Genomic DNA, 71,259 nt, shown 5'->3' with positions numbered 1-71,259 from the left:
AGGGAGGTAGGAGCCTTTCAGACCAGAACCAGCTCGTATTTACGAGCGGAAAATCTGTGGTGTGTGATGGTATCCATAAAAATGCAGAAATTAGACCCTGGTTCATAAATTAGTTCTAATTGGATTGGAAAAGTTATACTTTAGCTAAATTAAGTGAATAGCTGGTAAACGCCAACCATCTGTGTTGTTTAAAAGAAATAAAAAAGGTTGAGAGTTTTTGCTTTGTTCCAGAGCGCGCTGTTTGATTCGAGTTTGAAATGCGCGATTGTTTATTTGAGTTGATACACTAACAAAGAGTAATTGAGATAGCTGGTAAATATAGGAATATTCAAAGGTGTATACATTACATGCTTTGATAAAACTTTTGAGGTGTTAAAGAATAAGGTTTTGTTTTACGGGTTTATGTTAAATTGTGAATTTAAAGGTTTAAAAGAAAAAGGGAGAGTTTATATTTTATTTTGTCTTAAGGGCATGGTACAATGTTTTGGGATAAACAGTTAGGCTGTGATGAGGTTGTATCATTATGGTATTGGTTCATAAAGAGGGTTATGATAATTTGGTTTTGAAATAATTTGGGAAGACTCATTAAGTCTGATAAATTGTGGTGTGATGGTTGTGCTAAGTAGCTTGTTCTGGACTGCAGCCAAAGCAAGTTATGAAGTTCTACCTATCTAACCTATATAGAAATATAGATGGGGTATAAGTTTGGTTAATGGTTACATTAAGAACATTTTATGGTCTATGTTTTATTTTGGAATCATACAGATTAAATTCTGGTTTAGGGTAGTGATGCTAGTTTTCTACATGTCTTGGAAAAAGAGAGAGTTTATTTGGTGAATTTAAATACAGGGAAAAATTAAAAGGGAATCTGAAATTTAAAGGTATTCATTTGAACTGTTCCTAAAGGTTTTTTTTGAAGAAAAGATAATAAGAGACTAAAAGTTGAGGTTATTCGTAATTTGGCTGTTTTTTAAAATAGTTTTATTTTATACAAATTGGTTCAAAAGTAGTTTGCTTCAGTGTAAGCTTGTTAATTCATAAAAGGGAAAAGAGTTAAAATATGTACTGATAGTTAAATACATCATTGGTGTTACATATGATTTTGGGAAAGGTATGGAAACAGGAAGTTTCTTAGTTTGATCTGGGACACAACTTGCTGTATGCAAATGTGGAATTCACTCTAACAATTATGATTATTCCACAGGGAAAATGCTAGTGCTGATACTAGCTGGAGCAGTTTCTAGATTGCCTGAATGCATTGATGAACTAACTAGAATATGTTTTTGATGTTGATATGTTTACAGGAAGTGATGAGATGATGTTGCTATGTCCGGATGAGCCTAACTTGACAAATTTGGGCTTACAGGACTCTTTTGAGGAAAATTGTTGTGTGACCTTGATACAACATTTGTTATGGATTCTTTAAGGGAAGCGCAGGCTTCTTAGAGAGGAAGAGATGACGTTTAGGAATTTATGACTGACTGATGACTGACTGATCTAAACAGAGAGTGACTATGGGGGTTTTATGGTTTTATGAATTTAGCTTCAGTAGTTTGGATTTGTGATAGGATTGTGAGGGTTTGATATGATATTGCTGAGTTGAAAATATTGGACTGTATTTAACCCAGAGTGAGAATTTTGTTTTGTTTGAGTATATTTGATAATAATTACAGAATACAGCGGACAGATGGAGAAAGGAATGGTGGAATGGAGATTCGAACTTGGACTAATCCACAAGAAAATGCGTTTTGGAAAAAGGAAGGATATGAGAATAAAAAATGGAGGTTGTATGGTCTGCATAAAACATTTATCTTGAGATTTTGCTAAGTTAACACATGGAAAGATCATGCCTCTACAGTTTGTGTGATATCAAGAAGAATGCATTATTTTAGCATACAAGAGGATTTGTAATGGATGCATAGTCATTTTGTTAATACTTCATATGTGGGACAAGTATTATGAGAAAAGGAATTTAAACACGATAAGCTTCACAGTTAAGGTTAGAGAAACCATTTGGGTATTGATAGATGGATTTTGTAGAGTTCAATTTTTGGAGAAGTGATACTGTTTAATGATTGTTGATGGGAAGAAGTTTTAGACTTCTCAGGGGCTCAGTGATCAAGCTTTTGTTAATTTAGATTATTTTCGATGGGATTTTTCTTTGAGGATATGTAATGATAATGGGTCACACTTGTTTAAGGAAGTTATTTTGGTGTTGATAGGATTCAACATTGTGTTAATCACTTCAGTTGAATGAGAGAACAGAACTTTGAAGACGAAGTCAGACGACAAGAAGTCAGTTACCTTTAACTCTGTGAGAATGTGCTTGTTTATCACTGTGCAACCTTTTTGGAGTCTATTTTGTGTGAGATTCACAGGCAGGTGAAGGAGACTATTCCTATGACTGGACCGCTGCATGATTTGATACCAGATGACTGGATCGTGGTGAAGGACCTGAAACGCCTGGTAGAAACCCAAGGTGGACGGGGACATACCAGATTCTCCTGACGACCAATTCGGCGGTTAAGATCGAGGGGAGAGCAACGTGGATACACGCTAACCATTGCAAGCGTGCACCTTGTCTGGAGACGGAAGCAGAGGATACGCGTTCTGCGTAGTACCAAGGAAATTTCCGAGCTGTACGTGAAGTGCAGTGTCGTTGAAAGTTGCCCTGAGCAATTTGATCGTCGTTTGCAATCGATTCGACTAGACTACACCGCCAGACAGAAGTTTGTCTACAAGCCAACTGAAGATGGCCACTACGGATGCACGACCATGGCATCAGTTCCGACAACCTGGACTTTGTGGTATACGGGGTGCAGTGGGTTTTGTCTTGGGAATGGCATTTCTTATTGCTCTTAATGTATTTTTGCTTTTGTATTTGAATAAAAGTATGCATAATTCTGATGATACTATGACAATAGATCCAATGACTTCAACTGTTTCACCTGCAACGTTCCAGATGTTGAAAAGTGATGAGAGAGAGGTTGTAGATGAAATGGAATCGGAGATGGAGTTTAATTCTTGGTATCAGACAGAGACGAGCTGCTCCTGTTGGTTCTTTTGATAGTGGAATTTACATAGATGATATTGGAGTACCAAGAGGGGTGCCTACTGAGTTTAAAGCTAGAAATCAGGTAGCTGCAGGACTAGAATCATTCTTTTGCGTACATTGTACGGTTAACAAAAATGTGGAATAGGTGTCATTTTGTTGATACTATTGTTTTTGGCTTGTTGTCTGTTTCCCTGTGTAAGGAAGATTGTGGAAAAGACAATGCCTAAATCATTTGCTGTTCAAATGATGAACTATAGTCCCTTAGAGGATTCTGACTGGGTTCCACCATTTAAGGATGAAGAGGCTACTGTGAGTGATATGTAATTCTCTTGTTATTTTTGGGGTTATGTTTTGATTAAAGGGGGTTACTTTATTTTCTTGCATCCATATCTGTATGGATGTTTTTATATTTTTGTATGCTTATGTTTTTGTATGCCTTTGTTGTTTTAAAAAAAAAAAAGTAAGGAATGTAATGGCATTTTTTTATATAGTTACTAAGAATGTATTTTTAATAGACTGAGGTTGTGTTTAAACAAATGGATGTTGCAGTTGGTCTTAAGGTATTTATGGTATTGGTTTATGATGCCTGATTGAGAAGCTAGGGGCACAGAGGTTGGGGGATGTTTGAGTTCTGTGGCCTAAAGGGAGATGGATAGATGGTTTCAGTTGATCTAGCAGCCCTGACCTTTTGGCCAAGGAGACTGTGTCCTGTGTTTGTGTTTCATTAAGGGTATCTTTACTGTCCTCATTTAGAGAAAGAGCCGTGACATCAAAAGACTTTGGTCACTTGACCTGGGGGGTTATATTGTCTTAACTGTCACTGAGCAGTGCTGACCAATCACAGAGTTCAGAAAAACCATTTGATCTAAAGTTTATATAAGGCAGGGTTTTGGGGTTGTTCTGTATCACTCTGGCGAACGACCTGTGGCTAGCACCCCCTTCGTCATGACTGATCACAAAGTACTTTGTTAAATCATGATCTGTATAAGCAAAATAAATTTATTGTAACCGCCATCTCTTGACTATTCAAATCTACACAGTGCCGCTAGAATTTTTCCATAGCAGGCAGAAATAAGAAAGAGAAAGAAACTGCGAAATGATGCCCGTGCATCACTTTCAGGTAATATGGAAGCAAATCGTGACCAAAATTAAAATTAAAATGCATTTCCAGAAATGCTTTTTCATTTTAAGAATGTGGCTGCATTATTTGACTCATAAATGAAATTAGTAATCAATCATCCTATTTGCATTTTAATTTTCTTCTTCAAGAGTGCTCAATCTTTCACTTAATTAAAATGAAAAATAAATAGATATTTGAGATTTAATTTTCAAAACATGCCCCAGCAAATAGATACCAAAATTCAATTTGAAATGTAAAATTTGAAAATTAAAATTAAAATGCATTTCCAGAAATGCTTTTTCATTTTAAGAATGTGGCTGCATTATTGGACTCAAATTTGAAAATGAAAATGCATTTGCAGAAATGCAAAATGAACGAAAAAGCATTCTGAGCGGCGCAGCAGAGTGACGTCAGTAGCCGCTCTTCTTCAGCTCCCTGCTGACCGAGCTACCCATCTTGTTCGGTAGGGGGCGGTGTGCACATCTGCATTGCATTACATTGCAAATGTGCCGGGAAATTGATTGAATTGCCGGGTCTTTAGAGCAGCGTTCCCCAACCGGTGCCCACCGTGGGTCATTTCGTACCGGGCCGCACAAAAAAGAATTAATAACATTATTTCCTTTTAATTGATTATCAGTCTGAAAGACGTTTTATTCTGAAAAATTCTCAGATTCTCTCCTTCTCCGCGGGCCTTTTCCCCTGAGCAAAAAAGCTCTGCAAAGACGTTTGTCTCTTCCTCTTGACACATGACAAGTGATAGTTACCACTCAATGAAGCCTGTTTGAGACAACAACTCTATCAGTGTTTTGGATGAAGGCAATAAATTGTTAAATTAACAATTGTATCCATAGAGTTTGCTGATTTCTGTATGTTATTGTTCTGTCCCTGATGTTAACGTATATTTGATGAAACCTGCGATGACCTTCATTTAAAACTGCATCAGCGTTTTATGTTGACATTTGTTAGCGAATATTAACTAATGTTAGAGCAATTTATGGTTGCAGACTTTGATGGTTTCTTTTTGTGATTTTCCTTATGGTACACATCAGTCTTTAAAAAAAAGAACACACCGCAGGTGACAAAATGCACGGTGTGCTGTACCGACCATCATTGTCCCCCAACCGTCATGGTTGTGCCTAACCTTAACCTCGACCTGTGCTCTTACTTGACTGCTTGCTGACCTTAACCTCTCTCCTCTGCAACGACTCCTGGCCTTAAACTAATCCTAACCTCAACCGTCGTTGTGATACCTAAACTCAACCGGGCCGCCCAGGCTGCAGCCGTAGAATGGATTTTTAGTTTGTAGTCTAGCTATAATAAAAAAAACACGTACACCAAAGTAGGAAGGAGAAATAGCGGACCAGACGCGAGGAAGGAGAAATAGCGGACCAGACGCTAGCTTTTATTTTGGAAAGTAGAAGCATGAGACGGGAGGGCATGAGACGAGAGGGCATGAGACGGGAGGGCATGAGGCAGGAGGCTGTAGACTGCAGCCATATACTCTTTGTTATGGGAGCGGCGGCACTGGGTCAAGGTACAGCGTAGCGTGCAAGTTGATCCTTTGTCTGTAAACTGTGTTACTCACGCGTGTCAGAATCAGAATTCGGTTTATTCGCCATGTATGTTATACAAACACGGAATTTACTGTGGCAGGGAGGTGCAAAACACTAAACATATACAGATCTTAAATTAAGTAAGGTCACGTGTCACGTGACCAAAGTAAAATCGCAGCCTTTGCGATTACAAAATCGCGTTCTGTCCCATCGCGATCGTTCAGCCCTACAGTGGATTACATCTGTTGGTTGTTGTACCCGGCATCAGAGCCTGTTTAACCCTCGTGCTGCCTTCGGGTCACATGACCCAAAGGTTCACAACGAACCATCGTTGTGTTTACCCAATTTCACCCAATACAAAAACAAATAAAAATAATTTTCTTTTAACCATTGCAATGTGGGGGGTCTGAGACAGCCCGACAGTTAAAAGAAAATGCTTCACTTTGTTTTTGTATGAGGTAAATTTGTCGCAATACGACAGTGGGTCACAATGACTGATGGGTCAGAATGACCCGAAGATAACACAAGGGTTAAGGAGAGCCTGGCCACTCCCTATTAAGCCCCATTGTACCGAATTTTGTTGCAGTTCCACTAGAGTTCCACTGGGAGTGATCGCGGTCGAGTGCAGAATGAATGGGAGTCTATGGAGCTAAACGGCTAAATTTGTCTCTTTCACCTGATTGTCGTTGAGAAATCTCAGATTTGATTGTAGTTTTTGCATGTTCAACATGGATTACAGGTCGAAAGTTGAATGAACAAGTATTTATGTCCTTTCGATTTCTTACAGGGTAAGTCGTTGCCCATAACACGCTAGCATTCTGCTAACGAATGCTGATTGGTTAGTGAAGGACTGACTACGACCAGAGATCCCGCTTGATGGCATCCGAAGCAGAACCAGAATGTCAGATCATTAGCAACATTAGCAACAACATTAGCAAACCAAAACTCTTTCTAGCATGTGTATTGACAGGGAAAACCTGTCAGCTGTGATGTCGATGTCTCGAGAGAAAAGTGGAAGTAACCAGAGCTTGCCGTCAAGCAGTATCTCAGGCCGTACAATGTGTATGACGTCAATTACATTTTAAAAACAGAAAGGCGACTTTAAAAAAATCTATCACCCAGCGGTGTGTATTTTTTTTGCCTCCGCCTTTCGAATTCAGAATTCAAATTACTAGACAAAAAATTATATCCTGAGAAAAGTGGATTTTGAGGGGTATAGCTCCATAGACCACCATTCATTCTGCACTCGACCGTTAGCGCCCTCATATGGAACTAGAGTGGAACTGCAACCAGTTCAGAACCCGGAAGTTTCCCGAGAGTGGCAGTTCTCTCTATATTAGACATTCTCTGCCGGCATCATCCCTTCAAACTTTCCAACGTTCCACCCCATTACAGTATCGGTCATGACCGTTTCTTACGTTCATTTGTTAAAGATTTGCCACAGCAACTAAGAAAAGTAGCCTCCTACAATGATACTGTAGGCCTATGTCTAAACACAATCTCAAACTATAACTACTTGTAGCTTAATTGTATCATAATTGTCTTGTGCAGCGTCAAACTTGACATTTCTCTATTGAAAGTGGCTGAGCTGTCGATAACGCCGGTAGCTAACTCTACGTTAGCACTAGTCTAGCTCTACCAAATTGAGAACATGACGATTCCCGACATATAACCATTAGGTGTTTAAGACGGAATGTTTTGAGCTTGGTATCTACCTATTAAAGTACAATGTTCTGTCAAAGCGGGTTTTTCTTGTATTATATCCACATTTTGTTCAATTTCTGACGAGCAACTAGAGCTACAGTACAGACATGTAACAGGTAAATTGCCGGCTACACATTCAAGAATTAAATATCGATGGAAACACTTGTAGGCTAGCTTTAAGACTGAATTTAATATAGACAATGTAAATAAACGTCTACGAATATTACATTTGGTACAATTTAACATTAGATCAATATTTTGCTTACCTGATGTGGATTCACAAATGAGAAGAAGTTCATCTGACGTTGATTTACCAAACGATAGTCTCCCGGTCAACTATAACTCAATGACTTTTCGATCATATTTCCCGGTCAACTATAACTCAATGACTTTTCCATCATATTTCCCGGTCAACTATAATTAAATTACTGTTCAATCATTGTTCAATCATTGTTCCCGGTCAACTATAATTCAATCCCTTTTCATTTCCCGGTCAACTATAATTCAATGACTTTTTGACATTGTTGTTGTTTACCCGGTCAACTACAAATCGATGTTTGATCAATTAATCAGGACAACTATAAATCAATGTTATTCGAATGTACCCTATGTTTCATCGGTATTGCAATAGTGATTCAACGTTTATAGACCTTTTTTGATGAACATTCTAGAATTTTAATTCGTCAAGTTTGGCCTTTGAAAGCTTCCGGTTTCAGACGCGCGAATGATTGTTTTGATGGAAATCAGTTTAGAAGCATAAGTGAGCAAGTTACAGTGGCAATTCTTTTTGCTGTGTTTGGCTGTTCGTCGAGATTGGGGAAGAACAAATACCTTTTTCGTTTTTTCCAGAAAATAGACAATATTTATCCAGGGAGTACAGTTAAACAGTGGCAGCGCCATATATATAGCACTTAAGAGAATAGTTACGAAAATGGAGAGAAAATGTAAATCGGGCGCATTAAATAGAAAAGAACGAGATAGTAGAAGTGTGGTAGCATCGTTTGCTCCTCTCACATTGTACTTCTCATCATCTGATTGAGCGCACTTGGCCTGTTCAGCATCGCTGTCAATCAGCTGTCGTTGTCTGTGGTGTTAAAACATTTTTACTTGACTGGCAAACTGTTTTCTGTGTTCGTAAATACAAATTTGTCCAAAAATGTGGCTTTTCTTTGTGTTTTATTTGACATGCTTACTTGGCTCAACAAGTGACACGTTATAACATGTGCATTCATCAGATATTTAACCGTTTTTCTTTTACGGTTTTAATTTTTTAAATGACTTGGTAGCAGAGGGCCCCGTGATGAAGCTCCGCCCCCACTGTACTGAGAGTCTAGCTCCGCCCCAACTTGTCATGGAAGGGAATTTCCAATCATGCCTGTCTTGTAGAAGGATCACGTGTCGAACCGTGCCACCAACATCCTATTACGCTCTGAAGAAACTAGTTCTGCATAAAACATAGACGCATCGACAATCGACTATGTTGACAATGAGCTAAAGATTGTGTAGATGCCAGACTGTGGAGCGGGTTGAAACGATAACAGGGTTCACCTTACGGCCTACTGATTTCACACAAATGCTTTCAGCATCAAGCCTACGGCGACTCCCGAGGGACAAAACAGCCTTGTTGTTGTCACATAGAAAGGTCTGCTACAGTAGGCTATCCTCAGGATTTGCAAGTTAGCTAAACTTATACTATATATAAAATAATTTTGTAGACATAACAATGGATTCTGCCACTAAATGAGTGACTTGGCTTTATTTCTGGACATACTATCCACAACCGAAGTGTGTTACACAATGCTGTAGATCGCCTATACTCGTGCATTGCTCTTGGTACCCAGAATAGCTGAAAAAGCTGAAAAGCTACTAAGTTAAGGGCATTAACAATAAGCATTGTTTGAAGTTCTATAGTTGTGTTCGTTCTGTTTTGAAATGTGTAATGATATGGTCTTTAGATAATTTGAGTGTTCACCCTGATTGGGAATGTTGTCTAGTTAGATGGCAAGTAATCAATCGTGAGCAGTGGTCTGCTCAACGTTAACCGGCGCAACGGTAACGTTGTTTGCTTTCAAAGTGCGTTTTATATTCCAGTGCGGTTTATACTCCGATTTACAAACACAAAGTGCTCATTCTGGGGGGGTGCGCCTTATACACGATGCGGCTTATTTTCCGCAAAATACGGTAATCAAATAGACGAAAGATCGGTTCCCAATTTAGCTTAACATTGTGTTTACATCTGTGTTAGTAGGTATAATAAATAATACCTGCACTGTGTACTAGCTTGTACACTGACATTCTAAAGTTATAGATCCAAAGGGTTTCTTATCACACAGATTTAATTTGGTCTTGTTTAGGCCAATTCCAAAACTTGTCTTTGCTATTAGTTAACATAATATATATGAACATAAATATTATACTGTAAATTTGTAATGTGGTTGGGCACCAAGTTATTTATATTTTTCAAGTCCATTTCTGCTTGATTTCTGCTACCTGTCAAGTCAAATTGCAGTGGGGGTTTTTGGGTGTGTAATTTCACTTTGTTTTGTAAATAAACTATGCACTGTGTTATTTCTGTAACACAGAAATGCTATTATAAGTCCCTGGTGCTTGAGCTTTTTTTCCCAAAAATATTTTGGATGTTCCAGCACTTATAGACGCAGATTATACTGTATATATTAATGAAAACAGTGACCCAAGACTCTGGACTATGGACCCCCTGAAGTAGCCTTGGCCACCCCTTGGCCACCCCATGTATAAAACTCTAGTTCCGCCACTGATTTTAGCATCCTGCAGCCGATTTCACAAGCGTCTCGCGGTACGCCAGTACTCGGTGACCTCGAGAAACGGAATTTCTTCCTTTCGGTTTTCATTAGTCAACGTTTTTTTTTTTTTACTCTTTCAACGGATGGGATTTGTAATGTAGCGAAATACAATACTTCACTTAAAACATAATCAAGTAGGGTACATTTTAAATTACCGATTTTAAAAACTACTTTAAAAATACACAACAAAACTACTCAATACAGTAACGTGAGTAAATGTATTTTGTTACTTTCCATCTCTGCTAGCTGAACAATTATAATGGTAACGCTGTTTCATTCTGAGGGGATTACTACACAAGAAGGGCCAGAACTAGGTCTGGCTCTTCTTTAACTTGTGCTCTGTAGATGAGATCCCGCTTCATCTAGACAGCACATCGGATTTCTGGCATCATATGTGTAGAAAACCTGCATTTGTTGTAGATGTGTAAGATACATGTCTTTCAAAGCAATATTTAGCAAAAATGAATACAAGACTAAGGCTGAATTCAATGTCCACATTGTCGATGTGTCAGTAACGCAAATGTCCTTTTGACTGATGACTTTTAGAACCTTATAGGCTTCCAGATGACATCATTCAGAAGTACCATGCACAATTTCACCTTGATATGTCAAAAGATGACTGAATTACAGTTGTTTAAACTTTGACCGAAACTAACAATGCTTGCCACAGGAAAAACAGCATACTTTTTTTATACAGTAATTGACCATGGCATCTCCCAACATTGAGAACAGCCCAATGGGCTGAGACAGTGTACCGCAAAATGCAAGGTCATAGGTTCAAATCCAGCCACAACTTAGGGCCTGTCATAATTCTGATTATCTGTTTAGTTAAACAGGATGACATCATTCTGAAGTACCATGCGCAATTTCACCTTGATATGTCAAAGCAATTACAACTGCTCAAACTTTGTCCCAAAGCTGACCAAAGCTATTACTCTGCCATTTCTATTCATATAAACTCAACAGTTAATGTGTAGCATAGAGGATAGAGTGGCTGACTTGCAACCACATGCTCTTCCGTTCGAATCTCCATTCAGCCTGTTGTTGTTTGCCAAGCATGAATTAATTTTGCTCTCTTGTTGTCCAACTCATGACCTTCTACAATTTGTACATGTGCCAACTCAGAGCACTGAATTTCAACAACCATTTGCACATTTTTATTATCTCCTCTTAATGCATGAATATATGTTTAGCTTACTTAGTCTGTACTTCTCTGTCACCAACTGTCTCTGGAGGTGCCATCCCAAACTAAATTACTCTGGTCAGGCCCATGCTTTAATACAAGTTTAAGTGTAGTCTTTAGTTTCATTGTGCCAAAGAAAAATACAAAATTACCATGCTGTGTTTGGTTGATTAAACTTATATAGTTTAACTTAAACTTCTATAGATCTGGAGAAGAAGACCTTCTGTTTCTGTTAGCAGTAGCATTCGCTGTGGTCAACCTAGCCACAGAATGTATTCTTTAACAGTCAGTCCACCCTTGACAGAAAGCATTGTATGTGTCAGGGGCCTAGATGTGTCTGTGAGAATTTGGAGCACGCGTGCACGTAAGAGAAGGAAGGCAGACAGTCATTGGAAGAGGCCCTAGCATTTAGCCAAGCATGCATATTTCAAATATTCACAATAAATCTATTTTTCATCTTACATTCAACAAACATTTGTATTCTTAACATTGTCAAGAGTCTTCCAATGAACTTGTGATTGAATCGGAGTATCGGTTTTAGAGGATGTGTAAAGTAGTATTTTAGCGTTAGCGAAAAACTTGATTTCCCTTTTATGAAATACTTTTTGGAGATATGAAGTTGCCCTTGCACATGGTAATATTTTGTGGTGTCTTCCTCATGTGTGGAACAGATCAAGTCCCTAGATCAATGTGGCATTGAATTATAAACACCTGAAATATGTTTACAGGTGTAAATTTACCATTATGTTAATAATTTGGCAGTTTTGTAATATATTCCTTATTGCTTATCACTGTATAGGAAGACATATGTCCTACAAATCTGTATTGCATTTGTCAATTGGAGCTACGGTTCAGGAGAAGATTTCTGTAGTTTTAGACACATTTTCAGTGTACAGAAAAATCCAAGACGGCGACCGTTATGGGTTCCTGAAGCTATTTTGTTCCTCATGAGAAAAAAAGGCATACCTACAAAGATTCTTAATTTTTGTACATGTGTATTTCAGAATGTGACATGCAATGAGAATATTCATGTTTTCTGGCAGGAAATTAGACATGTTAGAACAGTGAAACAGTTTAACATTGAACATTTGTATTTTCTCTTGTAGTGTATTGCTTAGGTGTGCAAAAATAATTACAGATAACTTAAAACACAACCTCATACTGAAGGGTAAGATCATTTTCCAAGAATGCCATGCTGCCACACTTCATTTTAAAATCAACCAGAATAAAACCTTTTGCATTCTGGTAAAATCAGTGTCTAATTTCCATACAAAACCACTCTATTAATATCCCTGTGCTTATGTGCAGTTTAGCTCGTCACTCACAGCGAAATGAGCTATGAAGAATGCTAATAATTATCAACGGACATCTCTGCAGTAGAGCATCTGCTGATCTTCGTGCAACACAATCAGCGTCAAACACAAATGCTGAAAGAAGCACAATTGTTGAAAAGGAAAACTAAAAATCAAATACCTAATTGAGTTTGTGAAAAAACACGTATAATGTCACCTAGTTAGCAGTTTCATCATATTTGTTTAATTATGGATATTTCTTTACACTCAGAATATAGGGAATCTTCAAATTTAATAAACTCGCACTTCTTTAATGACATGATATCCCATGATACTTTTCTAAACAGACACCAGGACACCAAGACCAGAACAATTTCCTGTGTTCACTTGAATTATAACATAGTATTCAGTTTTTATATTACAAACATACAATTATAGTAACATCACTGGATATTAAAAAGGTTTCTGTTTTAAATTGTATCCCTGCTCATTGAGAATCTCCTCAGCTCCCAGTGCAAAGCATCTCTGGGTCTTGACCAGGATGGCCAGGATGATCATCCCCTCTGATGGCCTGAGAGAAAGTGAACTCACATAACCAGACGAGGTCATGTGCATAGGAGAGGAACTAGTCTCCAATGCTATTTCAGTGATCACGTCTGGGAACGAGGAGAGTCCCAGACCCAATAACCAGGTTAACATGAGCCTGCAGGTACCAGAGAAGCTTTCAGAGAAGGTGATTGCATTATATGGTGTTCGGTAGATTTTCAAAATGTTATTCAGTAAACTGTCTAACACATAGGTACAGAAGATGTAGCATCAGCTAACATGTTTCAGCATAATTCCATTCAGATACAGCAGGTTGTGTCCTAAAGACTAACAAGTAGTTGATCTCCTTATGACGTGAATGACTATGAAGAGGATGATAAAAGTGATGGTCTGTGTGCAGTAGGTATGTGTGTGTGTGTGTATGTATGTGTTTACGTGCAGTGTGTATGTGTGTGTGAGTGTATGTGTGTTTGCTTTCCGAGTACCTAATGTTCTACATGCCAAACACAGTTGTGACTGAGATTAAAGAGCAGCATGCGTGGATGGTATGAAATTATGGATTTAGCAGGATCAACCTTATTACGTATGCAGTTATTCAGGAATCTGTCTGTGGAGTGTGTGTGACACACCTCCAGACTGACAGCTCATGTGTGAAATGTACTAAGCAACACCAAGGAGCTGCTGGTCTCCCATTGATACATCTGCTGCTGCCAGGAGCGGCAAAGCAAAAGGAGGTTGTTGTACGGAATAATGAGGTGTTTAGCGAATTACCTCAGTCGAAATGTTGAAAATAATCTCATCAGTGATGCACATTAACAGATGAAGTTGCCATGTTAGTATTTGTACCTGTATGACAGTGTCTCATAACTGAACAGCGTGACTGATGACAGAACAGTAGCATCAGGAGCATCCCACAGATTTTTTACTTTACATATTCTGATTCTGATTAATTTGAATGCAAATCAACCTAAGGTAAAGGACACCTTAGAAGTCACAGAGATTGAAACATTCTTTTCAATGAGGTGACTAATTTCCACTTTGCATGTACTTATCCGTGGGTACATTAATATATAAGGAGATTTACATACATTTCATGTATATTTTGGCCCATGACATTTACTATCAGTCATCTATGGTCAACATGGAAGACTACTTTGAAATTATGATTCAAGGAGATTTTCAAAGTTAATGATTTGGACTATGCTACATTTAACTTTCCAGAAGGTAGGTTCCAGAACAAAATCTCAGGTTTTAGCAGTATATCTATGCAATAACACCATCTTATGTAGTTGCGATGTCTATAGCAAGCCAATAAAAGACACATGTTCCATGCTTGCAGTTACGGTATATATTTGAGATGTCACTGGAGTCATCTTTCAACCAAATCAGTGGAAGGATATGAAATAAGATGTTTTTTCTTTCTAGTACAATCACACTGTCTAGACAAAATGATTACCACAAGAATTACTCTCTCCAATGTTAAAGTATCCTAATGAATGGCATTGATGTATCTTATTAGCAAAATAATTTCATAAAATAAAACAATGTTAGGGATAATGGAATCTCTTCGCATACCCTTTTGTGTAAATTTATAAAGTAAGACATTTAAAGACACAGCAAGATTGTAAGTCTGAAAAAGATTGGTGACCAATGTTATTTCTCAGACTACTGGTGTCTGGACTGTGCTCTGATAAGGTCACAATGGGGTCATCTGGTCACAATAGCCTTATTCTCTCTAGTCATGAGGCCTATCATTTATCATTTTTCATCACAGACACCATTTGCTGTGACTCAGGAGTAATATCTGTAGCTTTTCAAATCACCTCGCCAAAATAAGATTGCAGTCCAAATGTATGTCCGTCTGTTACAATCCATACATCTCTACAATACTATATGGTTCGAGCCCAGAGTTTATTTCCTGGAAACTTCCAAATGAAAATGAGAAGTATTCTGTATCATGTTTAAGCAGCAGGAAATCATCTGTGGCCTACAGGGCACAGACACAGTGCAGTACCAATAATCAAAGACAGTTAATAATGAGAGGATCTAAAATTAAACCATGATGGACATCACAATGTCTTTAAATTTCATAAAGACCGCACAATAATTGCCTATTGAAATGGAAATGTCTCAGAAGACATATCTGTATTCCCTGCATGTACATCACCCCCACATATGAGTGCTGAGTCTCGTAAGAAAAAGAGCAGGTATCTGCAATTACTGAGGGTTTTTTGTGGAGATACGCAGAGAAGCCACATGATTGGAGACCAAGAAATGACCAGAATGATCTAATGTAAAACATTTTTTTACAAAATGAGGTATTCCTCTGTTCTATTTTAATCTTGATAATAATTTGGATATATAAGCCTATGCCTAATTTAAGTAAATGTATCACAAAATAAATAAATTGCGTTCAAAATTACATATCTGGATTTTTGTTTTAAGAACATTAGGCTTATGTTTTTACTTGATCCTTATATACACCGATCAGCCATAACATTATGACCACTGACAGGTCAAATGAATAACACTGATTATTTTGTTATCATGGGACCTGTAGATGGGTGGGATATATTATGGCTAGACGACTGGGTCAGAGCATCTCCAAAACTGCTGCTCTTGTGAGGTGTTCCTGGTCTGCAGTGGTCAGTACCTATCATAAGTGGTCCAAGGAAGGAAAATCAGTGAACCGGCAACTGGGTCATGGGTGGCAAATGCTCATTGATGCGTGTGGGGACCAAAGGCTGGACCGTGTGGTCCAATCCAACAGACGAGCTTCTGTAGCTCAAATTGTTGAAAAAGTTAATATTAGTTCTGATAGAAAGGTGTCAGAACAGTGCATCACAGTTTCAAGTTCAAGGTGTCCATGCTGACCACTGTCCACTGCCAAAAGCACCTACAATGGGCATGTGAGCATCAGAACAAAGACCACGGAGCAATGAATGAAGGTAGCCTGGTCTGATGAATCACGTTTTCTTTTACACCACGTGGATGGCCAGGTGCGTTTGTGTCGCTTACCTGAGGAACACATGGTGCCAGGGTGCACTATGGGAAGAAGGCAAGCCGGCGAAGGCAGTGTGATGCTTTGGGCTCTGCTGGGAAACCTGCCATTCATGTGGATGTTATTTTGACATGTACTACCTACCTAAGCATTGTTGCAGACCATGTACACCCTTTCATGGTTCATCACTGATGGCAGTGGCATCTTTCAGCAGGATAATGTGCCCTGCCACAAAGCAAAAGTGGTTCAGGAATGGTTTGAGGAACACAATAAGAAGTTTAAGGTGTTTAACTGGCCTCCAAGATCTCAATCCAATCGAGCATCTGTGGGATGTGCTGGACAAACAAGTCTGATTCATGGAGGCCCCACCTCACAACTTACTCAGGACTTAAAGGATCTGCTGCTAACGTCTTAGTGCCAGATACCACAGAACACTTTCAGAGGTCAAGTGGAGTCCATGCCACGATGGGTCAGGGCTGGTAAAATGGGGACCTACACAATATTTGGCAGGTGGTCATAATGTTATGGCTGATTGGTGTATATTCATCTACAGTAGTAAAATTAGTCTTGCCACAACTCATGATCCAGCATGTATCCATACAACCATGAATTGCAACTGATTGGTCCATTTTTGCTCATTCTAAGGGGTATCCATCCAAACATGAATGGGAATTACTTATCGCAGGACTGCAGGGTGTCATTGGAGTATTGTCTTAGAGTGGCTTAGCCAAAGCTGCTTTCTGTGTGACATCTGAGAGAGGAATAGAGGGGAGACAGAAGCCTTGCTGGCTACTGGAGTCTTCAGCACAGTAGGCGGGATCTAGGACTGAGAAGCAAAACATTGCAGTTAATTTACGTTATTTATTTTGAATTGTATTTATTTAATTGTGTTTAATTGTAAAACGATGATGAGAACAATATAAGTGGTTAGCACCTATACATGCACTGCGTGTGTGCAAACAGTTTGACATCAGAATTCTGTGAATTGAAGAATGGGTTACTGGATGCAGCATCTGTTGATAAATGTTACTTAAGTATTGCTACATTCCTCAGGGGAAAGAACATTAGGTCCCATGTAGCTGACTTGGGACTCAGAAGGTGTGTTAACACCAGCCCATTTGTGCAATCTGCACTTTGCATCATGGCTGTGTAAAGCGCTACCCTCAATTGGGATTTAAATATTACAGATGTGGACGTTTTATCAAATTGGGCATCTGTAACTCCAGTGTGCATAATGTCCCCTTCCTATTCTCATTTTGCCTGCTGTCTTTTCATTTGAATTCAGATTGCATTGTTTATCCTATTGGTAGCCTGTTAACCAAGGAATGTGACTGTTTTAAGGGCATAGCGGTAAATGTGTCTCTTTTGTCTTTTACAGCTGTCAGAAAAGTCAAATAGCGTCCTTATTCTGAAACAGCAGTCAGTAACTTATTAGACCACTACATAAAGTAACGAGGAGGGTGATCAGCTGGTGGATAGTGAGACCAGGAAGTTTGATATGCAGCTTCTGCGCAAGCGTTGTTCAAGTGAGCAGCTAGACTGGTCTGCCTCCACTTCAACAGCCTAACTAGCAAAGTAGCCTAGCTAGCAATCCAGTGTGGAAATATACATTTAACAAAAATCAAGGAACGTGTTAGACTTGATATTCTATTGATGTAATAACAAGTGGCGAGTGGAGCGGCTGATATAGTATTTGTTGCATTTAGCTAGTGGAAGCATGAAGATGAAAGGTTTGTAATCAAAACATCTTATTTTTTCCATTTCCTTTGGCCAACGTTAGCTCGCTAGCAACATCAGCTACGTTTTCCACAAGGAGCAGGCACGTCTTTTGCTTTAGAGCCAACAAAAGTATTTTCCTTAAATTAATTATGGCTACAGTTGGGTAGCTTGCTAAGCTAACTTGAAGCGTTTCATTGTGTCTGCTTGGCTACTACAGGCTGCTCCGCAGCTGTTATATCTGTTAACATTAGCCAGTAACACCAAACAGATTATGGAGAAGGGCCTTCTGGCTTTGTTTAGTAGCTGGCTAGCTTGCGGTGCTTGAATTATGTTGGTCACCGTTAGCAACTTGGTAACTGTTATTTAGCTGGTTAGTAGCCTAGCTATCATGCTAGTAATCTAGAAAGCCTGGCAGGCCCGATTGGCCAAGAAAGTTGTGAACATTGTTAACATTAGCCTCTGTTCCGGCTGGCCAAACAATCAGATAATCTACTAGTTAGCTAGCTATTGCCCATATATACTGTAATCGTTTCTAAACTAACTTGAGCCAAATGCTTGCAAGCTAACGGTAGCTGGCTACAGTAAGATTGGCTAGCTGGTCCGATGAAGTAGCATCACAAAGCAACTTCGGCAAAGCACGCTAGCTGCTATAATGATATAGCTAGGTAGCTAGCTAGATCAACATATTTTTACTGCCTGTCTAGATTAACTATTTTAGTTGTCTTGACTCTTGTTAACTAGCTACCTAGTTATTTTGTAATCGTTTAAATTGATTTTCATCCTGTATCCAACTTAAACCGCAACGTAGCTAGCTCTAGCTAGCCTAATGTTGCCTGCAGACAACTACCCTAGCTAGAGTTGTCTACAGTAGTTAGCTACCTACGCTAGAGAAGCTTCGAAGGTTGCTAGCATGCAAATGAATCGCATTGTGTTTCTGGCTTTATACCTAGGCTAGCTACTGTAGCTAATAAAGCGAGGGAACAGGCTGGCTCGCTACTGTAGAAAACACGTCCACAATTCATCAGCGTGCTGTTGTCGGCAAGGAAACTAGCTACCTGCTAGTACAGTACTTGCAGCCAACGTTACCAAGCTAGCTAACTAATTGGCGAACTGGAGGCTCACCTAACTTAATTGGCTAAATGATGCAGACAGCTAACGAGCTACCAATCTTCAATTTGACGTCTTGTCAAATTGATGAGACCAATTGATTGGTCCTCAGCTATTTGTTAGTGAGATGACTAGCTAGCACTCTAGTTACCTAAAGTAAAGAAGCCTGCCCAAATAAACTGGACGAGGTCCTACATGTATGGATAACTAATTAACTTACAATAGCAGCCATTCACAATAGTAAACTCGTGAGAGAGTGTTTATATATCACGGCAGCCACAATGGATATATTCAGTGGGCCGAAACTTTACGTTCCGTGTTAGACAAGAAAGGGCGTTATTGTTCACAAGAAACGTTTGTCTGACCTTTTAATTTTGTTTTGATTTGTTCTACCTTCAGAGTGGGATCTGGAGAAAGGACCATGAAGCATTCAGTGATAACCTAGGCCAGCGTGATCCTCATACCATTCATTTAATCACTTCCTCTCAAGAGGTGCGTACATGGAAAATGCCAACAATAGAATGAAATGTAAACCTTTAAATAATTTGGTAAGTATATAGTCAGATAAAATCAGAATACAGTCTACAAAATCTGTCACGTATTGTTGCTTTAAGATATCACTGCCCTTCTGTTACTTTTAAAATGGTGTAATACCAAATATAATTTGAATATGTTGCAATAGAGGCCTTGAAGTAAATATTGGATGATTTAAACTAGTTAAGCTGTCTAACTCAAATGTCAACTTTCAGACATAATTCTCCTGGTCTACGGTTTGTTCAGGCAAGCCATGGAGCAGCTATGGAGATGTTTTGGAGACTTCAACATACTAGATTTTTAGTAACGTGTTTTCTTAGCTGCTCACTAATCAATAATAAGGTGCTTATCCTGTAGTTGAGGGGTGATCACATGCATATCTAGCAATTTGTTACTAGATTCTTAGTCAAACACAAATTCTTAGTTTGTACTATAGCTGGCACACAATGCTGTCCCCTTCATCTCCTGTTAACACCTGTAAATCTCTATTGGGGAATGTGCTGACCTTAGCCAGGCCAACTCTGCCATTTCACTTGATCGGCAAATGGTGGTGCCATGGCCAGGTCAAGTGTAAATATTATAGTGGGTGGGGGTGGGGGGGAGTTGTTATTTTGAGCCATGTTGAGCTATGTTGCAGATCCTGTAAACACTGCCTGTGTTCCTCCCTAGGAACGGTTAAGTGGTGAAAGCTAAGCAGGTCAGCGCTGCTGCCAAGGGGCAAAGCTGGCGATGTCCAGGGTTCCAACCCCCCCTCCCCCAGGGGAGATGGCCAGCGGACCTGTGGCAGAGAGCTGGTGTTACACACAGGTAGGTGTTACACACAGGTAGGGGCCACTGGGAGTTTATTTGGAACATCATGTGTGCCGTTTGTGTGTAGGACTGCACATTTCATGTTTTAGGATAGTTATGGAGTGCTGTCTAAAGCTGTTGTCCCTGATTCTGACTGGGTGTTGCTGAAGGTTTGTGTGACCCACTAGTCTGTGCTGAATCTTTATAGTCATTCCAGCAACATCTGAAAGGAATGACGGGGCAGCAGAAATGTGGGTTAACTGATATTGCTGTGAGGCACTGCATACATTTGTAGGGTGAGACTTCCCTTCCCTGGCCTGTTCTGAGCCAGGCTCTGTTCTCACTTGTCAAGGTCAAAGTGGTGAAGTTTTCTTACATGTGGACCATCAACAACTTCAGTTTCTGCCGAGAGGAAATGGGCGAGGTATTAAAGAGCTCAACCTTCTCATCGGGTCCCAATGACAAAATGAAATGGTGAGACATTCTGCTGTTTGGTTGTGTATATTGAATCATACCTGTAATCTTTGAAGCCAGGATTAAGGAAACTCCATCCTTACAGCTTAATATGTTTTGAGTTTTAACTGTAATGATTAATGTGTTAAGAGTGCACAGTTTGTTTGTAATGTAATGAAACCGATGCACTGTTATCTGTGTCCGCTTTGTCAGGTGTCTTCGAGTCAATCCAAAGGGACTTGATGACGAAAGCAAAGATTATCTGTCGTTGTATTTACTTCTTGTTAGTTGTCCAAAAAGTGAAGTTAGAGCAAAGTTCAAGTTTTCCTTACTGAACGCAAAAAGAGAAGAAACTAAAGCTATGGGTGAGTTTAAGCTGACTCCCAACAGTTGAAGTACTTAATCAATCATACATTTACCATTTCCTTTCAATGTTTTGGGTAACATGTAAATCATATTTACTTCCTCCTTAAAAATGTTTCCAACTTCCTTCCCCTCCACAACAGAGAGCCAAAGAGCATATCGATTCGTCCAGGGAAAAGACTGGGGCTTCAAAAAGTTTATTAGAAGAGATTTCCTGCTTGACGAGGCCAATGGTCTCCTACCAGATGACAAGCTCACCCTGTTCTGTGAGGTAATCTTACATGTGAAACACTACCTGATACAATATCCACCAAGTATGCTTCCTGTAGATTGAGTTTGCTGCAAGCTCCATAGTGTTATAAGAAAAGGGCTACGCAGCAGCAGTGGATTGTTGGTATGGGTTTCATGTAATCATATGTCATCAGAGCTTTAGATTGTCAACTCTAGCCACAAATGTGAAACTGAATGTGTGTTAAGTTGTCTTCACTTCAAATTAAATCAAAATAACCCACTTCAAGTGAAACAGATCAGACAAGCTGTGACAGAATTAATTACGGGCTGCTAATAGTAGTTGTAAAACAAATAATTCAATAGAATGTGTCAGGAAGAATAAGCGTTTTCTGAAATGTGTCTTTGGAAGGACAAGTTAAACGAAGTGTCCACTGAATTAGCTATAAATGCAATTAACCGAAACACTGAAAGGACTAAATGCCAGTGTGCCAGACCAGGTTTGCTGCAAGGTTGAACATTTTCAGGAAATTGGCAATTTCATAAGCAAATTAGATTCAAATTGAAGATGGAATGTCTCTCCTCATTAATTAGGCGTTCCAGCAAAGTTAATTAATTTGGGTTACAATTGGCTGTGTTTTTGCAATTACCGATTCCTTTTCCCATAGTAGAACTCTAACTGCATCAACAAAGACCAATGAAATGGGGGGAAGGCTTCTCTGTTACTAACAACTTTTAATAATGACAACAGTTGTATCACAATGCGTGATCAAAAACTGTGTACTAGTAGTGTCAGTGTTATGCAGAAAGAGCAGTATATGGATGTTAGACACAGTTCCTGTTCGTGTTGTACGTGTCGTCCGTAACCAGGTGAGCGTCGTTCAGGACTCGGTCAACATCTCGGGCCAGTCCAACATGAACATGCTGAAGGTTCCGGAGTGCCAGCTGTCTGAGGATCTGGGGAACCTGTGGGAGTGTTCTCGGTTCACTGACTGCAGCCTGTACGTGGGAGGGCAGGAGTTCAAGGCCCACAAATCCATCCTGGCAGGTTAGACCTCAAGACTACCTCCCCCACACTACAGGTAGAGAGGTAGTCTCTCTCTACCTCTCTGTCTCTGTCTCTCTCTTTACCCATGGTGGTATTGGACATGGCAGAATCTGCTCTGCATCAAACTGCTGACGGAACTACCTCATGGAATACAGCACCTTTTTTAACATCATATATTTTATATTTATAATCTCATAGGCTGTCTTCATGGAATTTGCACTGTAATGGTTTAATAAGTGGTAATCCGGTTTGTGGTATGGAAAAATGCTCTTGTTCTATGAGTGTAATTGCTTGTCAAAGAACCATGTATAAGGGAATGTTGTTTTGTTTTGACAGCCCGGTCCCCAGTTTTCAATGCCATGTTTGAACATGAAATGGAGGAAAGTAAAAAGGTGGGTTATTTGAGTGATATTTTGTCGGGCTTGGCACAGTTCTGTCAAAATAGCCATTATATCTAATCTTTAGACAGAGGTTCTGCTTCTCACGGTGTCAGACGCCTCAGGGTTAACATTCTCAGTTAACAGCTCTCCATAATTCTCTTAGTCTTGTTTATTTACTTTTGTATTTTCCCAGAACCGAGTGGACATCAGTGACGTGGACCCGGATGTCTTTAAAGAAATGATGGGCTTCATCTACACAGGGAAGGCTCCAAACCTGGAGAAAATGGCCGACAATCTGCTGGCAGCAGCAGATAAAGTGAGTCCGGTGGAACTGAATGATCAATCTTCCATTGTTTTTTTTTCTTGGGGGTTACTGGAATGTCAGTTAGTATTTGAAAGTCTTCTGTGCTCGATTAAGGTTGTCTGACGCAACTCAGCCCATGAAGTAAACCCATTAATGCAGACCTCAATGTTCAGGCTGAAGCTAACACTTAAAGTTTTAAAGGGTTCCCAGTGACCACGTGCAGACGCAACATTAACCTAGCTAAACAGCTAATGATTAACAGTGGCATGTTGGCCCATTTCCTTCAGTGTAATGTTTGATGTAATGTTCAGGTTAGGTAACTTTAAGGAGTCAAAACACAGGCCCTGTTCATACTTGGCAGTAACATACGTCTTGGCTGATCCGATCACAAGTGACAGCTCTACGTACCGGTCTAGATGCACCCAGGACACATTGAGATCTGATCGCTCAGACCACTGAAGGAGGGCCTACTCAGCTGAAGTCCTTCTGAAGCGGAAGTACACACAGTTTTTTTTGCAGTGGGGGCAGGTCTGTCCGAACAACAACCCCCCCCCACAGCCGAAATGAAGGTCACCATATTTCAGAGCAGGTTAATGTAATAGTCTACTGTCTAATAGCTAATGTAATATGTCGTCCCATTTCCCCTAAAGCTATAAGGTTAGGCTACTTAAAGACACCCTTCCACTCATAAAATATGTTCTAAATGGCATAAATGCTGCCAATTAATAATTGACGTAACAACTTATTGTAAATGGTCAGTAGCCTAGCCTATCGATTAAGGTAGGCCACTCTAAAGCATGTGTACACTGTCTGCTTAATTTGATCTTGACATATAGGCTAAGCATTCTGTAGCAAATAATAACAATACACCCACTATTAATTACATTATCTTAATGCAGTGTAACTACTTCAGCATAATAATGCACCTAAAATACAAATGTGAGCAAGGGCGTTCAGCATTCGCTATTGAATCAACAGCCACATGCAATTTAGCTAGCAGGTGAAGAATACAAACAACAAAAATCACCAGTTAACTTAATTTAAATTTGCAAGAACTATAGGAGTACAACGGTACTTAGGAATGATTTGCTGGACCTGATGTTGGTTTCCTCCAGGATCACAATGACTCTTATTGAGAGACTTGTTGCTCTTGTTGGTTAGTTGTAACTGATTTAAATTGTTGTACTTACTGTGAAATTTTACTGTTGCTTGCTTTTCTACAGGTACACTCTTGCACTTTTTGAGGTTCATGTTGTTTAATTGTAACTTGCTCTTATGGTTCTTCCCTTAGGCACTTATTTGGTTTTTCACAGTGTATGCTTCATGTTTTGGCTACCCGCAATGTTTGGGGATATCTCGTTATGATCAGTGACCTATGCACTTTTGTAAAGCTCTCTCTTGGAAATCGCTTTGAATAAAAGCGTCTGCTAAATGAATACATGTAAATGTAAACTATAGACTAATACAATAACAGGCTTAAATGAACTGACAACATAAGTTATACGACTTACAGTTCTCAAGGACGCACAGTGGTGCGCGTGCCCGCTCGCAGTGTGAAGCGCGTGTCCGAGCTATTTTCCGACATGCACTCTAACAATCACTGCTGATAGACGGCCTTTTGTACAGCCCTATTTCTGATACCGTGGCGGCAGAAATGTTGCCGTCAAAAGTCAACATAGAGGAAACACTGCACTCATTCACATGGCAACGGCTACAAAAGTACAACAACAGGCTAAATGGATTCTCATGGATGGAGCACACACCAAACACGCTGTCTGATTTCTATTTGGGCTGAAGAGTCCAGTTCCAGTTAGTAATACCAATGTAAAACAAGCACCTGAAGAATGCTTTAAAAAAAGCCAAGTACTCAAACAGTAGACCCAGTCTGTATGGTTTTGATTCCTTCTTTTAATTTCCGGAAGACTAGGCACAGGAAGTGCATCACTCCCTCCCGCCGGTTAAAAATAACACTTATGGTCTGTGCAAACACAAAATGATGTGCGTGTTTATCTGCATATAGAGTGGGGAAGTGAGATCCTGTCAAGTGGCCCTGAGCTATGTGGAGATGCATTCTAATGCCAGGTGTGAACTCATGTAGCCTACTGAGTGTCCACTCCTGATCAGATCACTAATGTTAATAGCAGGTGTGAAAAGGGCCATCATGTCACTTCCCCACACTATCACTGGTACCCCACTCCCCACCAGCAGGCTCTTATGGAATGTTTAGTGTAAGACACACAAACACAGCTTCCCCCATGCTGTACTCTCCCCACTGTGGTTTGCTGCGGTGTTCAGGTTAGAAACCCCTCCTGTTTCTCCCCAGTACGCTCTGGAGCGTCTAAAGGTGATGTGTGAGGAGGCACTGTGTAACAGCCTCTCTGTGGAGAACGTGGCAGACACCCTCATCCTCGCAGACCTGCACAGCGCCGAGCAACTCAAAGCACAAGCCATAGATTTTATCAACAGGCAAGTATAAGGAAGGGGGGAGGAGGGGCGGAGAAAAAAAAAGTCCTGGTGATGAATTCCTGCTGCCATTGCTGTTTACCGGCCCTGAATGCTTACTTTTTATCTCTCCTCCATAGGTGCAGTGTCCTGAGACAGCTGGGCTGTAAAGATGGCAAGAACTGGAATAGCAAGTATGTAATTAGCTGATATATGTGACACAAGATTAATAACAAACTCTTATCTCTCGCTCACTCTCACATGCATTAGAATTCATTGTTTTAGCCGGGGCAGAGAGACAGCAGAGAGGGCCTCCCTATCTGTGGATCCGTGTTATTAATAGACTCATACCTGGAGAAGCTCAGGGAATGGAACATTTCTGGAATATGAAATGGAAGAAGGGGCAGTCAGCCATGAAGTTTTACCTCAAGCTGATTTAGTGTTGTTGTTGTTGTTTTAGGACACCTTGAGATGTGGTAATCAATTATCAAGGGAGGGAATAGTTTTCATTTACGCAGCGTTACTGTGTAGGGAGCCGGATGGGCTCTGTACGTCTGTAGGAATACTCCAGACTCAAACCTGAGGGAAGGTTGCCTTGTGGGCTTGTTTGGGAAGAGACGGTAGCTTTACTATGTGGACCTCTCTGCAAAGGCACATTGATGGTAGGACAGACGTTAGCCAAACAGGAAGATATGAAGGGAATTAACGTTGTGGATTTATGGAACGGCACCTAACTGTTTTCTTCACAGTGTAATGAGGCGCATTGACTGTGCTCCTGACACAACTGCAGGACTTTGCTGTCGGGAAACTGGCTCGTCAATCATATCTCTGTTATTTGCCTCATTGTTTCAATCTCATTTGTCTTGATGGTTTTTTAATGTTAGTGATCTCCTGTTTTTGTTCCTCTTAACACCCTCCTGCCCTGTTCTGTGCTTACAGTCATGCAACAGACATAATGGAGACCGCAGGCTGGAAGTCGATGATCCAGTCCCACCCTCACTTAGTGGCAGAGGCCTTCCGCGCCCTCGCCTCCGCACAATGCCCGCCCTTCGGCCTGCCACGCAAACGCCTAAAACAGTCGTGACCGCCCCTCACTGCCATGAGACTTTACCAGGGTGCGAGGCAGGAGGACATGATGGGAGGACAATGAGGAGAGCTGCTCTGTTTCTACCACCACCTGACCCTTTCAAAACCAGGCAAGGATTGGAACTTTCAGGAAGGAAGGAAGGAAGGAGGGAGGGTGAGATGGAGGCTGGCTGGTTGGCATGTGGCTGGCTGACTTCAACAGACAGGAAACATTTGGCTGTGGTCCTAAAGTGTTGTCTGCTACTATTTTTCTGTAATTTTCAAAATGGCCTTAATATATCTGCCATTGCTCTGGAGTTGCTCTAGAGTACTTCGTCTATGTGACTCTGTGCCTGCCTTGTCCTGAACACCAGGCCCTCCAGATTGCACTAGTTCCCATAAATATAGTCATTTTGATATGGAGTTCTATAGGAACGTGTTAAGGGTTTGATAAATGGGAAATATTATATATTTGTAATGTTTAGCCCATTTTGCGACTAGACATTAAAGAAGCGTGAACACTTTCAGTGCAAGGTCAATTCTTTACACTTTTTAAAAGATGAATATGCCCCATATTGATGGCACCATTTCTATGTAAATGACAGTTGTACCATCTTCAGAAGACTGGTGTAAAAGCAAGTCTGTTCTATTGCATATTTGTGAAAATATTCCTGGCATTCTGAGACCCTGTGTTAATGCTGTATTACATGTTAGACAAAAAACGATGTCTATACTCGGGCCCTAACCCTATTAAAACTATTGGATGAATAGCAAAGTGATTTACCCAGTGTCCCATCTGATGATTGCTTATGTCAGAACATAAGATTAGTCCACTCTTAGAGATCCAACCTTTCCATAGTATTACCAACTTGCAAATATTTATATATTCTCAATATATTGTGGTTAACAAAAGGAAAAAAAAATAAGTGGAAAGACTAATGCATGGTCCTGTATTGTTGAAAAGAAAGTGTCCAAGTACCAATTTTGTCATTAACAATTTTTATAATTTTTCTGCAATTATCAACAAACAAAAAAATCTGTAAGGAACTAAATGAATTGAGTATAGTCCATGGGCAACCCTGCTTTCAACATGCTTGGAATTGTTTAGGATGCAGAGCATCGTTTCCATTGGCGCTGTTGTTGTGTGTGTGTGTGTGGGTGTGTGGATGGATGGATGGGGGTCACGTGTGTTGTTAACCGTTTGTTTCATATGTGGTGTGGTATGACAGACAAGCTTCTCCTGAGGATTTTGTAAATTAACTGATAGTGACATAATTTTTACATGGAATTACTCAAGTCATTCTGTGTTACATTCAGATGTTGAATTTTTCCATTAGAAAAAAAGATGAAGTTGTCTGCAAGAATGCCTGCATTAACCCATTAAAGATGTTTTCCAGCATTTGTGATTTTTTTTCGTTGTGTTTTTCCTTAATTAGTTCCTGGAAGTTTCCTTGGATTAATAAATGATGCATATAGTCTAATTTTCCACCTTGGAAGGTTCATCATCACCATGACGACATGTTGTTCAGTGACTCCTGCTATCTGGTTTCTTGGTGATGCTCACATCTGGAATGTGTCTTTCTTAGCTGTAGATGTGTTTCATGCAGTATGATTGTGTTATTGAGACCGTAATCTAAGCGATCATTGTAGTTTCTTCAGCTTTGTATTATTTTCTTCATATGTAATACAAGGAAAACCATTTTTATAGGTCCACTCAAACTCAGGTGTGCTTGTACTTTAAACTCGCTGTTAAAACAATCACAAGGTCAAAAAATATGAAGTGTGTGTGTGAAAAGGTAGGAGAGCTGTAATCGTTCGCACCAAAGCCTCCCTAGTATCTTACTCAGTAGATACTGCGCAGCGGCTAATTAAAGCGGAGCCTTAGAGCAGTCTGATTGGCTGCAGTGAGGACGTCTTCATTTGTAGTGTCAGCATGCAGCTGTGAGCCCGCCCCTTCTCTGTGATTCCAAAGAGCTGTAGACACCATCTCTGCTGTAGGGTAAGGGTCAGGCCCCACAACTTCTCTGCTCCAATTCTCCTTCCCTGGTCTTAAACCAGAGTGAAACAGAGACCAGGGTGGCAGCTCCTACATAAAAAATCCTCTAGACCATGAGGTATTCTGCAGTAGAAGAGATGCTCCTGTAGGATTTCTTCACTGCTTGGATGTATGTGTGTGTATTTACTGTATGTGTGTATCTCTTACAACCCTTGATGTGTCCTGTTGAGGAAAGGGCTCTGTGACAGTGATCTGCCGAGGGACAGAGACTAATGTCCCAGAGGGATGGAGTGATCAGGATCCTCCTGGTGTTTTGGCATCAGATCATAAGACTACGTCCTGTAAGATAAAAAAGGACATTTGGTGAAATGGGTTATGATACTAGTGTTGCACCAGTGAGGCGGCTTTGTGTTCTGCTGAGATTGTGTTGTATGCTGCAGGCCTGGCCGAGGCTCGCTGTGAGTGTGAAGATGCATGTCTTTGCGATCTGATAAGACTGATGGTGGAGAAGGAAAGCAGGGTTTTCCCTGACGGCCACCGCAGGATGGATTAGTTCCCTGGGGTACATAGTACTTCCTCTGTGCCCTTGCCCTGCCAACAAGGATTCAGAGAGAATTAGAACACCATGCTGAAATGCATCTTTTGAAAATGTCTGGTTCTCCCACTGACTCCTTTAGAGTTTAGATGAAGAGAAAGAAGGTCAGCAAATAATCAAGTTGACCTCCTTCTGTGTGCCCAATTCAAATAAATTTTAATGTCATAAAAACCTAAATAAATGTTTACAAACAACTTCATATTGATAAAATAAATCCCTATTCAATTATATACTCAAATGAACACTTTACTTACACTATTGACAACTATAAAAAATTATGAAGCAAGCAGGAAATGAACACAGCTCGGAGCATTGCAAGGTTTACAAAAAATAAATTCTAATTGAATTTCTAATTTTCAATTAATACATTTAACATACCTCTACCAAACACCAAACTTATAGATAACGATATAGATTGATATCTACAGGTGTATTTCTCTGGAAAATTATAACAAAAACTGACATCATTTTTTACTTATAAGCCATTAGTAAACACAGTTTAGTTAATTACCAGTAATTACACATAACACATTTTGCATTGCACAATGGAGAGGAACTAAAACATCAACACTCAACTCCAGTCTTTCATACTGTTGTTGTCTCACAAATCTAGACGCTTCTACAACAGTAGAGTATCATACAAGTTTCAAGAAACACATCAGAGACTGCAAACAACAATCTTGCTCAGTCACTTCTCACAAGATTGACATACATTTGGTCAATGGAGCATTCCCTAGCCAATCCCCTTTTTGGATATCTATGTCTGATGACATGTCTTGTGTGTGTGCTGTATTTCATATAACCCATACAAGCCTGACCAGCCCAATAATTCAATATCTATTTTTATGGCTTTATGCTACCCAGTAAATACATTAAAAAACTATGAAGCAACCGGTACTTGTGAAACATCCATACAGGGTTGAAAAATAACAGTGAATTCCATCCATATTTCAACCTCAAGTGAAACCATTCCACAGGAGAAACAGAACACATAATTTTTTTTTTCATTTGGTCTGGTCGGCCAGGATGACTAAATGGAAATGTTCTGCTGTAATTAAAGTCAATTAAAGCCAGGCGGTGTCAGGCTTGGTGGCAGGACCATGACTAAGAGCTGTTAACTGGCTGCCAGATCCAGTAAACCCACCTGTCCAGCAGCTCTGTCCTCTCAACTGGAACATCCACATTTACACCAGTTTCATTCCAATATGAACATTCTTTGTTCACTGTCAATAATGCAATTCAGAATGAGGCATTCAGAATGTTGGCTGAAGTGCAGACTTAATTATGTATGAATGGTTGTCTCAGATGTTTTGGGATGCTATGTACACAATAACAAACCAGTAATGTTTTTTTGTGTCTCTCACGTAGGTAGCCAGATTGCTGACAGATGTGAGATGAGGATGTGTGTTGGCTCGTAAATCCTGAGTGAATCTAGGGGGAACATTTTAAACTGGCTTCCCAGCCTTGTATTGCAAACAAATGTCATTCCTCACATTACTGTTTTTGGAGAAATCAGGAATGTTGCCAAAAGAAATCCCTAAAAGTTTAACTTGAAATTCTTCTTAACGTTCTTATTTCTTCTTTTGATGAAACTGGGGAAACCACTCAATGTCCAGATTGTTGTACAGATCCACTGTAACCCAACAAGGTGGTTCATGTGTTATGAGGCCGACGTCCTAGCCTTTTAACACACATCTGGAATGCAGCATAATTACCAGTGCTCTCCAAAGAACACATGGTGACAAAGACAAGGATGATGATGAGGATACTGATGGGGATGATGAGGAAGAGTTTGACAATGAATGAGGATGGGGATAATGAATGAGGATGCATAGGGATAATCGTGATTTAAGTGATGATGTCAACAATGATGACAATGAAGAAGACGCTACCAAGGTACAAACAGGAGCTGGAGGGGTCAACCAGGGTTTACCATACTGAGGATGAATCCCAAACCTTCCCCTTTGACCCCCCCCCTCCCTCGAATACTTGAGTACATCCAAGTTTGATTGAATACAAGCAACATTTCACCTGGCCTATCAGAACGGAAATGTGTGGATACAACAATCTCGGATTTACTCAAGAGTCTCCGGGTTCGGGGTCAGGGCGAGGGTCAGGTCTGGGTTAGGGTTGAACGCTAGGGTAGATCCAGGCACATGGTGCAGACCGCTAGCTCTGTCAGCCGGTGGAGGAGTACGGTGTGTCGCTGTGGTAGTTGTAGTCAGGGCACACCTTCTGAACCAGTTTGTAGTCAACACTGTAAAAGGCGATGTAGATGCAAATTACTTTGAAGGGCTTGGAGCAGAGCCAGGAGACGTGGCTCTGGGTCTGCTCCTGGTAGCACACCTTGGACGGGTCGAAGCTGCACAGCGCTGTCTTCTTGTTCCGGTCCGTCTTTTCGTATTCGATGCGACAGTTGAAAGCTTTGGAGTCTTTGGTCTCCAGCGTGGACTGCTGAGCCACCTCGAACTCCACCACCTTGGAGGGCGGGACCAGGCTGACAGACACGTTCCCCAGCCCCGTGGAGTTGTGGCGAAAGTATACGCTGAAGGTGCCGTTCCCGTGATCCACAATTTTCCCTGTGATCAGCAGGTTGAGCTTCACCGTCTTGATGTTGGAGTGGAAGTCGCCCCAGCCGAACATCTTTTTGAATTTCCCTGTCTTCACGATGGGCCTGCGTTTAGTTCTGGCCTGCGCCGCCTGGACATCTGTCTGGTTAGATAACCAGTCCCAGAAGTCCTCCATGCTCTCCACGTATGCCATGTCCCTGGCGCTGCTGTGCAGCCCGGCGGGGCCCTTGGAGAACAGTCGCAGGGGGTTCAGGACGCGCGGGCTGGCCCCTGTGGGAGAGAACTTCTGTTGGTTCTCCCCTTCCCCCCATCCCATCACCTCTGTCTGGCCAGCCGGCCTCCTCCTGCAGCTCACCTTGGGAGGGGGCAGAGAGCAACACAACACAAGGGGTGGTTAGGCAACCTGAACTGCAAACGGGTGAACTCCTCTCATACATTAACACACTGCATCCTGCAGCTCCTAGTAGCGATTTGTTAATCGAAATGAATATTCATGTGGTTTAAATGAACTGAAGACAAAACAAACAACAGAACATAATGACACTGTATTAAGATGAAGGGGGGAGGGAAGGAAACCCTCGCATCAACACCCGTCTACAGCCGTCTATTCATCCAGACACTCGTTTCTTCAATCCAACGGACAATGTGACAGTTTACCAATGACCCCCCATCACAGACAAGGAGCCCACACCAGACATACTGAGACGTCCCAGCATCAAACGGAACAATGCAGGATGTGAACTTTGAAAGTTTCAAAGGAGGAAGCAGTAATCCAGACACAACACTGATCCCTTGTACCTCCCAACCCTTTTGGAGCCAGGGGGCGTCCGTGGTCCACTTCAGATAAAGCTTTAATAACTCACGGTAATAAGCTGAGGTCGTTTTATTGGTAATTAGCTGTGCCTGCATTCCCCAGGCCTGGTTGTAGGGATCACTGAGAGAGACAGATGGAGGAAGCTCTGAACAGGAGCTGTTTGAAATCTTCCAAAGCAGCTTCCCAGTATTTCCAACCTAATTATAATTCTCGCTGTAAGCTTAATTGAAGCACATGTGTGCACAGCTAACAAACCAGCCCCCCCCGCCCCCCCCGCCCTGTTCCAGAGTTTGTTGATTGTTGCGTAGCAACATAATAACCTACTGTACCTATCAGCTTATTATGTAGAACACAAGCCTCTTCGTTGTTAAACATTAAATTATTAAAACTGTGTGTTATATTGTAAAGTCACTTGTTACCAGACTGCTGCTGTGTGCCTTCCTCAACAGTCCGTCTGCGCCTGACGCACCTTAATGGGGCTGACAGGGTTTAATAGCATGGCAGTTTGGGAGCTCCGCCACGTGTAATGTGAAATCGATGTGTCTCCCACGCGTGGAGAGCTGTTTCCATCCATCAGGCATCACTGTGCCTAATTAAGACAGGACGTCGACGAAAACATGATTGACTGAGAACACATAATGTGATAATGTCCCTTTGTAGCTCATCTAATTCAAAGGCATTTAATCGACGAATATAAGCGACTTCTTGTTCACATGTGTGATTTGGCTCGTGGTTTTGGTTTAGAGAATAAATTGTCAGACTTATGGCATAAAGGGTTGGGCCAGTGTACATGTTGATGTTTTTATGTATATACTAAGTATATTATCTGTGTAGTCTGCCATGACCGCCAAAGGACAATTCCCATCTGGGTGGAAAATTGTTTTCTATTCTTTTATGTTATTTTGAATTTAGTCAGTGTGACTCCAGATCCTCCACCAACCTCAGTATGAAAAGAACATTTATTCAGTGTCTTACTGCAGAAGAGCGCACTCTTAAGGGATTATAATATCACCTATATTTCCGTTTCTCATTTTGAACCTCATACCGGGTGATTTCAAAACCGAAACAAGGATGTGTATCTCACACTTCCAGCTAAAACGTCAGGTGATGTTTCTACCAGATGATTAGAATGGAAATGAGGAAGGAGTTAAGTATGATCTGCAACTGGGTAAATTGCAGTGACAACACTGGGGATCATGAGGAGGATATCAAGTACTTAAATGCCTTGAGAGAAACCAAACACTTAGAACATGAAAGCCTGGGTCTGACACTATCTCCCTCTCTCTATTTGTCTCCCTCTCTACTTCTCTCTCTCCTCTCCATTTCTCCCTCTCACTCTCTCTCAAACAAACATACACAATTGGTTGTTTGTACGTCTGTGCATCTTTGTGTGTGCTAAAGTGTTTGTGTGAAAGGCTGTTCGCTTAGGCTCATTGGGCTCATCTCTGACGGGGATGAGTCTGACTATAGGTGGGAAGCTGACAACCTGGTGACCTGGTGTAGCCAGAACAACTTGGAGCTCAATGCTCTTAAGACAGTGGAGATGGTTGTGGACTTCAGGAAGAATACAGCCCCACTCACCCCCATCACCCTGTGCGACTCCCCAGTCAACACTGTGGAGTCCTTCCGCTTCCTGGGCACCATCCTCTCCCAGGACCTCAAGTGGGAACTGAACATTAGCTCCCTCACCAAAAAAGCACAACAGAGGATGTACTTCCTACGGCAGCTGAAGAAACTCAACCTGCCAAAGACAATGATGGTGCACTTCTACACAGCCATCATTGAGTCCATCCTCACCTCTTCCATCACCGTCTGGTACGCTGCTGCCACTGCCAAGGACAAGAGCAGACTGCAGCGTATCATCCGCACTGCTGAGAAGGTGATCGGCTGCAATCTGCCTACCCTCGAGGACCTGCACACCTCGAGGACCCTGAGGCGTGCGAGGAAGATTGTGGCCTCCCACCCTGGTCACTCCCTGTTCCAGCTACTCCCCTCTGGCAGAAGGCTGCGGTCCATCAGGACCAAAACCTCACGCCATAGGAACAGTTTCTTTCCATCTGCTACTGGCCTCTTCAACAAGGCCAAGGACTCCCATTGACATTCATTCACTTATTTAACTATTATAAGTCCATCTAATGGCAATTCAGTATGCATAATCCACTTTATCTCAGTATCTGATTGCACTATGTTGACCATTCACGCTGCTCATTATTCTTATTTTTATATATATTTTATTTTATATTTAAATTGTTGTATTCTTAGATTGTTTAGTTCTTAGAAATAGTTAAACTTTTGTACTTTTACTTAATTTAAGATCGGTATATGTTTAGTGCTTTGCACCTCCCTGCCACAGTAAATTCCGTGTTTGTATAACATACATGGCGAATAAACCGAATTCTGATTCTGATTCTGAGAACATTCAAACTGAAGAAATAAGTGCTGGGTTCTACTACGAAAAGGGATATGAACAAGAATGGCAGGCAAGGTCTAATGAAGGATAATTCACAAAATCTTAATTAAGATTTCTTAATCGCAGCTGCTTTGCTGAAGGCGTTTCAGGGCAACTTGGCTTAAAACAAGACAGTAGTATGATAATAGTCCCAGACTTATTACGTTGGAAACCTCAGACATTATTCAAGTGTTCAAGGCAGAATGATTATCTGCAAACAGGGAAATGCCTCAAATTATGGTTTTACTCTCTCCAAACGACTTTGTTCAGATATCCTTAAAGCTCTAACCTTGTGTAGTAAAGTGGACTATACTAACCACGGTGGCTAGAACAGAGCAGACCCACATTTCAGCAGGCATGGCTTCATGCAGGTGTGCTCTGTCAAGACAACAGCTGTGTTGACACGTATCTGCTGAGTGTACAAGAATCCTTAAATGTAAATGTAAAGGACTCTATATACTCCAGTTTTGTATGTGTATGTATGCACGTTTGAAAATGCTACGCAGGTGAGACGTGCATTAAGTATGCACCAAACGAACAGCAGACACGGACAACAGCCACCCTACATGTACTTAGCGTGAAGTAGATTACAGCCCACCTTTGATTGAATCATTCTACCATGTGCCGTGTGTCTCTGGATAATGTCCAGAGAAGGTCTGGGTTGGAGGAACGTCTGAGAAAGCGATAGCCGCCACACAATGGTCAAGATGAATCAGCTCAGTCGTCGGTCTGTAATGAGCATTACGGAGCACACTATCTGGACTCCCTCGGGGAGACATATCTTTTAGAGCCCTGACATAAAGGTAATTGCCACGGTGACCAGAAGTAGCCTCTAGAAAGTTATTAAGAACTCAGAGGCATCTGGCGGGTTGTGTCATCTAGCGAGGCAGCCGTTCAGAATGGTGTTTTGCGATGCGGCGACACAGTGTTCCACAGTGATGGGTTCCCCGCCCCGGGCCTCGCAAGCGAGCTGGATAGTGTCGATGGCATCGGATTCCTTTATCTATCCATCTCTCTCTCTTTCTGTCTGCCTCTCTCTCTGTCTCTTTCTCACACTCTCCATCTCTTGGTTTCTCTCTCCCCCTCAGTTTATCACGATCTGTGTGTGTGTGTATATGTGTGTGTCTCTCTCTCCCTCTCTTCTTGCCTTTCTTCTGTGATGAATAAACTGGAGCTGATGAGAACATGACACCTGTTTGTTAGTACGGATTTGTTCTCTGAGTTTTTGGGGAGGTTTCTGCTGAGGTTTTCAGTGACCTTGCATCAGTATTACTTTCTTTTTTTTCTCTCCCTTTGTTTTGAAAGCCTGGAAAATAAATGTAATTGTTGTCTTTCCACAGTCTAAATTTCACCTGAACATAAGGCTGTGTTCCGTGTCTGGGGAGAATAGTCTCAGACATCTTCCTCATAATAAACAAAATGGGCAATTAACCCACTCACTGGTCCAGGAAGAACACTTCTGACGATGTGCACTGTGCTTCATGGATTCATCTGTGCAAATTGCACTCACTTTTGTGGTGCAATCCATTTCTCCGCTAATTTTCTTCTGGGGCTTCATTAACTTAATGCCTTTCTTCCAAGTAAAACACTATGTGTCCTGTATAAATAGATGTGTCTCATCTCAGTGTCTGTGCCTCATACTATGTCATCTGTGCCTTGCTGCCTGAGCTACAGACATATTGTAATGTCTTCAGTGGTCAGTTAGTGGCCTTAAGCATACACACACACAAACACACAGCTAACAAGCATGCATGCATGCATATACACACACTGGATCACACATTTTGGGTGAGAAAAAGCAGCTTCTTGTTTTCAGGAATTAAACATGACATTCACATGAAGCCCTTCTTCTCCTCTTCCCTGCCTTCTCCCTTCCCTCCTGCCCCGCTTCTTCTCCCTCTTCTCACCCAGCCTCAGCCCTCCATCTCCCTCTCCCTGAACGTTACAGGGCATTTCATTTGTAATGATTCACACAAAGAGCCGGTTCCAGGAGAGAGGGCCCAGGGGGGCTCCCAGGCTGCCCAAGGCTTGAGTCTACACGCTCCTGAAGAATAGATTGCTGGTGTGATGGCTGCAGCAGTCTCCCGCTCCAGAGCCATCACTCTTAATCACAGAGCGGCTCCAGTCGGCCTCAACACCAAGGAGCATCACAGCCCGGCCGTGGATCCACACTATCAGCCCTTCCTGACAATGGAGCTCGGGGGCCTGTGTGTGTGTGTGAGAGTATGTGTGTGTTGTAACTGTGTGAAGTATGTGTGTTTATGTAAGTGTGTGTTGTGTGTGTGCTTTATGTGTCTCAAGTGTGTGTGTTATTTGTGTGTGTGTTGTGTGTGTATGTCTGGAATGTGTGTAGAACATGTCTACTGTCAATAATCCCTGCCGTCATCACCACCTAAATCTGGGTGTGAGATACACCACCACACGGCCATGTCAAACGCCATAACTGTCAGTCACTTGCTCCCTCGTGCCACAGATCTAACACGGACTTCGGAATCTCATTTAATGCATCATTAAGTGTTTAAGAACGCAAATATGAGTGTTTAAATGGCAGGGGTTTGTGATTACATGGTTGTAGGTACTGATGGATGCTCAAAGGTCATTGCTCGGATTGACATAACCCAGCCCATGTAAAACACTCAGCTTGGTGTTCTATGATCTTTATCTGATTATGAATCTTTTTTATGAGTCCACACGAACATGATTTCATCAAATACTCTCACCGCTATTTTATACATTTCATACTCTATGTATAACCTATATATCATATCCACGCACCCACATACACAAACAAACGTTTACAGTGTGGACGGAGGGTGTTGAATTGCTGTGTGGGGTAAGTCTTTTTTACAGTGTTGATGGACAAAGCGGATTTGTGAAGTGTGAAGCTGATCATCGGTCCAGAAGAAGCATTGCCCCCTCCTATTCCTCTCTCTGCCTCAGTTTTGTGTCTGTTGTAGAGGAGTTCAATTTCCATTCAGCACTTATGTTATGGTGATTAGCTGGCAGTTGCTATTAGAATCACAGCTCATTCATTCTCTGCCTGGATATTGAAAACTGTGGATGAACCCAGATTCAGTTAACTTGGATCAATGCCAACGCAAGGTGTGAACCTCAACATGTGGATGATGAGACCCCCTTCCCCACCCAGCGCTGGGCTGCTAACCAGGCACTGGGCCTGAGGAGGCAGGAGGAACGGAGCCGTCAGGTAATATGGAATGCTGTTGTTATCTCAGCTCCTGCCATGTCTGACAGCAGCAAAGCCCTGAACACTTCACTTTCCTGCAGGTGTTACCTTTCAACGCATCATCACTTTCATAATCCCCTTACACGGCCAAAGCACCTTCTCCACCCACTCACACCTGACACCAGCATAGCACTGTGGCTGATAGTGGGGATTGGAGGGGGATCAGAAAACTGTACACCATTAATGGGATGAATTACCCTTGATGCTAAGACTTTGTAGATTTCTTCTTCTATGATTAATGACTACAGAGAGTGCTGTCTACAGTTACACACAACTTTATACAGAGAACGTCTGTTCTTCTAAATAAGCTGCATGGAACACATTGAACGGACTCCTGTCATACTTCATACAGTCATTTTCATTTTCTCAGAAACCGCAAATCTGTGTTCTTTTTTGTTCTTCAGATCCGTAAACGTAAACACAACGCCATATTCAAATGTTTCAGGTGTTCCTCCTTGATTCTGCTCACATGATCGTTCCTAACGGTTAAGCTCAATTTGACAGAGCAAATGTTTCTGTTCTCAGAGCAGATCAGCCTCTGATGGATGTCTGAGAGACAGCTTGCTTTGAAGCAGAAAATAAGAAGAAGAAAAAGGCATTGCTTCCATTTTTCTCAGCAGTAGTGAAGACAGGTACTTCACAAGAAATATGCAGACAGAGGGCGTCTGACAGCGCTTTGTTGGCCTGAAAATGACAAGCTGAAAGAAAGGCCTCAAAGAACCAGCAGAGGGACGAAAAACGAAAACACAGGGAATAATCAGAGCCAGATTTATAACGCTTATTCTAAAGCTGCCACGTCTTGTCTTGTAGAAGAAAGCCATACAGATTTAATTAAAGAGGTCAATCATTTTACAAAGCCCTGACATGTATTGTGATTGCCCTTCCCAAACAGCAGGTGGTGATTAGTGCAGACATGCCAGAGACGGTCTGAGGGAGTCGTGTTTAGAGAGAATACTGTAGCTAACTATCAGAGGGGTGCTGGAGGGCCACGTCCTGATTACTCAGCCCTCAAACGTGTGCGAAAGTTCTATAGGGTTGTAAAACCTCTCAGATTCGAGGTCATCCTGCTGTTTTAGCGGAACAAACTTCCACATAGTCACCAGCAAGTCTTATAAGACTATGGGCTAGTCTTAGAGGACTCTGGGCTAGTCTTAAAGGACTCTGGACTTGTAAAATTGGCCTATGGGATGCTTTTACAGGACTCTGGACTAGTGCCGTATAACTATGGGCTAGTGCTACAGGACCATGGGCCTGTGTTACAGGACTAAGTAGAGATTGATACAAAAGTATTGATACTATGGTAGAATTCAACTACCAGAGTACTGATACTAGAGTACTAATACTAGAGTACTGATGCTACGGTAGAGTACTGATACTAGAGTACTGATACTGGGGTAGAGAACTGATATTAGAGTACTGATGCTATGGTAGAGTAGTAATACCAGCGTATTGACACTAAGGTACCACTGATACAACAGTACTGATACTAGAGTAGTGATACTGGAGCACTGATATGAGAGTACTGATACTGGAGTACTGATACAACAACACTGATACTAAAGTACTACTACTAGAGTACTGATACTAGAGTACTGATACCAGAGTACCGATAATAGAGTACTGATACTAGAGTACTGATACTACAGCACTGATACTACAGTAGAGCACTAATACTATGCTAGAGTAATAATACTACAGTACTGATTCTAGATACTATGGTAGAGTACTAATACTGCAAGGCTCCAGAAGAGCTGAGAACAGGTCAGGACCATAGAATACATGATCAGATAGGGAGCATTGGGTGCCTACATACCGTGGTGGCTCGATTTCAATTGAAGCAGTTGACTCAACAGTGAAAACACTGTCAATATATATCAACAATTTGATGACTTTCAATCATGTCAACCTTTCTCTTAGGTTGGAATCTGATCCACGTTGAAAGGAATTGATGGATTAACTGAAAATGCACACAATTACGATTGATCATTTTACAGATAATCAGGTCTAGCAGTTGTTTTGCTGCATTTTAAACATTTCAGACAGGAAAATGAACAGCTGCCTTTGATAGACGGTGACAAAAAACATAACATGAGGCTTGAAAATGTCACAGACTGACAGTATTGTTTATGAAGGATTACCCAGTCCGGCCCTCTGGCTACAGAATGTGACCCCAATATGGGCACAGATACACATCAGTAGAGAATAAGCTCCAAAATGATTCCTGGAAACCAGCGCATCTTCTGTCTATACAGACCAACTCACTCAAATCCACGTTTAATCACTTCCTGAGACCTTTCCCGGCCAAACTCGCTATTTCACCACAATTTCTTTTTTTCTTTCTTCCCCTCGTTTCCCCCCTTTTTTCTGGTGCCCTAAAAGTTCCTGCCTGCCTCTCTCGCTCTCTTACAAGGCAAATCCTGTGAGGGGTTGATGTGAAGACTGGGCTAAAGAATATAAACAGCGTTTTTATTGTCCAGAGGGAAAGGGGGGTCTGTGAAAGAGACGAGGACCTTATCACAGCCCAGCAGCTCTGTAATTCGCCGCCATGATAAAGTGGCGGAGCGAAAAACCGTACAAGGCTGGCACAATCCAAAGACGGATTAGGTTCTTGTGACATAAGCTTCCTGAAAAACTAATCAATCAGCCCATGCAGTATTATCAGAAGCATGAGATTAAAGCGCTTTTTCTAATCCCCTCTCTACCCCCCCACTCTACATTTTATTACACGTTTTTTAGTATAAGTTGCATTTAAATATACAATAAATAAATAATGAAATCACAGCTAATTGAGCATGAGGAACAGGGGAACACATACTGGACCCCTGGAGACAGTATTTGAGTGGAATTTAAGTTTCTAAAAAAAATCAGGTCTCGAACTCTTGTCTTTGCCAGAGCCCTTTTCTGATTTGAAGAAAACAGTGCAGTCTCTGTCTGACACTGTTTGAACTGAGCAACAAACAAAATAACGAGGATAGCATATTTACAACGCTACCGATCAATAGAGTTCCATGAATTGTACAATTCTGTGTTTTGTATTACAATATTATGTACATGTATACGGACCGTTCCTTGCCTCTAACCACTTGAATAATGTCAGAACTGTGCTCTTCTGATCCTTGATTATCTGCTGTAGTTACTATATGCACGATTTGTATTTGGATAAAAAATGTCCAATATAATGTATGAAGTGTAATTTTTTTTGTTAATATAAGGTGTTAAATATATGAAGATACTTCAAATACAGCTCCTGAATTACACAATGATCAACTGCTTCCTTCCAGAACAGAGCTGAACCACTCCGGCCCTGCAGAGCCTTCTCCCATGAATCAGTGCACATCACAATTGCAGCGCTACTGCGGTGGAGTAGCCGGCTTTTCACCCACGGCTAGGCTGTTCTGCTTCCATTCCTTCTCACTCTCCCTCTTTAATGCACGGCCCTTGTCTCTGCTCAGTCTGGGCCTCTGACAATTAGTGTCTGTGTTCTTGCAGCCCTGGGGAGACAACGCAGTGTTTCATGCTATTGAGCTCTCTGGCATTGGCTTCATGGATGGTTTTGTTGTGACAAAATATTGCCCAGCAGCTTTGTGGATAGATGCTAGTAAGATGCAGGGAAGAAATGGACTCTGTCGCCGTCTTCTCGCTGGTATAATCCCGGCCTGTATTGCATTACCAGCGTCAGGAAACACGGAAATCAACAGTCTAAACGTGAAGGGAAAGCATTTGGGGAGAGCAGAACTCAAGCGGGGTTTTGTCCCCGTGTACATTGTTCTGCTGTCAGTTCTCTTAGGCTGACAGCTGCAGATGTCATAGGAAGAATGGTCCCTCCCATGAAAGACCTGACCCTCTTATCTTTCCCTAGGGTACAGGGCACAGATGCAGGGCACACACTTCTAGTATAAGAATCATGATCTTTGTGTGTGAGTGTCTATGTGTCTTTGAGTATCTCTATGTCTATGTGTGTAAGGTTTGTGTGTGTGTCTGTACCAGTCTGTGAATGCGTGCGTGTGTGTATCCGTATTTGTGTACAATGTGTGTGGTGTGCGTGTGTTGACGGTGGACCGGAGACAATATGTGGCCAGCCATGCAGAGGGGGCTGCTGGGATGAAGCCCAGTGAGGCATAGCTGCCTGGGGAAAAGGCCGGTCCCCTGGGAGCCAGGCTCCCCATGGAGGCCTTGCCATAGACCCCCAGAGTCACACCGCCTGCTACCAAGCCTCACCACAGTACTAGGGGATATAGTGTTTAAATCACAACCCGTCTAATCTACAGGAATACTTCATGAATTCTATTTATCTAACATATCAATGTGAAGGTCAGATTGTTAGGTTTTCCACCTACTAGCCCAGCCACATTTTAACCAAAAAATGTGAAAATGATGATTAATGTGACATTTAATTTCCTTGAATCACAGGATCTTGCTTGGTATACTTCAGTTATGCAATGAAAAAAACAACAGTAGGTCACACAAGGCTTACATCTTAAGAGGAACAATATCCTGTGGTAAATAAAAAAGTATTTCCTCAGGATTTACATGGGTTTATCATCCTCCAACTACATTACATTATAAGAAAGAAAGAGAGATAGCTTTGAGAAAGCGCTTCTAGTTTCAATGGGTCACAGTAACAACTGTCTTTATCACAGGGTCGGATCTCCTTTGATGCTGGTCTCTCTCTGGTGTCTCTCTTAAAACACTTGACTTTCACCCTCAAAGACAGATCAGTTGGGATTACAACAAGAGGTTAAATAGTACTCAAATCCATCTGCGAAAAAGGATCTAGTTGGTTGCTATTTATCACTCATGCCTAAAAGAGGACATTTTTAAATGATTAGCTGTTGAAAGTGATCTTGAAAGTGATAGAATGGAAGAGTGAGCTGTTTTAAACACCTGAGTATTCTTAGTCTGAGTGAAAATATGATTTGAAATAATGTGGTCCATCACAATCATCACATGCCACTAACACTGACAATGTTCATGTACTGGTTAATTAGCAGAATCAGGGAATTTATCAAAAGAAAATCTAGATTCTCATTTGTAACCATTTCTTTTATAATAATAAAAACTAAGAATGATTAATTCATTGGAGTCTTCCATTAACAAATGATGGTTGGATTTAGAATGAATTGGGAGTATAATTTCAATCACAAGGTGTCATAAATTCTAAATTGCACATAAATTTAACATTACAAATTAACATAATGTTATTTTCAACAAAAATGCAGTTATTTATAGTGGATCATGTGTAGCATATCTGCCCTATTCCGGTCCCAGACAAAAAACGTAATAAAGGGGTCCAGAGCTACGTAAATGAAATATAATGCTTCATTTAGGGCACAATTAAGAACATTAATTGCAACTTCTGTGTTGATTAACACCATGACAATGGCCCCCATCTTGGTTTATAATTACATGGCTATTAAATAATTGCATGGTTATTACAATTTACTATTTAGTTATTACAAAATACAACTATTTGTATGCATCACATTTCATATTCTTGAGCTATGTGGCTTGAAAATAATGTATTTGGAAAGTTACTGTATATTTAAAATTAAGTAGAAATTGTTAGTTTGATTACATCAAAACTCTTCCTTGATAGAATATCTTAAATGTTGTTCAATTTAGAAACTGCTTGGGAGCTCATTTTTCATATGCTAGTTCGATTGAAATGCCGTCTTTGAGGTTAGCAAAAGCTTGAATTTGATTATATACATAGCAAGTCCCTATAGTCTACCGCAAAATCATATTTCCAGTAGCCTACCTTTACATTTAAGAAATGGATGACTCACCTGGTGGAGGAGAAAGAGGAACAGGAATGTTTGCAGCGTTCTCATCTTCGATAGCCTCTCAACTCTTTTTAAAGACGAGTAATGTTTAAATCCACAGTGGAGTTTTTGGGAGCTAGCAGACGCACGTGCAGATGCATTGCTGTCACTGGCTGCTTGGAGAGCGAGAACATCACAAACACTGTTAATACTAACACATCGCTTACTCGTTATATTTATCATGATCAAATTAATGTTGTTCCCACAGGGTCACCTTAAAAGCATCATGCAAATTATCCCAACATCTCTTTGGCTATAATCTAAATTGTGGACAAGTGAATTTACAAACATTATAAAACCAACTGTAAATTACCTTACCCTCTCCAAAAGGCAATACCTCGGTTAGTTGGGGAAAGCATGCGCACCCATCCTATCCATACACTTTCAACTGAGAAGCTCCACCAGTTTTCAAAAACGCTCGCGACTTGTGCGGTGATGTTGATTTTCCCCTAACTAAAGTGACTTTGAGAATACTATAAAGGAAGGTTCTCTAAATACAATATTGTTACAAAACCTATTTCCAGTTACTTCATTTCATGTCCCGATTAAGATCATACTTAATCGCCTTGAGGCGAGCATCAAATCCAGACCAAAAGCTTCTTACAAATTGGCATCTGTGTTTCGCACCTAACAGTGTCAAAACGCGATTACACACATATTGTCTTCGCCAAATTATGTTTTCTAAGCATGAGTTTTGTTAAAGAAGTGCACGGCGTTGCATTGACAACTGAGTGCCTATTCATCCTCCCGTTGTCTGGCTTAACTGTCAGAGTTGTAGCCTTCAATGCGCATATATACTGCCGCTATTTGGAGACGCCAATGTCTGCGCGCGTCCAGTAGCACGAGCTAGACAAAGATCTTCCTTTGAAGTCCAACTACCTGAATCTTTAGGCTCGTCGTAAGAACCCCGATGCCACTCTCTTCAAGTTTTGGTTGTAGCACGTGAACTTTTTCCCCCCTTATGGTAACCCTTAAGTGAACGTTTTTGTTCACTGGCCTATGATTGTCAACGCTAGTGTAGGCCTATGTTAGGCGCTTTGCAATATTCCAGTAATTCGTCATAAATAGGTGTAAGAAATAGATCTACACCGCTGGTTAAATAGTGACCCGAGTCCGACCCAGCAGCCTGGTCACGATACCCTATTTGGAAATACGTTTGTCAGATAGGTTTTGTCTACTTTATTTGATTTCCAAATTTATAAAAAAGCAGGCTATAGCCTTCAGGTGACAGTGGCCTAGGCATAGACAAGCTGTCCAAAGCAAGGTGTTCAGATAGCTTTCAGCTGTTTTCAGCTGTCAAATCATACTTCCAACTAAAACAATCGTCTAACTGGACCTTTATCAAATATAAAAATATGTCCATCTCAAATTTGGCAAAGATCGTTCAAGGTATAAGATAATTCATTTCTTTGACTTTATCACCCCCTTGTGGTTGAACTAGAAACATTCTCTCAAACTTGACTTTAGAATCAGAATCAGAAGGGGCTTTATTCACCATGTAAGTTCACAAAAACAAGGAATCTCCTAGCCTGGCTCTGCCCTCCTACGTACTTCCGCTCAATTTGGATTTTGCTTCTGTACTAGGTCTGGAATTTCAGTGCATCAGTCGGTTTTCAGAAACACGTTTTTTGTAGGTCCAATCAGCGAACAGACCCTCGTACATTTCATTTGTACAGAGGGTCTGGGATCACTCCATTGACAAGCGTTAACTTCCTTGAAGGCGGGAACTCTGTTGAAGTTTAAAACTATTGGATCTTCCCAGAGCCACTCTGATCTGCCATAACCAATCGCTAGCGTTTGCCTTAGCCAACTCCTTCACCACGGAGCTAACTGCCGTAGCTGGAAAATCTAACTTTTCCCGAACCCTGTGGGGAGAAGGGCCACAACATCATGACCACCAACAAAACTCAGCAAGGATTGTTCTTGCTCCGGCTTTAACTTATAATATTCGGCAGCGTTGCCACAACCGCAGAATAGCTTCGCTTGCATCGTTCTCCGCCGCCATTACGGAACTACAACTCACACTAGTGCACGACATCAACGTCATTGTTCTCAGCCACTCCCTCTGTTCGCTGATTGGACCTACAAAAAATGTGTTTCTGAAAACCGACTGATGCACTGAAATCCCAGACCTAGTACAGAAGCAAAATCCAAATTGAGCGGAAGTACGTAGGAGGGCAGAGCCAGGCTAGGGGAAAGTGGGAGTTTCCCATAAAGAGATGTGAGGGGATGCTTAAAGTGCGCCTAATTATGTATTCTGCAGTATGTACAAAAACCGCCCATGAAAGCGCACCTCTATTTTGCGGTGAAAATTCTGCGCCTCTTAAAAGCAGGTGTAAACCAGGATGTGGGGCTCCTCGCATATGCCTCCTGGTCAAATGGAAGCAGTAATCCAAGCAAGACGAAGACATAGGCCAAGGACACGAAAGGATTTTTGCCACAAGAATCACACTTTTTCAGTTGAGTGAACACAAAATCATTACGCGTTACTTTGAATTTGTAATTTTGATCCAGATGGCATTTTTTTGTGTCGGTGTGGAATTCCGGCCTTGTATAATATTTAAATTCGCTGTTACCTCATGAACAAGCACATCAATTTCGTTATCACTAAATCTTTGTTTTCGCAGTTTTGACTTTGGTGGCTGATCCATGATAGAAAGAGAGAAGGAGGCCCATTCAATTGCGCGTTTAAATGCTCGCAAATTCACGGTATAGTGGGCGGGAAAAGGCGCTGATTACCCGATGAACTGCAGGTTTTGGTAAATACGACGTAAACTGAAGTATCACAGCGTGCGCTTTCTCCGGGTTGGCCATGGCACTGATAACACTACGTTTGCAAATGTACGTACATGAGGGCCTATGATTATTACACTATTGGGTAGGCCTACCTGTTTACTGGTTTTAGCCAAGTAGGCTATTATTTGTAGCTGCAGGCTACACAATCAGAATCACGTTTAATTTTACAAATTCTGACTGACGCATTGGAAATCCTATGCAAATTCTAGGCAAAATATACAAAATATATCCAATATATCATTGTAATCATAACTATGTCATTTGAAATGAAAAACTTTTTTTAATAATTGCTGATTATTGGCACGTAATTGCTCGTTTCAAAGTTTCAAAAGATTACGAACCCCTGCCCTCTCACAATGGTTCATCCACTGCCTCCCAGCCCTCAGTGGCTGCAAAAATAAATGCAGGTTACAGGTACAGTGGTAATCTGTACAGTGTCATTGGTGGCTGACCTCCAGTAAGTAGTTCAAACAAAGAATATGTTAAAAATGTGTTTATGTAACAGGGGTGTAACAGACGTGGTCTTGCTCCGTCAGAAGGCGTCCTGGACCGATGTTCGTCCCTGCCCGGGCTCGAACACGCCACCTCTGACTGCCAAGCGCAACCACTACCAGCTACGCCAAAGAAAATCTAGCTATTCGTTGAAGCAGGTGGCCTGTTACATACCCGAGGAGTGAGTTTCACCGATTCACACCGGTTACATTTACGTCTACAACTCAATACATTAAAACACATTTTTAATCCTCACCAGTCTTCATTTTTGTTGCTAATGACAGGTCCCCCCCCCCCAAAGTATATAGGCTATGAGATGTTTTCCCTTGTTCTGGACTGAACGGTTGTTCTTTTTGAGGAATGGCCTTTGTTCAGAATCGTGTCACTTTGTATGAGCATTTGCAGTCAGACTGCAACTTGTCGTGTATAAAACATACTTTTGTCGGCCGCCCTTTAAATGATGTAGGCCTACATAAATCAGTCCCATATCCTGGGGGAAGAATGAGTTGAATAAAAATAGCACTGCAACCATAACAGTTTTCGTGCCATTTCTATCGTCGCCTATATCACACATGTGATACGATTGCGTTATCGTAAACGTTTAATTTAGTAATATTAGCCAATACATTTGCACAACTGGAGCCAGAAGGTAGGCAGATTTACCATCCAGTCTGAACACAGCACTGTCAGAGGTTGCAGAGTCATCCCGACTATGCCTTTAACGCAAGGAATGAGTTTGCATGTGAGAACTGCATCTGCGAGCAAGTCTAGCCCCCCCCCCCAAAAAAAGCCAACAGTTTCAGTATATTGAGGACTTATTGAGTATACATTGAGTAACTTTGATAATAGGACTACATCAATGTATGCTCAAAGATAATGTTTAGGGTTAGTTTGCTTTAGTTCAGTAGGATTTTACATAAGGATTTTACATTAAGTCCGGTTGTGACCATGTGATAATATCCAAAAAATGACTGAATGCGGAAACTTCTATTGCCACAATGCTTTTATTTCTTGAATATTACATCTGAATGTGTCTACAATTTAATTATGTTGCAGACAGTGTCAAATACTCTATGAGGTACTCAAATGTGAGTATATAGGTCTTATATGACCTTAAAGACAATCTTTAATAAAAACATAAATAATAATCTTCCGCGTTCTCTCCAGAGTTCCACCACTCACCATGACTCAACTATTTACTTAAAAGCCTCCCTTTGCGCTGCAGTGTATGACAGAGCACTCATAGCTTACCGCACAACCACATCTTTCACTCCAGTCTCCAGGTGTGATTGCGCTGTCATTTCTCTGTCTGGTCTCAGGGGCAGAGGCAGGGAAGCTTCTGGTCATACCGTCTGATGGAAGTCACTGGACGGGCTTGAAGCCCCTGGTTGAGGAGCTGGGCATGAGGGGGAACCAGGTTGTGGTGGTCATTCCAGAGGCCAGCAAGAGCATGGGGCCGGAGAACTCCACCACCCTCACCCTCTCTGTGCCCTACACCAAGAAGCAGCTGCAGATCATGGTACAGGCCAACCTGGAGGGCTTGATGTCTCAGGATGCCTCCAACGCCCTCACCAGGGCCTGGAGATATTTCAATAGCCTGAGGGTGCTGAGAAGTTACATCAGCAGGGCCTGCGAGAGCCTGCTGATGAACAAAGAGTTGATGCAGATCCTGAAGAACTGGAGATTCAATGCCATCCTCACCGATCCCTTTGAGCCAGCCGGGGTCATCGTTGGAGAATATCTGGACATCCCCGATATCTACACCTTGATCGCCCTCCCATGTATGGTGGACTTTGAGGCCAGCAAGTGTCTACATCCTGTTTCGTACGTACGCATGCGCTTCACCCACCACATTGACCAGATGACCCTGGCTGAGAGGACAGTCAACTTCCTGAGAAGTGTGTTTGAGCCAATGGCCTGTGAGTTCTTGTATTCTGATGTGAATAAATTGGCCTCCCGGTACCTGAAGAAGGAAACCACTATCACAGAGTTGATGAGCAAGGCATCCCTGTGGCTCATGATATTTGACTTTGCCTTTGAATTTCCCAGGCCAGTAATGCCAAATATGGTCATGACTGGAGCATTGAAGTGTGAGAAACTGGAGCCCCTTCCATCAGTAAGTAACAGTTAAAACACATGTTGATGACAAAATAGTCAGAAAGTTTTTTTTGTTTATCCCAGTAATGGGCGTTTGCCATTCTAGTTCTGACCGGACACACATGACTCAGTTCCCGATGGGCCTGATAAGATGCATATCCACCATAGGTGCATCTCCTGTTTGTCCCATGAGCTGAGGGCTTCAGGAGCAGAGTTATGTTCATGCAGAAGGCCATGTGCCTCTGAGAGTTCATATCGTTCAAGCTTGTGTTGCAGTGTTTGTGTTGGAGAGCTGGCAGGGGGGGGGGTCTTGTTTTAACCAATATCAGTTAGGGTAGTGGTCTTCAACCCTAGGACAGTGCCCCCCCACCCCCACCCCCCATAAGAGAGAATAATAAATAAATGCAACACACCCCACCATCTACTTTGGGGAGCTCTTGAGAACTCCAGACATAATTAAAATACTGCTGAGTTGGGTTGACAAAATTTACTTAGAAACTGGGGCACAAGCCTCAGGACTAAGGGTCACGGCAAACCGCTTTTATGTCCTCTGTGAAAAACGGTGGGAATGTGTTCTGTTATGAGGCCCTACCAAGTCACAATGGCCACTATAGAAGGTGTGGCATCTGGAAGGTAGAGTGTGTACTGACTTAGACTAATATTACATATTAACCTGCCTGTACAAGCGCACAGGGCATATTGACTCACATACTTCCAAAGACACTCACGTCTGAGAGAACGGCTCCCTAACTGACTGATCTCAGTGTCCATCTCACAGTGGCGCTACTCTCAGCTCTGAGTAGAGCCAGGATGGACCGGGGGTTGTGGGTTCCTGCTGCAGGGCTGCTGACCTTGCTATGCTGCACTCTGGGGCTCGTTCAGGGGGAGAAGGTGCTGGTCATGCCTGTGGACGGGAGCCACTGGCTCAGCATGAAGCTTCTGGTCAAGGAGCTCTCCCGTAGGGGCCACGAGATGGTCGTCTTGGTGCCAGAAACCAGCCTTGTGATCCAGGGTTCAGACACCTTCAGAACCGAGGTCTTCCAAGTGCCCCACAAGAAGGTTGAGCTGTTGGCGGTCATAGACCGCCTGAAGGACGACGGGTTCTCCAGGAGACCACAGCTCACTGACATTTTCACTAGTGTGAAGCAGATGGTGAACGCCACCTATATTCAGGTGAAAGCATGCGAGAGCCTGCTCTACAACCAGCCCCTCATGGAGAGACTACGGGGGGAAGGGTTCCAGCTCATGCTCACAGACCCTTTCCTCCCCTGTGGCTCCATCCTGGCCAAAACCTTCTCTATGTTAAATAAACACATGTAACCTAAAATGTTACATTATTTTGCTTCAATAGTTTTCAATTAAAAATACATGTAAATCTGTGAGGTGAAAAGGGTGACTGGGGTGTGAGTATCTCTGATATATGTCACAGTAAACAGCCCAGATATTCTAAGTGACAAATCGGTGAATTCAAAGAACAGATGGAGCGTGATCTGTGAAGAGACCCAACCCCAAGTTGCAATTCCCACTGTAGGGAGGCAGTGGCGGAACTAGAGTTTTATACATGGGGTGGCCAAGGCTACTTCAGGGGGTCCATAGTCCAGAGTCTTGGGTCACTGTTTTCATTAATATATACAGTATAATCTGGGTCTATAAGTGCTGGAACATCCAAAATATTTTTAGGGAAAAAAGCTCAAGCACCAGGGACTTATAATAACATTTATGTGTTACAGAAATAACACAGTGCATAGTTTATTTACAAAACGAAGTGAAATTACACACCCAAAAAAAAACACTGCAATTGTACTTGACAGGTAGCAGAAATCAAGCAGAAATGGACTTGAAAAATATAAATAACTTGGTGCCCAACCACATTACAAATTTACAGTATAATATTTATGTTCATATATATTATGTTAACTAATAGCAAAGAAAAGTTTTGGAATTGGCCTAAACAAGACCAAATTAAATCTGTGTGATAAGAAACCCTAGTACACAGTGCAGGTATTATTTATTATACAACACAGATGTAAACACAATGTTAGGCTAAATTGGGAACCGATCTCTCGTCTATCTGATTACCGTATTTTTCGGAAAATAAGCCTCATCGTGTATAAGGCGCACCCCCCCAGAATGAGCACTTTGTGTTTGTAACTCTGAGTATGAACCGCATTGGAATATAAGACGCACTTTGAAAGCAAACAACGTTACCGTTGCGTCGGTTAACTTTGAGCGGAACACTGCCTACGATTGATTACTTGCCATCTAACTAGACAACATTCCCAATCAGGGTGAACACTCAAATTATCTAAAGACCATAGCATTACACATTTCAAAACAGAACGAACACAACTATAGAACTTCAAACAATGCTTATTGTTAATGCCCTTAACTTAGTAGCTTTTCAGCTTGCCGCAGGGCATTCTGGGTAGCAAGAGCAATCCACAAGTATAGGCGATCTACAGCATTGTGTAACACACTTCGGTTGTGGATAGTATGACCAGAAATAAAGCCAAGTCACTCATTTAGTGGCAGAATCCATTGTTATGTCTACAAAATTATTTTAGATATAGTATAAGTTTAGCTAACTTGCAAATCCTGAGGATAGCCTACTGTAGCAGACCTTTCTATGTGACAACGGACAAGGCTGTTTTGTCCCTCGGGAGTTGCCGTAAGCTTGATGCTGAAAGCATTTGTGAAATCAGTGAGGGCTGTTCGAATAGCGATGTCAAGAAGAGCAGTGGTAAAATACAAGTTATGAAAAGAGACCGCGTCCGTGTCTTATTGTCCACACGATCATATACAATTAAATCTAAAACGAATTTACAAAGAGCTCTGTTACACTACCAAAGTGGAATTAGTAATGTTGTTAGCGATGCTAGCGTTATTTTGCTAGAGCTAGCTAGCCTATAACATTTCACTGGGTCTTGCAGCTGTTTGATTAACTGAAATTATTATGAAATGTTATGTTCTACTAGCCATTTGCCTACTTTAGCAAGTCACTGTATTTCCAAGCCCTGATAGTGTAACTGAGACAACACAGTAGCCTAAATAATTCCTCTTTCAAGTAATAAGCCCCCGTTCAAGTGTTGAGCATTAAATTAGCTGCACGGTCTGAGATCTTGAGACGAAGCCACTTTTTTGTTCTAAAACCGGATAATAAACTGCTTCGAAATCTAAGCCGCACAAGCACAAGAAAACTGTAAAATCGGAGTACAAGCCTACTGACTGTCTCAGTTTGTCTGTTATTGGAGTCGAAGTTCTAACATTAACTTACACAGCTACTGTAGGCTAATCAACATTCGTAAAAGAAAAATCAGGAAACCTAAACCCAATGCAAACCTTAAAACTTACTTCAAATATTATGCCTTTTTCAATTGCGAAAAGAGCTTGTGGAGCTGTGGAAATATTCTGTATTCTGCTGTCTATTCTTCTTATTCTTCTGTATCTCGCAACAAACGTCTCTTCGATTTGAATAATGCACCGCAACGCAGCAAAATAAATGCTTCTTTCAACAAGAGGTCAAATGAGATGTCAATCAGCATCAAATTTCCAGTAGCAAATTAAATTTTGGGGTGGCACCCGGGGTGTCACCAGATGTCAGGGTGGTGTCCAGTGCACCCCGGACACCCCTGTGGCTCCGCTACTGTAGGGAGGTCTGCAATCTGAACAAAATAGTGTGTACTGGGTTAGTCGATTGCCAAATCATGGGCTTTCTGGTGTTCAGTTTGAACTCTCTCTGTGGACCACCCTCCCAGTGAAAACAGATGGCCGTTCACTGACATATTAAGACATGATTACTGAGTGAGATGATCTTAGGGAGCCTGGCTGCATTCCTCAGCATATTGTCTGTAGAATGGAGTTAATCAGATTGTAAACAAACAAATATCTTATTGTACAATTCAAACAGAATTATAATGCCCCTCATTTGTGTTTTCTGGAATAGTGAGAAAAGGTTTTAGTTACTTTTATTTAATATAGTGAATACAGCAAGTCATCTCTGAAGCTTTTTTATTGGAGAATTACATTGTGCTTGTGAATTGCACCATTTAGAGTAACAAAATGACAAGCAACTTGTTAACTGTCACTTCTGTCATTACCCTCAAATATCAGATGGTTAGTACTATTTTGTAACAGAAAGGTGACTGAAATAGGTGATTGACACAAATGTTTTATTTTTATTTTTAATGTTCTATTGCATAAGATAAGTATTCTGCATATACATCCATAGATGATAACTCCCATGTATATACTGTATGTTCAAATCTTCTCCAAAAAGTTTACCTGAGAATGTGCTAGTCCTAACAGTAATTAGAATTCCTCCCCTTGTATTGTGGTTGATGTTATCTATCTCCAGAGTGGGGTTGTGTGTGTTTTTTTCCAAAGATGGATAGCTTCGCACGCAACAATCCTGTTTGAGGAGAGTGTGCGTGTGAGTTTGTGTGCGTGTGAAATAGTTCAGGGGGGGAGGAGACAGGGAGGAGCCTAAGGTAATAGGGCTGATTTTGCACGAAACATGAGGTAATCCTGATTGTGTGCACGGCAACCGTGACTTGCATGAGCTGCAGAAAGACCTTTACTTTACATTCCAAATGGTTCATTACATTTTAAATAAATAAAACAGTTTATTCTACAAAACTTTATTTCATATAAAGAAACTGCAGAGAAATATTTCACCACCCAGGAAAAGAAAAAACTAAGATAACTTAAAGCACAATTTAAATGCTGTGAAACTGGAACAAATTGTATCATTATCACAACATATTTTGTGGCTAACAAAAACAGGCTAACAAAGTTAGTATGCTGCTTCATTCTTGTTGTAATACCTGACAACCTAAAATGATTACATTAGTGTCTAGAGTACATCTCAGTGGTCTTTATGCAATCTCATGATTATTATGACTTCTTTCTGAAAGAAAGAAATCATTAACCTGGAAACAATCTAGACTTTACTTTACCCCAATCTAGAAATGTATGGACTTTACCCCTACTTACTCCACAGGGGGAGGCTGTTTTGTCAGAGTCTCTGACTTAGTCTTAGGTTATATAATAGCCTGCCTGTACAAGCAAATGAAGCACACGGACACACATACTTACACACACACACACACACACACACACATACACACACACACGTACACTTTAGCCAGAGAGAGTACAGCCCCTTTTCCACAGTGCTCACTGCTTGGACTGAGGGAGATAGCTAGTGTCCTTTTCACAACGGCGTTGCTCTCAGCTCTGAGAGGAGCAGGCATGGACCGGGGGTTGTGGGTTCCTGCTGCAGGGCTGCTGGCCTTGCTATGCTGCACTCTGGGGCCCGTACAGGGGGAGAAGGTGCTGGTCATGCCTGTGGACGGGAGCCACTGGCTCAGCATGAAGCTGCTGGTGAAGGAGCTCTCCCGTAGGGGCCACGAGATGGTCGTCCTGGTGCCAGAAACCAGCATTTTGATCCAGGGTTCAGACTTCTTCAGGACCGAGGTCTTCCAAGTGCCCTACGAGAAGGCTGAGTTGTCGGCTGTCATTGATAGTTTAAAGGATGGTGTTTTCACCAAGACCCCGGAGATAACAGACATTTTCATTAACGGGGAACGGTTGATGAATTTCACCAACATACAGGTGAGAGCATGCGAGGGTCTGCTCTACGACCAGACCCTCATGGAGAGACTACGGGGGGAAGGGTTCCAGCTCATGCTCACAGATCCTTTCCTCCCCTGTGGCTCCATCCTGGCCAAAACCTTCTCTATGCCAGCCGTTTACTTCCTGCGAGGGCTCCCCTGCGGCCTAGACGAAAAAGCAGCCCAGTGCCCTGCCCCTCCCTCTTACATTCCCCGCTTCTACAGTGGAAACACGGACAAGATGGACTTCCTAGGCAGAGTCAAGAACATGGTGATGTTCACTGTAGAGTCTTACATGTGCCGTCTACTCTTTGCTAGCTTTGACGAGCTCACCAGCAGGTATCTAAAGAATGATATGACCTACAGAGAGCTGATTGGTGAGGGAGCTATCTGGCTGCTCAGGTATGACTTCACCTTTGAGTACCCCAAACCACTCATGCCCAACATGGTCCACATCGGAGGGATCAACTGTGCAAAAAGATCCCCTTTACCAGCTGTGAGTATTTTAAAGGGGGCATTTAGAAACATCAAAACAATCTTATAAGTGCAGCAAATGAGTTTCCATCTCTATTAAACTTATTCCTAACAATGTCCCTTCTCAACAAGGACACCAAACAGTGAGGAAATTAGACTACTGGAAACTCCTCCTCTCTTGACACTTTGGAATGTTTTCTTTACCACATGTTTCTGTTTTGCCAGACACACACACACATCTGTTCCTAGAAAGTCACTGGTTTAAAGGAATTATTTTCCTTACTAAAGACATTGGAGTAAAAGAATATTCAAGCTAAAATTATACGGTAGTATTTTCTAAAATGTCCTTCTCTAAAATCCTTATATTGCCTGCTTGATCTTTGCAAGTGTAAAAATAACATGGCATGAAGCGTTGTTTACAAGTCTTTTCTTGTAGCGTTGTTTACAAGTCTTTTCTTCTGCTTCAACTCCCTCTCACATGCTGTGAGAGGGAGTTGTCCATCTTCTGGAAAGACGGGCTGAAATCTGAGCCAGGAAAACCAGCCTCTCCTCTCTGGGCTCCGGCCAGTGTAATTCCTGGGAGGAAATGTGGGGCCCTATTGTGTTTAAGAGAGCTAAATACCTCAGGAAAGAGCAGGGGGAGGTTTCGTTTGAATTGTTGTATAGGATTTGTGTCTTTTATGTTTTGTGAACTAAGGGTGTGATGTTCAAACATGGCCTCTTATTACAACCTCAAGTCTGTGGAGGAACTGTTCAACTTAAGAACATGTTATCTGTGTCACATACACAGAAAACACCATGTTTAAACAGAAAACTATTGTTGGTAATGTTTTCTGTGGACCATCACACGGGCATCCTCACTTTTGTAGTGACAGTTTGGTTTAATAGACTGTAATCCTGTAACACTCCTGTTCTTTCTCTCTTTAGGACCTAGAGGAGTTTGTGGAGGGTTCTGGAGAGGACGGCTTCATTGTGTTCACCCTTGGCTCCATGGTGTCTCAAATGCCTGATGAGAAAGCCAAGCAGTTCATAGACGCTTTCAGGCAGATTCCTCAAAGGGTAAGAAAAAGGACCTGGGGCCTCATGTATAAACGTTGCGTACGCACAAAAAGCTTGCGTACGCTGGTTTTCACGCACACGTTGTGATGTATAAAAATGTACTTGACGTGAGACTGTGCGGGCCGTCACGGAAACATTTGAGCAGACGTGAGAATGTGCGGACCGTCCGCAAAGTCTTGTCTTGCTCTGTAATGTCGCTAAATCGAACTGAAAAGTGCCGAAACTCACCAAACATAACAAAATAAAGTTTCCACGACAGTTACTGTCATACGTCTATGACGTTGACTATTCAAATCACATTTTCATTTTTTTTCTTCTTTTTTTTTCCCATTAATGTGGATGATCACATCAAAATGCCAAAACCCAAACGGGAAATGCTAGCTCTATAAAGGCTACTGTTTAATCCGCCACCACTTAATAACTTCTGTCAAACTTGATGGTGTCAAACGAACAACAAAATCACTCAGGAAATCATGCTGTTACGATGCGCCACCACTCGTTTCTTCGAGTTTTACATCGGACCATTTCTTCTTAATTTCTGCCATGGTCCGGTTCTCCGAACCCACAGCATTTACAGTCCTTTAATAATAATAATAATTGTATTTGTAATGCACTTTATATTTAGCTAAATCTCAAAGTGCTACAGGTAAAAAAAAAAAAGAAAGGGCGCATGGAGCTAAATCAGGGCCAAATGTTTTGTTAATTCGAAAAAAAAATCTTTAGTTGAAAAACTAAAGCTTGACATTAAAAATGTAAGTTTTGGTCAAAAACGTGAAAAATAAAACCATGAATTCAAAGAAAAAATAAGTTGAATAAAAGTTTGATTAAAGTCTGGAATTATTTTGAATAAATTATTAATTTTCATTTTTCACTTTTAGATTTTCACATAGTTTCACATTTATGTATTTTTTTAGTTTCAGTTCTTTTTTTCAGTTTCAGATCTGTTTTTCAGTTTCAGACTTTTGGCCCCGATTTTGCATAGGGGGCGTGGCTTCAACTCAGAGGCGGGAGTTATGAGTGACAGCCTAACCAAGAGGCAGAAGACTCGGCAGTTGACATGGCGTCCGCTCCGCCAAGACAACATGCTGGCGCCAGCGCACAGGTAAGACGTGAAAGATATTAGCCTTTTAGAGGGTATGTGTCAATGACAAAAAAATTCCACTGCAGGGATAATGTCCCAAAGTATCTATTCAAAAAGGCTAATATCTTTCACATGTCTTACCTGTGCGCTGGCGCCAGCGTGTTGCCTTGGAGTGATGGCGGTGCTACTAGGTCACTGCCATCACTCCCATTGGGAACCAATGATAAAAAGGCAGAGACGACACAGACATTGTGGGCAAAGCTTGTCTACATTGTATGCTTTTCGGCAGTGCGATGCCACTGTCACCCCCCATACAGGTAGCTCTACATCAGCTATCCCCTTAGCACAGGTGCTGGAAACCCGCGGTGTTATCGCCCTGGTTTCCAGACTACCTGGTTTCTGTAAGCATGCTAGCTGTGCGTTCACCTAACAGCAGCAGCTGCCGTTGGCCTCTATCACCAGATTCGTCACAAATTCACACAACATTCAACATTATTGGCGAATTTCAAGTCGCATCTCATATTTGCTGCTGAAGGCTAAGAAAATGAAACAGTTGCAAGCTGGCATGAAGTGGGATTCGATCGCACTAGAGCAAAAATACATGATTGTTGGTCCGTTGAAGCTATTCAGGCTCATGGATGAAAGGAGCTTGTAGTCACTAATTTATTGGCATTTAAGCAACATTTTGTATGGCCTGGGTTCATCGAAAACAGCTAGTTATCGTGGGCACACCAGAAAATACCCGAATGTGTAGGCTAATCGCGTAGGCCTATTTGGGGTTGTCTTGAGGCAATAGCCAAATTTCCCACGATACCACAGCCCCTTATGAAACTACATCTTACAAATTAGCCTACTTAAATCATCACTGTGAACCCAGACAATAGGTTACGATCAAAATACGCTAAACCCTAAAGGAAGATTCTTGTTGTGGCTTTCTACACTTGCCGTCTTGCACACAAACACGGTGCTTGATAAGTCAAACCATTTAAGACTTAGCACTTATCCGGCCAGCATGCGATCTCTGACATGACTATGTCTTACATCATCTACTGAATATAGGTGTCCCTATCTGCCTTCGATCTTGTGTGCAGCTGCGTTGGTCCGAAGATAACCACGCCCCTCTTGTTTGCATGTGAGATCGGAAATAAATACAGCACAGAAATAAATGTGTTGTGGAAATAAATGTGGTGTGGAAATATATGTGGAAATAAATGTGGTGTGTAAAAGTCTAAAAAAATAAATAAATGGTAAATGGATTCAGCTATATAATTATATAATGCTATATTTATATATGTATTGCCATCTTTTTTTATTTCAGAATTTATTTCATAGCCATATTTATGTATTTATGTATTTATTTACCTATTTATTTATTTAATTTTGACTAACTCGGCGTTCCATATTTACAGTTTCCTCACAATGCTAAAGCACAATGAGTCTAATCACAGACCACTTTATAACTCTGCCTTGCCTCAAGAAATGTTTAATCCCCTTGATCTTGCAGTACTGTAGATGGTTGCATTCTGCATAGTGATTGTTTACAGCTGACGTGGTGAGGGGTTGCCTCTGTCAGATGTTACAGGTGTTGCTTGTCAGTATTTCCTCTTCTCTCCCATGTCCTCTCTTGGGTTCAATCTTAGGCCCCGTTTACACGGAGGAAAAACGCATATATTTTCATGCGGTTTGGCCTTTCATTTACACGAAAACTGAGGTTTTATCACGGAAAACGATTATTTCTAAAAACTCCGGCCAAAGTGGAGATTTCTGTAAACTCAGTTTTTGTGTTGGCGTGTGCACTAGGTTAAACTGAGTTTTAGGTTCTCAAACGTCACAGTATGCGACAAAAAATGCATCACGTTGTGAGCGTCCTATGTTTGTAGTAATGTAATGGGGTCATTTATTTGTGAATCGCGTTACATTTGTGAATCACGAAATACATTTGTGCAAAGCGTTACATTTATTTGTGAATCATCCAAACAAATGAACCTCGCGCCATATTTACTATTGAAAGGAAAAGGAAGTTGATCGTGTTATTCGTAGTTGTTGTTGATTTTGAGAATTCTGATTGGTTTGCATGGCTTTATCCTTCTCGTTACACTGCCACCTACAGGTTTCGCATAGTTATGATAGCGCTCGGGGGCGTATTTATGCGGGTTAATGTAAACAGAAACATTTTTGACAACGATCTTGTGTGTACGACGTTATCTTTGAAAACGGAGGGGCAGAAATATTTGTTTCTGTAAATACCCGGCTATGTGTAAACATGGCCTTAGGTTCTTTGACTCACACACCCAACTGACCACTGCTCTTCAGCCATCTATGCCACCGTAAAACAAACAGTTTGATGTTGCTAATGGGGTGGTGTTTGTACTGAGGAGTGAGTCCAATCCATTCAACTTGGTTCCACTGATTGGATGAGTTGTTGCTGTGTGTTTCAGGTTGTGTGGAGATACACTGGGCCCCTCCCAGACAATGTTCCTAAAAACGTCAAGGTCATGAAGTGGCTCCCTCAAAACGACCTTCTTGGTGGGTTTTTAAAGACATGTTTTAGGGCATTTCTGCTGGTTTGGGATATAATACAGACTTACATTACATCTAGGGGAGAGAGAAAGAGGAGGACATACAGGAGCCCGGGCCGGAGGGATCAAACTTTATTTTGTTAATCTGATTGGTTGAATGCATCCAATTGGGTCCATATTGAGTAACGTTTGAATACAATAATCCCTCCTATTATAAAATTGACTCTTGCAGGTCTCTCAGGCTGTGGGACTCATCAGCCTGTCCTGTTAAGTTATACAAGTATTGCACTAATGTACTGTAGACACTGCTGAACATTTCCAGGTGTGCCTAGGGGGAAAACAGATTCCCATAAAGAACTGAAATAAAATCCTCATTCATTCCTTAGTCATTAGATGAACAGTATTTTAATTACCTGATGCATTTCCCCTAACTCATTTAAATAACATCAACTGAAATCAAATGGATGTGGCAACATATTCTTTCGCGTGTGTCTGATGATGACTATTGTTGTTGTTTTCCACAGGCCACCAAAAGGCCAGAGCCTTCATCACCCATGGAGGAACACATGGCATCTATGAGGGCATCTGCAACGGTGTTCCCATGGTGATGCTGCCATTGTTCGGAGACCAGGGGGACAACGTGCACCGTATGGTCGTAAGGGGTGTGGCTGAGGCCCTTCGTGCGTTTGACGTCACCACTGACAACCTGCTGGTGGCGCTCAACAAGGTCATCAATGACAAAAGGTCAGACAATGCACAATCCCCCCCTAAAAAAACATCAAATTACATATCTTAACTAATTCCATGTTAAACCAAATTAGTTATGTAGAAAATGTTTAATCAAAACATGTTTCCTATTTTTTGTGAGTGCAGCAGCTCTGTGTCTGCTGTTCACTCAGACACACATTGGCTGTAACTCTACAGTGTTGAAAACACCCAGTATGTCAGGATCCTCTCACCAGGGTTCTAAATTAACATTAATAAAAACTCACTAGCCAGTTTGGCCGGTGATACATGAGGCATTAGATGAATGATACATAAGGCTCTGTTCTCGGCATGGTTCTCGGTCATTTATCCCCCTGGCAGTACTTCCTAAGTTTCCCATGAACACTGTGCCGTAATGCTACGTGATAACGTTTTATACGCCCATTGGCTGCGCGCAGTTGAAGTGAAACCGGCGCGAGAAACCGTGGAAACGAACGGAGCGTCCACCAGAAAACACAAGGAAGAAGTCAAACGAAGCATAGTGGATCATAGGAGGTAATAAGAGCTAGCTAGAGTAGTAAAGTAAAGTAAAAAGTTAACTTAATGCGGCGGTGGTTAGGACAAACTTCTGGGGGCGAGAAGAGGAACGAGGCAGGGGATAAGGATATTGATAGCACTAGAGAAACGAAGAAAAGAAAATGTAATGCCAAATGGCTGACGGGTCGGGAATATGGAAGCAAATCGTTACCAAAATTCAAATGCAAATGCATTTCCAGAAATGCATTTTCATTTTAGGAACGTGGCTGCAAAATCGTGACCACAATTCAAATTCAAATGCATTTCCAGAAATGCATTTTCATTTTCAAGAACGTGGCTGCAAAATCGTGACCACAATTCAAATTCAAATGCATTTCCAGAAATGCATTTTCATTTTAAGAACGTGGCTGCAAAATCGTGACCACAATTCAAATTCAAATGCATTTCCAGAAATGCATTTTCATTTTAAGAACGTGGCTGTAAAATCGTGACCACAATTCAAATTCAAATGCATTTGCAGAAATGCAAAATGAACGAAAAAGCATTCTGAGCGGCGCAGCAGAGTGACGTCAGTAGCCGCTCTTCTTCAGCTCCCTGCTGACCGAGCTACCCATCTTGTTCGGTAGGGAGCGGTGTGCACATCTGCATTGCATTACATTGCAAATGTGCCGGGAAATTGATTGAATTGCCGGGTCTTTAGAGGACGCATCACAGACTGAGCAACTTGATGTCAAACAATGACTAAAACAGTGGCAGAGCTACTATTAATGTGTAAATCTGTGACGGCAGAGTATGCAGCCAAGCTCTCTATGACTTGTTCTACTCGGTCACGGGCATCAGACTCAGATATATTATTAGATTCTACCTGTTCAGCTAATTCTAACAGTGTTTGCACAATTTGAGGGAGCGCCATGGTCTGTGATGCGTCCTCTAAAGCAGCGGTCCCCAACCTTTTTTGCGCCACGGACCGCTTTCATGTAAGACATATTTTCACGGACCGGCAGAACGGACTGGGAGGAAAGATAGGCCCTGGACAGCTGCGCTGCTAATGCATGTACATTCTGGGTTTGATGTGATCCTAGTTAGTGACTTCCACACCTAATCCGAGCGCGCGGAGCGTGCGAGAAAAATTGTTTAGCTGATTTGAGCGAAAAATAGTTTTTGGAGTTTTATGTAGCCTAAAATAAACAGCCGTTTTTTCAATTGAACCATCTTTAAGTTTCTTAGCCTGGTTTTCCATCGTTATATTGTTACTAGCTAGCTTTCGATGTGTCAGTCCCACTGTTGTGTGTGACTATAAGCTACGACAGTGACACCCGAAGTGCGTTCCTTATATCCAGTTCAGGCCTATTCCATAATTTTGTTTGATTGCTGTCACGGCAGAAAATCCCGCTTGATGTTGGAAATGGAAGCAGGGTTTTCAGTGCTTTAGTGGCGATCTCAGGATAGCCTTCATCCAAAACACCGATAGAGTTGTTGTCTCAAACAAGCTTCATTGAGTGGTAACTATCACTTGTCATGTGTCAAGAGGAAGAGACGCGCATGATACCGTTCAATAAAGCCCACAAACTTGCTAAAAAATGAGTAAACACACGTCTTTGCAGAGCTTTTTTGCTCAGGGGAAAAGGCCCGCGGAGGAGAGAATCAGTTCAATTTTCAGAATAAAACGTCTTTCAGACTCTGATAATCAATTAAAAGGAAAAAATGTTATTAATTATTTTTTGTGCGGCCCTGTACGAAATGACCCACGGACCGGTACCGGACCGGTGGGCACCGGTTGGGGAACGCTGCTCTAAAGACCCGGCAATTCAATCAATTTCCCGGCACATTTGCAATGTAATGCAATGCAGATGTGCACACCGCACCCTACTGAACAAGATGGATAGCTCGGTCAGCAGGGAGCTGAAGAAGAGCGGCTACTGACGTCACTCTGCTGCGCCGCTCAGAATGCTTTTTCGTTCATTTTGCATTTCTGCAAATGCATTTGAATTTGAATTGTGGTCACGATTTTACAGCCACGTTCTTAAAATGAAAATGCATTTCTGGAAATGCATTTGAATTTGAATTGTGGTCACGATTTTGCAGCCACGTTCTTGAAAATGAAAATGCATTTCTGGAAATGCATTTGAATTTGAATTGTGGTCACGATTTTGCAGCCACGTTCTTAAAATGAAAATGCATTTCTGGAAATGCATTTTAATTTTCAACTTTTACATTTCAAATTGAATTTTGGTATCTATTTGCTGGGGCATGTTTTGAAAATTAAATCTCAAATGTCTATTTCTTTTTCATTTTAATTAAGTGAAAGATTGAGCACTCTTGAAGAAGAAAATTAAAATGCAAATAGGATGATTGATTACTAATTTCATTTATGAGTCAAATGATGCAGCCACATTCTTAAAATGCAAATGCATTTCTGGAAATGCATTTGCATTTGAATTTTGGTAACGATTTGCTTCCATACGGGAATGGCTTGTGTTTGACAATGAAAATGTTGTCATGTTTTGTAAGGATTGCCGCATGTAGACAAAACGTTACTGTAAATGCATGGGCAGGAGTCAATCTCATCATGACGCGAATGGACGTTTTAGCCATTTACAATAAATCGTGTCCTCACTTTGTCACGTGTTGGTGATTTCACATACCCTTGCATCATACTTCTGTGCTTCATTTTACTTCATTTTCTGTGTTTTTCATGCCAACAATGTTAATAAAATGATCAAATGCATTCAGTGAAACTCATAATTGTTCTTATTTTCATCTGAAAGAATTTGGCTAGTGGAAATTCTGATTGGCTGGTGATCAAAAAAGTTAATTTAGAACCCTGCCTCTCACATCCTAATGCTAATTAAAAGTCCTTCCTGGTGCATATGCTCATGAGTTATCCATGACGGGACAGTTAATCTAAGAAGCATTAGCGTTACGGGGGTGGTGGTGATGGACCCAAGTGCACAACACAGACTAACAAAACGATGAGGCATGGTCCAGAAATGTTTTAATGTCTGGTTTATTGCAGAGTGGAATGGTATGGTATGGAATGGTAGTGACAAAATAGACGGGACAGACAGGGTAGGCTGTGCAGGGGTTTGGCAGGGTGGCTGGTGATCCTGGAGACACAGGTAAAAATCAAGTTAGCAAAATGCATGATGATATCACAAAAACACTTCTAACTGACTATATTCAGTAGGTAAGTAGTAGAGAGTAGTAGTAGAGCATGACTACCAAGGTAGACAAAACTATAATCCAGCGATGAATGATGTGAAAGCCAGGGTTGATATACTGCAGGGCTGATGAGTTGATGGGAGACAGGTGTGGAGACTGAGGCAGTGTGTGTGGGTAATTGTGAACCGGAGACCATGGCCACGGCAGAGGTCGAGGGCATGACAATTAGATGTTCACGTTCTGTTTTCTCTCCACAGCTACAAGGAGAGAATGGTGAAGCTGTCGGCAGTGCACAGGGATCGTCCCATCGAGCCCCTAGACCTAGCCGTGTTCTGGACAGAGTTCGTCATGAGGCACAAAGGAGCCGAGCACCTCCGGCCTGCCGCCCATGACCTGAACTGGATCCAGTATAACAGCCTGGACGTCATTGGTTTCCTAATTGTCATTCTGATAACGGTCATTATGGTGGCCGTTAAATCCTGCCTGTTCTGTTTCCGCAAATGCGCAGGCAGCAAGACTTTGAAGGAGAAGAATGCTTGAATATGGCTGAGTGTGACTACTGTCTGTAGCCTATGGGGAGCAGGTTGAAAACAATGTACGCGTGACAGAGATGGCCCTAAAACTGCTGTGACAACTGAAGAGGTCATTCTTTACTCCCTGTTTGTGTGTGTGTGTGTGTCTGTTTTTCTGTATTTCACGTCTCAGGATTATTTTAAGACTACTTTGAAATCATCTAAGCCTATCATTAATTTTTATTTTTAATGTTTTGCCACCAAAAAGTTGGATAAATATGGTCTGCCTTATCATAAGAGGGTATATAGCCTAATCCAAATTATTATTATTGACATAAATTAGCAGGTGTAATGATTGACCTTTTGTTCACATTAACAACGAACGATGATGCCAGATGTTTAAGATGCTGTAACAATCACTACTTTTTGTATTTTGCAACTTCTATTGTCACTTTTTTTTAAATAAACAATTTAACTCCCCAAAATGTTTCTTATTCAACGACTATTTAACCATACATTTGAGCTTTTAATATCAGATGGTTGCCTAAAAACCTACTTTAGTCACCGAGTGGCGATACTTCACTGTTCAGTCTGACGTCTGAACCCGGAAATGTGGGCAGCAAGGCTTATTTTAATGTCCTGTAAATTCAATAATATCACGTGAATATCGTTTTAGGTGTAAATGTCACAGATGCCAGTTGGCCAGCCTATGTTGTCTGCTATTTTAGTTGGGTTTTGATTATCGTTTGCTGTGGTGTTTTCATATTGGTTGCTGTGATTGTATGCATGGTATTGTGTGTAGTGATGTGTCGATCGTGAACGATTCGTTCATTTTGAACGAATCCTTACAAGGACTCGGGAGTAACGAGTCCTCTCAAAGAGCGATTCGTTCATTTTCTCGTGGCCGCGCATCGGGACTGTTGCATAGGCTCGTCCAAGTAAATAGAAATGATTCGTTCATTTCCCGACTCGGTCTTCGAGTACGAGTCTTTGGATAATTTTTCACGTGACTTGCATAGGCTCTGTAGTGGTAGCCATAGGAAACCCTAGAGGGAACGATTCGTTCACCTCCCGACTCGGTCTTTCTACGAGTCTTTGGATCATTTTTCACGTGACCTGCATAGGCTCTGTAGTGGTAGCTAGAGGAAATGAACGATTCGTTCATTTCCCGACTCGGTCTTTCTACGAGTCTTTGGATAATTTTTCACGTGACCTGCATAGGCTCTGTACTGGTAGCTAGAGGAAACGAACAATTCGTTCATTTCCCGACTCGGTCTTTCTACGAGTCTTTGGATCATTTTTCACGTGACCTGCATAGGCTCTGTACTGGAGGAAACAAACGATTTGTTAATTTCCCGACTCGGTCTTTCTACGAGTCTTTGGATCCTTTTTTCACGTGACCCGCATTGTATTTTTTAGTAGAGGAAACAGTTTCCTCATTCCCTTTTGCGTGGCCGCTGTTTTAGTAAGACGTGAATGATATTCGCTCAAGTCATCATACTGACTGGTTTTGTTATTTTCACTTTACATTTACACTTACAGTTTAGTGCAGTGTAATTGTTTGCCGTGATAATTAAATGCTAGTGTGATAATAAATGACCAAATCATACAAACTGTCATGATACATTATTTTAATGCAGGAATTTCTTTTAAAATAGTATCTGCTGGTGCACATGTCATGCACTAACCTACATGAGAATATGATACGTGTTTGCAGTGGACGGATAGCCCCCCCCCCCCCCCCCCCCCCCGTTGAAATGAACGAATGACTCGAAAACAGATTCGTTCATTTTACTGAATGAGATTCAAAGAACCGAATCAGTAAAATGATCCGAACTTCCCATCACTAATTGTGTGTGCTGTTTGACAACAAGGATGGGGGGAGGGAACTCCCCAGCTGGCAGGGACGCAGCCCATCACTCCTAAATGACTCAACTGATTGGTTGGCCAATGAGAGGAACTCCCTCAAAAAGGAGCGGGGACTGAACAGAAGGAGGATTCTACGGGACACATGCAAGAGCACAGAGAGAAGCGACGACCGGTATTCCGCTGCTCCCATTCAGACTCCGGAGGCACAACCACGGCTCAACTGCTGAGCGTAAAGGGAAGTACCTGAATCTCTCCTGCAAAATAACTTTTCACTGTGCGCAACCAGAGTAGCCAATCATTATTATTGTCCAGGCAGGCTCGCTCTACGCACTACAAGCGGTGGTCCAAGGGAAGAAAGGAGCGGTACTGTGCGGAGCCGACAGCGGTCCTAGACCGGAGTGGACATACGCCAAAGTAGCCGTAGGCTACGAGACATTTCCTGGTTTTAAAAGACAGAGGCATTGTGCTTTTAGTGTTGGACATTTTATCCTTTATTATATAATTAAAAAACCATTTTCTGCATCTGTCTCTCGGCTGTGTGACTGTAGCCCAAGGATAACACCTGCTTTTTACCATGTCACTAGTGTGACATAAACTATTTTATATACGTAAATATTAAAAGTACATCCGTTTTTACAGGTGGAATTGCGGATTATATTTTTGCGTTAACCTAGCCTAAATTGGCGAGAATCGAAACCTTCAAAACAGCAGTTGTAAAGTTCTGTATTAGGCCTGTAGCCTACTAATTTGAGATTGGTTACACAAACTGGCAAAATTACAAATGTTGACTCAAAGTCAATGCAGGAAGTGGAAAGTGAGGAGGAGGACCTGGGCCGGATTAACAATTCCCTAGTTACAATGCTAGTTACGATTTCTAAAATTAATGCGAGCGAATTTTTGGGGCCTTTATTTCAGCGCAAAATAGTTTTGGGAGCTTTATGTAAAATAAACATTTTACAAGCCGTTTTTCAATTGGTAAAATCTTGTCTAGAGAAGGTGATGTCTTTTTGTCTCTTAATTTTTCAGCCCTACGTACCTTGCGTTTCTTAGCCTGGTTTAGCCAAGGAGCTCTCCACCTTTATTACTCATTTAAAAACTATTTGATAAATCGAATATAAAAGCATCATAGAATGTAAAGTAACAGCTAGCTGGCGTCAGTTACTTGTAAAATGCATAGATAATGTTTAACAGTAACATCTCAATTTAGCTTGCACCTAAGTTAAAACATATTTGAGTGTGCTAACATTAGCAATAACGTCAGCTAGTTTGAGGTTTATGCATAGGCTAACCATTAAATTAGCAGCACATTTCCCGTATTTAACTATGATTAAACATGGGCTTACCATCTCGCAGTCTCTTTCTTTCTTTTTTTCTTCCCCTGACTCCTGTTATCTTTTTAAGCCCATTTTAGAAAAGTTGACCTAGCCTACTATCAAAGTTCGTCAGGCCACTGAGATAGGGAAGGGCACCCACAGCGAGCTTGGGAAGTTGAGTGTGTATTTGTAAAAAAAATTTGGGGGGGGGGGGGCATTTGAGAATTTAAATAGGCTATATCTCTTGTTCTGCCTGTTTTGTAATATACGTGCCTAATATTTCTATACTAAAATAATATCGGCATTATAAGTATTATAACTATGATGATTTTTCAGTTGGCAAATTTTTGGTGCCCCCTCAGGAGTTGGTGCCCTACGCACAGCGCGTAATGCGCGTTATGGGAGCGGCGGCACTGGCTACTAGACTACACAAACACTGTTTTTGATGTGATTTAACATAATATTTTGATCGAACGAGTTGCAATAAAGTACTCATATTAAGGAAAGTTAGGACTGCGTTCATAACGTGATATAACATTTTCAGAATCAGAATTGGTTTTTATTCGCCATGAAAGTTTGCACAGACAAAGAATTTACTTTGGCAGGAGAGCCTACCTAGGCAGCCATTTTCGGTGCCAACTAGAAAGTTACAGCATAACATGAGGAGAGAGGAGGAGAGAAAAAGGCAACACCCAGACAATGCTCCTAGAGGAGTGCTTAACCCATAAGCAAAAACATTTACAATAACACGTGACTTGCAACGGGGGGGGGGGGGGGGGGGGTAGACAAGCAGAATCTGGACCTGCAGCCATGGTAGGCGCTGGACACAGACCCGCCAGGCACCCTGGGGAAACAAGCAGGCGAAGGCCTTGGATGGGGGTGGGGGGGGTGGTGATATCTGCAGTAGGTGAAAGTTAATGTGTGAGTAGGTCTGGGTTGGCGCCCTCAACCTAGGCCACAATCAGTCCGATTCTCCCTATGCAGATTGTGTTGGCCAGGAGACATCCTTGGTCATGACCCGGGCAGAGACCAAACCACAGATGTCGGTGGGGGAGGGGAAGGGAGGAGCAAGATAGTCTCGCTTCAGCGCTCTCCAGGGGAGTTGTTTTCCAGCGACGGCCTTGGCCAAGGCCTGTGCTGGTTACGGGGCCGAAAGTGGATAAGATTGGGGTAGTTGTTTTGACGAGTAGCCGCACTCAATTTTCACGTCCACCCTTCAGGAAGGTCTCCATGTCCTCCATCTTCCTTTGCAGAGCCGCAAACTTATCCCTGTTGTAATCAATGCTGCGTTGTAAGTTCACAGACTGAGCTCCAACAACTCTGCCCACCGCATCAATCATATCGGGCAGCCTAACGGGGCTTTTGATGGCTGCAGCCGTTTCCTTGATTTTCCGATATACAAAGCCAACGCCTATTCCAAAGAGCAGAAAGCCTGTAATCATGGTTCCGAATATGAAGATGTCTTCAACGTCCTCCACGGAAAGCGCCGCTAGACACACGACACACCAATTCTCCCACGCCTCCATCGTGTAGCCAGCTGCGAACGTTCCGTCCGGACAGTTGGGTTCCCCCGAACCCGAGCTTCTCTTCGAGAAGATGGTGTCAATAGCATTGAGAGACCAGCTAATTAATTCCATGCTTCTAGTTTCGGAGAGTGATGATGAGAGAGTATCTTGAGACAAGACAAGACACAAGACACAGCCAAGCAGGGAAGGTCAGGGAGGGGAGGAGAGAAAAATGCGACCGCCTTCGTCGAGAGCCAAAGAAGAGCAAAGTTGACATTGTCCAGGGCCAGTGGCGGAACTAGAGTTTTATACATGGGGTGGCCAAGGGGTGGCCAAGGCTACTTCAGGGGTCCATAGTCCAGAGTCTTGGGTCACTGTTTTCATTAATATATACAGTATAATCTGGGTCTATAAGTGCTGGAACATCCAAAATATTTTTTGGAAAAAAAGCTCAAGCACCAGGGACTTATAATAACATTTATGTGTTACAGAAATAACACAGTGCATAGTTTATTTACAAAACAAAGTGACATTACACACCCCCAAAAAAACACTGCAATTTGACTTGACAGGTAGCAGAAATCAAGCAGAAATGGACTTGAAAAATATAAATAACTTGGTGCCCAACCACATTACAAATTTACAGTATAATATTTATGTTCATATAGATTATGTTAACTAATAGCAAAGAAAAGTTTTGGAATTGGCCTAAACAAGACCAAATTAAATCTGTGTGATAAGAAACCCTAGTACACAGTGCAGGTATTATTTATTATACAACACAGATGTAAACACAATGTTAGGCTAAATTGGGAACCGATCTCTCGTCTATCTGATTACCGTATTTTTCGGAAAATAAGCCGCATCGTGTATAAGGCGCAACCCCCCAGAATGAGCACTTTGTGTTTGTAACTCTGAGTATGAACCGCATTGGAATATAAGACGCACTTTGAAAGCAAACAACGTTACCGTTGCGTCGGTTAACGTTGAGCAGACTACTGCCCACGATTGATTACTTTCCATCTAACTAGACAACATTCCCAATCAGGGTGAACACTCAAATTATCTAAAGACCATAGCATTACACATTTCAAAACAGAACGAACACAACTATAGAACTTCAAACAATGCTTATTGTTAATGCCCTTAACTTAGTAGCTTTTCAGCTTGCCGCAGGGCATTCTGGGTACCAAGAGCAATCCACAAGTATAGGCGATCTACAGCATTGTGTAACACACTTCGGTTGTGGATAGTATGTCCAGAAATAAAGCCAAGTCACTCATTTAGTGGCAGAATCCATTGTTATGTCTACAAAATTATTTTAGATA

General features: G+C 41.6%; 5 protein-coding genes across 8 annotated transcripts; 4 read left to right on the top strand and 1 right to left on the bottom strand.

Moving 5' to 3' along the window:
- Window positions 1-17,773: 17,773 nt before the first annotated feature.
- On the top strand, window positions 17,774-28,107 carry spopla (speckle type BTB/POZ protein like a). 2 transcript variants are annotated; one of them, XM_062457314.1, is made up of 12 exons: window positions 17,774-18,006; window positions 19,502-19,594; window positions 20,306-20,443; window positions 20,778-20,899; window positions 21,092-21,243; window positions 21,385-21,512; window positions 22,340-22,517; window positions 22,854-22,909; window positions 23,091-23,213; window positions 25,525-25,667; window positions 25,784-25,837; window positions 26,583-28,107. In XM_062457314.1, exons 3-12 carry the CDS (start codon window positions 20,366-20,368, stop codon window positions 26,725-26,727), a joined length of 1,179 nt encoding a protein of 392 aa, XP_062313298.1. In that variant the 5' UTR covers window positions 17,774-18,006; window positions 19,502-19,594; window positions 20,306-20,365; the 3' UTR covers window positions 26,728-28,107. The 2 variants fall into 2 exon arrangements, with proteins under 2 accessions (XP_062313298.1, XP_062313296.1); XM_062457312.1 differs by having other exon boundaries at window positions 19,502-19,650.
- Window positions 28,108-29,438: 1,331 nt separating this feature from the next.
- On the bottom strand, window positions 29,439-44,795 carry nxph2a (neurexophilin 2a). 3 transcript variants are annotated; one of them, XM_062457311.1, is made up of 3 exons: window positions 44,512-44,795; window positions 44,163-44,314; window positions 29,439-32,224 (listed from the first exon to the last, which is right to left on the bottom strand). In XM_062457311.1, exons 2-3 carry the CDS (start codon window positions 44,205-44,207, stop codon window positions 31,478-31,480), a joined length of 792 nt encoding a protein of 263 aa, XP_062313295.1. In that variant the 5' UTR covers window positions 44,208-44,314; window positions 44,512-44,795; the 3' UTR covers window positions 29,439-31,477. The 3 variants fall into 3 exon arrangements, with proteins under 3 accessions (XP_062313295.1, XP_062313293.1, XP_062313294.1); XM_062457309.1 differs by having other exon boundaries at window positions 44,517-44,795; XM_062457310.1 differs by having other exon boundaries at window positions 44,163-44,311; window positions 44,517-44,795.
- Window positions 44,796-48,559: 3,764 nt separating this feature from the next.
- On the top strand, window positions 48,560-50,382 carry LOC134016999 (UDP-glucuronosyltransferase 1A1-like). Its single transcript, XM_062456247.1, has 3 exons — window positions 48,560-48,574; window positions 48,763-49,602; window positions 50,362-50,382. Exons 1-3 carry the CDS (start codon window positions 48,560-48,562, stop codon window positions 50,380-50,382), a joined length of 876 nt encoding a protein of 291 aa, XP_062312231.1.
- Window positions 50,383-50,393: 11 nt separating this feature from the next.
- LOC134016998 (UDP-glucuronosyltransferase 1-2-like) lies at window positions 50,394-50,903 on the top strand. The gene has a single exon (XM_062456246.1). It carries the CDS (start codon window positions 50,394-50,396, stop codon window positions 50,901-50,903), a length of 510 nt encoding a protein of 169 aa, XP_062312230.1.
- A 3,807-nt stretch (window positions 50,904-54,710) lies between these two features.
- LOC134017571 (UDP-glucuronosyltransferase-like) lies at window positions 54,711-65,729 on the top strand. The gene is made up of 5 exons (XM_062457333.1): window positions 54,711-55,691; window positions 56,597-56,728; window positions 60,248-60,335; window positions 60,853-61,072; window positions 64,990-65,729. The coding sequence occupies exons 1-5, from the start codon at window positions 54,834-54,836 to the stop codon at window positions 65,270-65,272; spliced, it is 1,581 nt and encodes a 526-aa protein (XP_062313317.1). The 5' UTR covers window positions 54,711-54,833; the 3' UTR covers window positions 65,273-65,729.
- The last annotated feature ends 5,530 nt before the right edge of the window (window positions 65,730-71,259 follow it).

This window comes from Osmerus eperlanus, chromosome 3 (genome assembly GCF_963692335.1).
Source record: "Osmerus eperlanus chromosome 3, fOsmEpe2.1, whole genome shotgun sequence".
Taxonomy (NCBI): Eukaryota; Metazoa; Chordata; class Actinopteri; order Osmeriformes; family Osmeridae; genus Osmerus; species Osmerus eperlanus.
The sequence above is the reverse complement of the archived record's forward strand: the minus strand, read 5'-3'. Positions and strand labels throughout refer to the sequence as shown.

Bases quoted from the DNA above. Each gene is read 5' to 3' on its own strand.
- nxph2a (XM_062457311.1), bottom strand. From the start codon at position 44,207: ATGAGAACGCTGCAAACATTCCTGTTCCTCTTTCTCCTCCACCAG. The intron at 32,225-44,162 runs GTGAGTCATCCA...CCCCCTCCCAAG, and splicing joins TCCTCTTTCTCCTCCACCAG to GTGAGCTGCAGGAGGAGGCC.
- spopla (XM_062457314.1), top strand. From the start codon at position 20,366: ATGTCCAGGGTTCCAACCCCCCCTCCCCCAGGGGAGATGGCCAGCGGA. The intron at 23,214-25,524 runs GTGAGTCCGGTG...GTTTCTCCCCAG, and splicing joins TGCTGGCAGCAGCAGATAAA to TACGCTCTGGAGCGTCTAAA. The intron at 25,668-25,783 runs GCAAGTATAAGG...TCTCCTCCATAG, and splicing joins GCCATAGATTTTATCAACAG to GTGCAGTGTCCTGAGACAGC.
- LOC134016999 (XM_062456247.1), top strand. The intron at 49,603-50,361 runs GTAAGTAACAGT...TCCATCTCACAG, and splicing joins AACTGGAGCCCCTTCCATCA to TGGCGCTACTCTCAGCTCTG.
- LOC134016998 (XM_062456246.1), top strand. From the start codon at position 50,394: ATGGACCGGGGGTTGTGGGTTCCTGCTGCAGGGCTGCTGACCTTGCTA.
- LOC134017571 (XM_062457333.1), top strand. From the start codon at position 54,834: ATGGACCGGGGGTTGTGGGTTCCTGCTGCAGGGCTGCTGGCCTTGCTA. The intron at 55,692-56,596 runs GTGAGTATTTTA...TTCTCTCTTTAG, and splicing joins AAAGATCCCCTTTACCAGCT to GACCTAGAGGAGTTTGTGGA. The intron at 60,336-60,852 runs GTGGGTTTTTAA...TGTTTTCCACAG, and splicing joins CCCTCAAAACGACCTTCTTG to GCCACCAAAAGGCCAGAGCC.